This window comes from Amblyomma americanum, chromosome 11 (assembly GCF_052857255.1).
Source record: "Amblyomma americanum isolate KBUSLIRL-KWMA chromosome 11, ASM5285725v1, whole genome shotgun sequence".
NCBI lineage: Eukaryota > Metazoa > Arthropoda > Arachnida > Ixodida > Ixodidae > Amblyomma > Amblyomma americanum.
Window position 1 is genome coordinate 50,988,553 of NC_135507.1, and position 71,725 is coordinate 51,060,277.

General features: G+C 46.4%; 3 protein-coding genes across 3 annotated transcripts in view; all 3 read left to right on the top strand.

Moving 5' to 3' along the window:
- LOC144110408 (uncharacterized) overlaps positions 1-25,369 on the top strand; it is a 26,979-nt gene extending 1,610 nt beyond the window's left edge. Inside the window, exons 2-6 of the mRNA XM_077643265.1 lie at positions 2,530-2,778; positions 6,703-6,869; positions 15,469-15,793; positions 22,741-23,079; positions 25,158-25,369. Of these exons, the coding sequence (XP_077499391.1) occupies positions 2,662-2,778; positions 6,703-6,869; positions 15,469-15,793; positions 22,741-23,079; positions 25,158-25,343 (1,134 nt within the window). The 5' untranslated portion in view covers positions 2,530-2,661 and the 3' untranslated portion in view covers positions 25,344-25,369. The remainder of the gene's footprint in view (positions 1-2,529; positions 2,779-6,702; positions 6,870-15,468; positions 15,794-22,740; positions 23,080-25,157) is intronic.
- A 3,275-nt stretch (positions 25,370-28,644) lies between these two features.
- Positions 28,645-55,413, top strand: LOC144109615 (neprilysin-2-like). Its single transcript, XM_077642434.1, has 10 exons — positions 28,645-28,914; positions 29,360-29,573; positions 33,253-33,547; positions 34,425-34,583; positions 36,915-37,230; positions 38,561-38,985; positions 41,321-41,566; positions 46,499-46,578; positions 51,713-52,138; positions 55,161-55,413. Exons 1-10 carry the CDS (start codon positions 28,671-28,673, stop codon positions 55,411-55,413), a joined length of 2,658 nt encoding a protein of 885 aa, XP_077498560.1. The 5' UTR covers positions 28,645-28,670.
- Positions 55,414-62,821: 7,408 nt separating this feature from the next.
- The window catches only part of LOC144110409 (thioredoxin-like), a 20,315-nt gene continuing 11,411 nt past the window's right edge, over positions 62,822-71,725 (top strand). Inside the window, exons 1-2 of the mRNA XM_077643267.1 lie at positions 62,822-62,979; positions 68,297-68,401. Of these exons, the coding sequence (XP_077499393.1) occupies positions 62,953-62,979; positions 68,297-68,401 (132 nt within the window). The 5' untranslated portion in view covers positions 62,822-62,952. The remainder of the gene's footprint in view (positions 62,980-68,296; positions 68,402-71,725) is intronic.

The window sequence follows — 71,725 nt, forward strand, 5'->3', positions numbered from 1 at the left end:
TCTCTTGACTGTTACCATGATGTTTTTCATGTGGCAACCACGAAAACTTATCTTCAGCATCAGTCAACAAAACTGCACCTTCCAGGATTTTCATTCATCATCACATCAAAAAAAAAAATTTCATTTGAGAACAAAAAGTTTTCTGTCACTTTGAGGGTAAAGTAGTGGTTCCAAATACCCAGCAACAACCATTTGCCTTCAGGATCATATGTGGTGTGTCTGTTGAACCGTTTTCAGAAATCTCCCTTGTTACCCAAAATCCAGGATCTTCGGGTGTAACTTCGTTTCTTTGCACATAAAGCTGGAGTGTGTATTAGGTCGAGGGTTCCATCTTTGCTTACTAATATCTCCTTGAGAGGTATCGATAGGAAGGTTGCACGATGCCGTGGAGGACTATTTATTGCTGAGGGCTTTCAGGAACGTGCACAATTATCTGATCTTGGCGGAATGTTCTAACCCTTCGAATAATATCGCGGCGGTCCTCAAGGTTTTAAGTAGTGCGCTCATGGTCTAAAATTCCGAACAGAGATTCATATTGACAATGAACTGCGTTTCCTTGCCATTTCTCGGGGGGCAATGTCGCACTATCTTTGCTGGCTGTTTCACCATCGCACTGTTAAGCTGCTTCAAGGCTCCGAGTCAAGCCATCCCAAATTGATTAAAAACGGCATGGTGGTTTCGTGAATTAAGACTGTGACTTCTAGTGCCTGCCACCGCCTCACTGCAGAATATTAAGCGTATAGGAGGTTGCCAATGTAAAAAAAAACAAAAAACTGGTTTCTCTGAAGACATCGCTTTCAGCGCAGGCGGCTAAGTCCTCTGGTAGGCTGTCAGAGGCCAACAGACGGGGTCAGGAAGGTAGTCAGTACCGTAATCAGGCTTTCATGCACTGTGTCCACAGGCTTTCCCGTGGTTTGAGAGCTTGGCTGAGAAATTCGACGTTAGGGTTATTTTTTGGGCTCCATTAAAGCTCGCTGCATTTTGCTCCGAGCTCGGCAGAACTTTAGCGGCCGGTGGCCACATAAACGAAAGGGCAGCACAACAAAACACGTCTCGCCTCTCATCGTAAATAGAAAGTGCGTTGTTTACAGAGTGCCGTTATCATGCGGTAATTTATACAACGGGCAACTTGGCTGTTTTGTGAACGTGCGGCATTTTGAGCGTGCAAATTTACACGACGGTGCTTCTCTTTACAGCATTTTAGAGCACTGCCGAAAATGTGCATGACACATTTTCTGAGCACTACTATTCTGTTTCTTCATCAGGAACAGGTAACCCCTGAGAAAGTGGAAGCCTTTTTATTAAAAAAAATATGCTAACTGATACGTCAGCCTTCAGCGACCCTGTCAGATAAAGAATTCCGTAACCTTCGTAATTCCGTGATTTTTATGCCAGGCGTTTAAATTTGTCGCCACGCGATCGCTATATCCATTGTCAACGTTGGTTTCTCTGCATGTATTCCTCCGAATTTTTTATACCTTGAGCTCGGCGCATGATAGCCTTTGTTGCTTATGCGCCATTAAACCCAACACAACACTCCTCCACGTTTTCATCAAATAATGAGCTGTTTGTCAGCGCGCGTGGTCGCTTCCTTTGAGTGACCCGCGTAGTTTGCTCTCTTTATTCATCAAAAGCATATGAAATCGCAATACGAAAAGATAATAAATGTGTGCAAGGCTTCTGCAAGAATTACACCAGCTCAATAATGTGAAACGTTTAGAAAGCGAGCGTTAAGTGAAAAAGAGGAGCAGGAATGAAGCCAGAGCTTGCACCAGACGGGGTTCGTGCGAGTCTACTCATATAAGCAGAACGATCAGATTGTCAAGCGGCAATAACGAATGTCAATCAAAGAACGCAAGCGCTTGCGCTACATGCTGCTCAGTGCGATCAATAGAATGTGAAAAGTGCGATTCAAGAAATCTTCTAGGCCTGTTTGCGTAGAATCAATTCTTGTGCGGCTTATCGACGTCTCACCCTACAACTCTCAATTCAAACCGGCAATAATATAAGTTATATATTCTCCTACCTAGGTGTTTTCTATATTTGTATCCCGCCATTTTATTACTTTGCGCTTCTCGTAAATTTTCCGCTAGGTATCATAATTCAAGAAGCAGCAAAGATTATGTACTATAAGCCAATATCAATCTAACGGTTTGCGATAACAACAGACATCCTATCTTTTGTGCCAAATTTTTTCGAGCGTTGCATGGCTGGTCTCACCAAAGAGAGTTGGTCCACCGCAAGGAGGGACTCACTTTCGGCAAACGCAGTACTGGGGCTTCGAGACGATACCACGTAATTAAGCCTAAAGTTAACCTGTTCTCATCCCAAAAGCCCTGCAAGAAATCCTTTATCGCTGGTAAAAAACCTAAATTATTTTTTAACCGGGTTAATTATGCCGCGAAATATAGTTTTATGCGCCAATAAGCAGTAGGAGCGCTAAATGCTTAGTCCAAAATAATCTTTTTTTTCTCCCAGACAAACACCCTAATGACATCTCTTGTCATATTAACACTGCTTGTGTTGCAGCTTGTGCAGGAAGACGGCGGCTCTGACGTGGAAGAGGCCGAGGGCTGGTGGTGGTGGTGCACCTGCTCCAACGTGTGGCTGGGCGGCATCGTGTTCTCCATCGTGGTGGTGCTGCCCCTCGTCTTCATTCTGATGGGCTACAAGGGACGCATCTCCCCACACGCGGGGCCCGACAGCAACGCGTCGGAGGAGAGCAACCCGTGGGACGCTGTGACGCCTCGCAAGCCACGAGAGCCGACGATCGCTCCGGTACGAAGCGACGAGTGCTTTCCTTTGCAAGCGTTTGCTTCAGGCGGGAATGAATCCATGCTGGGGCTGTATTTCGAACAGTTTAATTCCGCTTTGATTTCGTCTCTTGCCGACGTGAGTCATGAAGTAAATAGCAGGATGCGGCGTAAAGAACGTCCGATTATAGGCACTGCCGGACTGCAGTGCTTTGTCCGTGAGAGCATTCCGCTGGCATCTATGGAGGCTAGTGCCGTGCGCCAAGCATCGAGCAAAAACCCGGTCTCTCGGACATGTCGCGGCTTGCAGCTTTACTCATCCGATTCGCCCCGGCGGATTCGACGTACCCCCCCCCCCCCCCCCTCCCTTCGCAAGCACCGGCTCGAGACTGAACCGACCGACGCTTCGCCGGCATCCCCTTTCCGGCAGCAAACTGAACGGCTGAGCCCTCTCGTCCATTCGTCCAATTCAAACGGCGACCACCGGCGTTTCCTGATTGGTCGATTTGTAGTGCTGGCTGCTGCAACGGTTCCCGAGGCTATAAAAACCTAGTCGTGCTGAGCCGGAACCGCAGACGATGAGAACAAGTGAGAGCGTAGCACCATAGCAGCATTTAATTTCATAGCAGCATTTAATAACGTTCACCCTTCAATTTCATTTACGGAGTCATACTCGATGTCAACCATAAATTTTTATTGGACGTAGCAGTGGATTTGTATAGCACCATACTCACAACTAAGCTTTATAGAAACCGACCGACAGCCATCAATACCTTCATTTCCAATGTAGCCGTGCGAGGCACTGCAAGACTAGTATCCCATACAGCCAAACACTTCGCTTTAAAAATATTTTCTCAGACGATTCCGACTTTGCTGACAACTGCGGAAATCCGCGAAATGCTGTTACAAGACAAATGTACCCACCACAAATTTTTGACGACGAAATAAAACGCGCAGATGCAATGGAACGCAAGGAAATCCTTCGTTCTGATAAACACGCGGAACGACCATCAAACACCACTTTAGTGCTAACCCATTGTGCGTCAATGCCCAGTGTTAACGGCATCCTCAGGAAACATCGTAATATTCTTATGCAGAGCAGCCGCCCGACGCGAATCTTTCCACAGCCACCCAGCGTAGCATACCGTAGGTCACGGAACCTGCGCGACATGCTAACCTCATCAAACACAACTAACCCCTCTCCAACTGTCTGCCGCCCTTGCAAAAAACCGCGTTGTAAGGTATGCACTCATGTGACCACTACCGCATTGGCAAGAAGTACTGGGTCAGACTTTTACTGTAAAATAAAATGAAATTTCACTTGCAACAGCAGCTATGTTTTCTATCTGCTCGAATGCGGTGTGTGTAAGCTGCAGTACATCGGACAGACTGAACTACCCTTCAGGTTGGCATTCAATAACCACCGATCACATGCCAATACCCTTCCTAATCTTCCGCTCTCAAGACATGTCGCGACTTCCGGAAACTCGTTTGATAACATCACAACCACAATACCTGAATCTGGCTTCAAATCTCAATAACAGAGAGGTTCGAGAATCCTTCCTAATTTGCAAATTCAAAGCGCTAACCTCAGGTTTGAATGAAAACCCAGGGGAAATATCTTTTCTCTCAAAGTAGCGACAATTCTGTTCACGGAACTTTACGTGGTCGTCCTTATGGCTTCTGATGCTCAGGAATTTAACGCAGAGCATTTTTACGACGACCGGTGTGATCCAACATCACACGATTATATTGTATAGTGACGCAGCGAACGCAGCACGTGTTGATGATTGCCGTTTTTTTGTGCCCGATTTCTTGCGCTATCCATGCAGTACTGTTTAGCATGTTTGAACAAGCTCGTCTTTCTCCTTTGCTCCTTTATTCCCATCTCGAAGGTGCATGGCTCGAGCACAACACGTGTCAATTCGTAGAATACCTGTGTCCTGTATCACCTATGCCCGTGTACCTTTTTATGTTTAATGTCATTTTTTATCAGATGACGAAATGACTGGCCACGTGTTTATGTGCCATGCCTTTAACGCCGCATTGCGTCTTGATTATTCCTTTCTGCGTGCCCCAGCGCTAATTTTGTATGGTATTTTAACTTGCGGCGAGCACGCGTAAACTCCGAAAGTCTGTAAGCCTCGTTACTTACTACGTCACGCGCTTTTATTACGTTGTCATTAGATATTATTAGCTGAACACATGTCTTAGTACAGGTATTTAAGGAGCATGCACGGATGCTTTGAGATATATATATTATATATATATATATATATATATATATATATATATATATATATATATATATATATATATATATATATATATATATATATATATATATATATATATATTTAATGCACCGGCGGCATAGTTGTATTTTCTTCTGCTTTATAATTATTCCTATTTCACTGACATGAATCAAATTATTATTGTCCCATTGCTCAGCGCCACAAATTTTAAAAAATGAAAAATTCCTCTATGCATCTTGGTTTCGGTGGCTGTTGGCTACCTTCGTATGTTTTCAAACGAGCCTCTCACTTCTCTTCCCATGTCTCCTTTATATATATATATATATATATATATATATATATATATATATATATATATATATATATATATATATATATATATATATATATATATACCTGAAGGAAGCCAACAGTCACCGAAACCAAGGTGCATTGTGGAATGTTTTTTTTATAATTAATAGTGCGGATTAGTGGGAGAAAAATACTTTAATTAAGCTTTGATTTTTAAAGAAAACTACTTATAAAGCAGCAGAAAAAACAACCATGCCGCCGGTGGGATCCGAACCCACGACCTCCGAATATCGCGTCCGGTGCTCTTACCAACTGAGCTACGGCGACGGCTGTCCAATCTGCTGCTCTCGTGGGTATTCATGTTTATTGCGTGTAAGCGAACCTTGAGAGTGTTCACCAGCGCCACCCTCGCCCATAGCGGCGGACGTAGCACGTCCTGTATTACCGCGAGTGTGACAGGGAACGTCATCTAACGGCGAGGGCGGACACCGTGCTAGAGCCCTCTTATGCTACCTATGGCATCAAGACTGCCAGAACCGAGACCTCCGTTAAGCTATTAGCAGACACGTTAAGGGAAATGAGGGGCTCGTTTGACAAATACATGAAGGAAGCCAACTGTCACCGAAACCAAGGTGCATTGCGAAAGTTTTTTTTTTATAATTAATAGTGCGGATTAGTGGGAGAAAAATACTTCAATTAAGCTTTGATTTTTAAAGAAAACTACTTATAAAGCAGCAGAATAAACAACCATGCCGCCGGTGGGATCCGAACCCACGACCTCGGAATATCGCGTCCGGTGCTCATATATATATATATATAGAACTAAACCTCAAAAAGAGCCAGAATTTTAATAGAATTAAGTGGCAAATATTCCAGACTTGAGATGATGGCATCTCCAATTAAGCGTTTCATGCCCTTATGTACTACCTGCAGTTTTCCCCCGTGTGTGATGTATTAGTTTCAAGACGGCAGGAATAGAATTATTTGAGGTCACGTTGCACTACGACACCATTCCTATGCGTTACCAGAAACGTGCAAAAGTCCATCCCGCTTGCGAAGGGAGGAATATAACTGTTCAATGCAGCTCGGCTTAGTTTCTTAGCCCATGCAAAAACGTCAAAGTTTAAGGTCTTCATTGAATAAAATCTTCCGGGCAACCAAACTCGGGTCGGCATACAAGCGATCGCCAGTGACATGATTCGTTTATCTCGAATGCGGTACGCAAAGACCACGGTTTTATTAGCCAGCGTTGCTTACCGAGCCACCACAACGCGGTCTTTGTTTTCGCATTCTTTGTCACATGTACGGTAATCCATAGCACCCTAAACTACTGGACTAAAAGAGTTGGCGCATCTGGGACGTTGCGTCTGTATATTGATAGCTCGTCAATGTTCGCGCTACAGGAAGCGGCTTACGACCCGTCGGAGCTGGATCCTCCTCCACAGGATTGCGACACTTACCCTGTTACCTTGAACGAAGCAACCTTGCCGAAGCCGCCCGTGCGCCAATGGAAAGCGTCCACAACGCTTAAACCGGTCAACAGGAGAGTCTTCTGCGTTGTAAATGTCAAGTGAGTGGACAAGCGTGGCTAATTGGCCTCTCATCACGTTGCTTGTGCGCAATCCTTGTGGCCGATGATTAAGTCTGGTGTGCACAATTGCGACCAACTAAGAACGAAAGTCGCGTTGAACTTAAGTGCCGCGGCGCACTTTCGACGATAGCAAAGGAGGCTGAAACTTCGAAGGAGAAAACGGATTATGGCAAAGGACACAGAACACACCAGCGACTGTAGGCTGAAAAGGTGGCAGTGTGTGCATGCGTAGTGTGGTAGCTATGCGCGTGACGAGAGCTTGTTTCACGTCCACTGACGCTGCACAGCACACGTGCTATTTTGCCCAAGCAGCACAGGTGATTTAATTTCTTTTATTTATTACAACCTCCAAGACCACATTAAAGGGGTATGACGTAAGGTAGTGGAGTTCAGGACACATTGTTGATTCGATGGATGATTTGAATTACGACGGTCCGGAGTGAAGCACGACGGCGTTGGGCAAGTCATTCCAGTCCTTTGCAGTGCGGACAAAAAATGAGAGATGAGCACCTGTCCGGGCGGGGGATGGCACTCAGTGACCGTAAGCTGAGAACACATGGATGGATGGATGGATGGATGGATGGATGGATGGATGGATGGATGGATGGATGGATGGATGGACGGACGGACGGACGGACGGACGGACGGACGGACGGACGGACGGACGGACGGACGGACGGACGGATGGATGGATGGATGGATGGATGGATGGATGGATGGATGGATGGATGGATGGATGGATGGATGGATGGATGGATGGATGGATGGATGGATGGATGGATGGATGGATGGATGGATGGATGGATGGATGGATGGATGGATGGATGGATGGATGGATGGATGGATGGATGGATGGATGGATACGGCTGAACCCTTTAAATCGGGCGGTGGCTCAAGCCACCTAGCCATGCCATGAAATTTTACTCTTCTCTTGATTTTAGCCACCAATCAGATAGCCTTCTCTTGGTTATTTCTACCCGCTTAAAATCTACTTTCCCCTCACTGTCCTTAAACCCCAATGCCTTGAATAAATCATCCCCGCTGCTTTCCACTGTAGGGTGAAGCCCTTTACAGAAAAGTATCAAGTGTTCAGCCGTTTCCTCCTCCTCTCCGCACGCAATGCCCAACGTGTCTATCTCCTGGTACCTGACTCTATACGTCTTAGTCCGCAAAACTCCTGTCCTGGCCTCAAACAACAAAGAGCTTCCCCTTCAATTATCATAGATATTTTCTTTGACAATTTCTTGCTTAAAGATCCTGTATGTTCCCAGTGCTGATTTCGTCAGCATCCCTGTTTTCCGCAGAGTTCTCTCTGTTTCTTTAACCTCAAAGGCAAATCAAAAGCGCCGTACGGTGTGAGTGGAAGCTTAGCGAGGCAGCTGTCAGAGTACAGTATCTTTATCACACCTGTGCAGAAGAAACAGCACTCACGTTCCTGTTATTTTCATTTTTATGTTGATTCCACCTGGAGAATTTCCCTGAGGCATACTGCTTGAAGCTGCGTGTAATACCGTCTTGAGTATGCCTCCTGTTTATGGGACCCATTCACTGCAAAAAAAAAAACGTCACAAAGCTTTAAAGAGTTCAAAAATCCGCAGATTGATTTATTCGCAATTGGTATAAAAGAACAGACAGCGTAACGTCAGTCATTAACTTTCTTGGCTTAGAATCGCTGCAGACGAGACGAGCAAGGCCCCGGCCGAGATGTTTGCATTTAATATATAATATTCTTGTCAAAATAAATTATTATGAGCCCATTACTCCTGTTCCCGCGCAGGTACACGTTACAATAATGAAAAAGTGATTAAAGAATATCGAGCACACGGTAACGCATTTAAATTCTCATTTTTTAGCCAAAAAGATTAGCGATTGTAATAAATTGCCAGGTTGTGTTGTGAACAGCCCGAATATGGAAATGTTCATTGACAGCCTGAGTACCTGGCGTGTGTGATCTTTCTACTGTTCATGCATGATGTGTTTTCTCATTCTGCTATTTTCCCGTCATTTTGTCCTCACCCCTGCTTGGAGTCAGGTGACTGCGCAGTATCTACTGAAAAATATATATAGGTTTGTATGGGTCAGCAAATATGATTATGGCACATTTGGTTTGGCTTTATAGGATGGACGTCCCAAAGCGGCTCAGTTTATGAGGGACGCTGTAGTGGAGGGCTCCGGATAATTTGGACCACCTGGGGTTCTTAACGAGCACTAAAAACGAACAGTACAAGGACCATTCACATTTTTCCTCCATCGAAGTGCTACCATAGCGGGCGGGTTCGAACCCACGACTTGCGTGCACTGTGGGATGTAAGTGCACAGTAATTAACCACGGGTAATCGAAGTTATACGGAGGAGTTATACGGATAAAAACTGCCGATCCAAAAGACGCGGGTTCGATCCCGGCCGCGGCGGTCGAGTTTCGGTGAAGTTGAATTTATAGAGGCCCGTGTAGTGTGCGATCTCTGTGCACGTTAAAGAACCCCAGGTGGTCGAAATTTCCGGAGCCCTTCACTACGGCGTCTCTCATTGCCTGAGTCGCTTTGGGACGTTAAACCCCCATAAACCACAAACCACTTCCTAGGGCCTTTGCGGGAAAAGCCGTGTATTGTTCCGTGTAGTTGTGTGTCGTGAGCTTTCGAGCAACAGGACGTGATTGATTACGCGATAGCGTATACAGCTCGTCCGATCGAAAGCCCGTTGGCGTATAGTGATAGCCGGCACCGCGTGTCGGAAATAATCGGGGGCTGCGTAAACAAGAATCGTATCATGGTAATTTGTTGTCCCATTGATTGATTGCCGTATTGTAGGCCACGATGAGTTAATGAAATCATTTTAATAATAAAATGATTAAAAATAAAAAAAATTGAAAAAAGGGGTTCAAAAGTGTCAAAATGCTCAGAATGAAAAGCCAGAGTGCTTGGTGATGCTAAGAAAAGTTATAGAGTGTGTAATTGATCAATTGATTTATTGAAACAATTGAAAAATGAAAATGCATTCAAAGATGCCAAATTGCTCAGAATGGAGAACAGATGACGAGTCAAAGAACCTAAAGAGTGGCTTCAGCATCAGATGACGCACCAGAGGGCGCACGCTATCGCGTCGACTCATAAGCGCAGCGTGTATAGGAGTCCTCCAAAGTTTTAAATGCATATGCGGTGCCCGTCTGACAGGCGCTTATCGCTTACGACCAATGTGACTGATCTGTCAACTTACCCGGCAATCAGAGCAGGTAACTTGGAAACCCTGAATAAACTGCCAAACATAACACGGCTATTTGAATAAGAATTTGGTCCTCCTGTAATCTGATTCAAACACGCAACGTTTACCACAGGAACATCGAACTCCTTCTTGAGGTACTGGTTCTGCTTGGACATAGGTATTGTTATTAGTTTTATTCATTATTTTTTGTTTCGCAAAAGCTTCCCGCGAGGTAGTGGTTCTGCATGGACATAGATATTGTTATTAGTTTTATTCATTATTTTTTGTTTGGCAAAAGCTTCCCGCGAGGTAGTGGTTTTTCTTGGACATAAGTAGTGTTATTAGTTTGATTCAATATTTTTTATGTGTCAAAAGCTTCCCGGGAGATAGTGGTTCTGCTTGGACTTAGGTAGTATTATTAGTTTTGTTCATTATTTTTTATTTGGCACAAGCTTCCCGCGAGGTAGTGGTTCTGCTTGGACATATGTATTGTTATTAGTTTTATTCATTATTTTTTGTTTGCCAAAAGCTTCCCGCGAGGTTGTGGTTCTGCTTGGACATAGGTATTGTTGTTGGTTTTGTTCATTATTATTTATGTTGCAAAAGCTTCCAGAGAGGTAGTGGTTCTGCTTGACATAGGTATTGTTATTAGTTTTATTCATTATTTTTTGTTTGGCAAAAGCTTCCCGTGAGGTTGTGGTTCTGCTTGGACATAGGTAGTGTTATTAGTTTTATTCATTATTTTTTGTTTGGCCAAAGCTTCCCGCTAGGTAGTGGTTCTGCTTGGACATAGGCATTGGTATTAGATTTATTCATTATTTTTTGTTTGGTAAAAGCTTCCCGTGAGGTAGTGGTTCTGCTTGGACATAGGTAGTGTTATTACGTTTCTTCATTACTTTTTTTTGGCAAAAGCTTCCCGCGAGGTAGTGGTTCTGCTTGGACATAGGTAGTGTTATTAGCATTATTCATTATTTTTTGTTTAGCAAAAGCTTCCCGCGAGGTAGTGGTTCTGCTTGGACATAGGTAGTGTTATTACGTTTCTTCATTATTTTTTGTTTGGCAAAAGCTTCCCGCGTGGTAGTGGTTCTGCTTGGACATAGGTAGTGTTATTAGCATTAATCATTATTTTTTGATTAGCAAAAGCTTCCCGCGAGGTAGTGGTTCTGCTTGGACATAGGTAGTGTTATTAGTTTTATTCATTATTTTTTGTTTGGCAAAAGCTTCCCGCGTGGTAGTGGTTCTGCTTGGACATAGGTAGTGTTATTAGCATTATTCATTATTTTTTGTTCAGCAAAAGCTTCCCGCGTGGTAGTGGTTCTGCTTGGACATAGGTAGTGTTATTAGCATTAATCATTATTTTTTGTTTAGCAAAAGCTTCCCGCGAGGTAGTGGTTCTGCTTGGACATAGGTAGTGTTATTAGTTTTATTCATTATTTTTTGTTTGGCAAAAGCTTCCCGCGTGGTAGTGGTTCTGCTTGGACATAGGTAGTGTTATGAGCATTAATCATTATTTTTTGTTTAGCAAAAGCTTCCCGCGAGGTAGTGGTTCTGCTTGGACATAGGTAGTGTTATTAGCATTATTCATTATTTTTTGTTTAGCAAAAGCTTCCCGCGTGGTAGTGGTTCTGCTTGGACATAGGTAGTGTTATTAGCATTAATCATTATTTTTTGTTTAGCAAAAGCTTCCCGCGAGGTAGTGGTTCTGCTTGGACATAGGTAGTGTTATTACGTTTCTTCATTATTTTTTTTTGCAAAAGCTTCCCGCGTGGTAGTGGTTCTGCTTGGACATAGGTAGTGTTATTAGCATTAATCATTATTTTTTGTTTAGCAAAAGCTTCCCGCGAGGTAGTGGTTCTGCTTGGACATAGGTAGTGTTATTAGTTTTATTCATTATTTTTTGTTTGGCAAAAGCTTCCCGCGTGGTAGTGGTTCTGCTTGGACATAGGTAGTGTTATTAGCATTATTCATTTTTTTTTGTTTAGCAAAAGCTTCCAGCGTGGTAGTGGTTCTGCTTGGACATAGGTAGTGTTATTAGCATTATTCATTATTTTTTGTTTAGCAAAAGCTTCCCGCGTGGTAGTGGTTCTGCTTGGACATAGGTAGTGTTATTAGCATTAATCATTATTTTTTGTTTAGCAAAAGCTTCCCGCGAGGTAGTGGTTCTGCTTGGACATAGGTAGTGTTATTAGTTTTATTCATTATTTTTTGTTTGGCAAAAGCTTCCCGCGTGGTAGTGGTTCTGCTTGGACATAGGTAGTGTTATTAGCATTATTCATTATTTTTTGTTTAGCAAAAGCTTCCCGCGTGGTAGTGGTTCTGCTTGGACATAGGTAGTGTTATTAGCATTAATCATTATTTTTTGTTTAGCAAAAGCTTCCCGCGAGGTAGTGGTTCTGCTTGGACATAGGTAGTGTTATTACGTTTCTTCATTATTTTTTTTTTGCAAAAGCTTCCCGCGTGGTAGTGGTTCTGCTTGGACATAGGTAGTGTTATTAGCATTAATCATTATTTTTTGTTTAGCAAAAGCTTTCCGCGAGGTAGTGGTTCTGCTTGGACATAGGTAGTGTTATTAGTTTTATTCATTATTTTTTGTTTGGCAAAAGCTTCCCGCGTGGTAGTGGTTCTGCTTGGACATAGGTAGTGTTATTAGCATTATTCATTATTTTTTGTTTAGCAAAAGCTTCCCGCGTGGTAGTGGTTCTGCTTGGACATAGGTAGTGTTATTAGCATTAATCATTATTTTTTGTTTAGCAAAAGCTTCCCGCGAGGTAGTGGTTCTGCTTGGACATAGGTAGTGTTATTAGTTTTATTCATTATTTTTTGTTTGGCAAAAGCTTCCCGCGTGGTAGTGGTTCTGCTTGGACATAGGTAGTGTTATTAGCATTAATCATTATTTTTTGTTTAGCAAAAGCTTCCCGCGTGGTAGTGGTTCTGCTTGGACATAGGTAGTGTTATTAGCATTAATCATTATTTTTTGTTTAGCAAAAGCTTCCCGCGTGGTAGTGGTTCTGCTTCGACATAGGTAGTGTTATTAGCATTAATCATTATTTTTTGTTTGGCAAAAGCTACCCGCGAGGTAGTGGTTCTGCTTGGACATAGGTAGTGTTATTACGTTTCTTCATTATTTTTTGTTTGGCAAAAGCTTCCCGCGTGGTAGTGGTTCTGCTTGGACATAGGTAGTGTTATTAGCATTAATCATTATTTTTCGTTTAGCAAAAGCTTCTCGCGAGGTAGTGGTTCTGCTTGGACATAGGTAGTGTTATTAGTTTTATTCATTATTTTTTGTTTGGCAAAAGCTTCCCGCGTGGTAGTGGTTCTTCTTGGACATAGGTAGTGTTATTAGCATTATTCATTATTTTTTGTTTAGCAAAAGCTTCCCGCGAGGTAGTGGTTCTGGTTGTACATAAGTAATGTTATTAGTTTTATTCATTATTTTTTGTTTGGCAATAGCTTCCCGCGAGGTAGTGGTTCTGCTTGGACATAGGTATTGTTATTAGTTTTATTCATTATTTTTTGTTTGGCAAAAGCTTCCCGCGTGGTAGCGGTTCTGCTTGGACATAGGTAGTCTTATTAGCATTATTCATTATTTTTTGTTTAGCAAAAGCTTCCCGCGAGGTAGTGGTTCTGGTTGGACATAAGTAATGTTATTAGTTTTATTCATTATTTTTTGTTTGGCAATAGCTTCCCGCGAGGTAGTGGTTCTGCTTGGACATAGGTATTGTTATTAGTTTTATTCATTATTTTTTGTTTGGCAAAAGCTTCCCGCGTGGTAGTGGTTCTGCTTGGACATAGGTAGTGTTATTAGCATTATTCATTATTTTTTGTTTAGCAAAAGCTTCCCGCGAGGTAGTGGTTCTGCTTGGACATAGGTAGTGTTATTAGCATTAATCATTATTTTTTGTTTAGCAAAAGCTTCCCGCGAGGTAGTGGTTCTGCTTGGACATAGGTAGTGTTATTAGTTTTATTCATTATTTTTTGTTTGGCAAAAGCTTCCCGCGTGGTAGTGGTTCTGCTTGGACATAGGTAGTGTTATTAGCATTATTCATTATTTTTTGTTTGGCAAAAGCTTCCCGCGAGGTAGTGGTTCTGCTTGGACATAGGTATTGTTATTGGTTTTGTTCATTATTTTTTATGTTGCAAAAGCTTCCCGAGAGGTAGTGGTTCTGCTTGACATAGGTATTTTTATTAGTTTTATTCATTATTTTTGTTTGCCAATAGCTTCCTGATGTTTCATTTCTATGTGCGTGAATGGAATTTGCTCTTCTGGCGGTTTATGCAAAATAAAAGGGAAGGAAGACATATTTTCCAGCCACGGGAACTGCTGTCGCTATCTTAGACACCCGAGCTGCGACTGGGCGAAGGTGAAACGACACGGGTGAAGATTTGAATGCGAAAACGGGGTAGAAGAAGTAGGAAGTATATGGGTGAGTGAAATACATCAACCTACTACGCAGAATCGCACACACATGCACACTAAACATAAAGTAAAAGTTCTCGCGCACTGGTGTCCAGGCCCAGTTCCCTACACGACGCGACCAGTCAATGTGAATATAGCCGCACGTGCGCTATATTTACAAGCCGTGCGCGTGTTGCCTTGTTTCACCTTGTATCATGCGCACGGCACACTATACTACACTATAGCTACAAGGGTGTGGTGCCCGGCTGCCTTTCGTCCACGGGCAGCTCACGTGGAGCATCCTGTCACTGGTCGGACAATTAGAGCTTATACTTCATACGACTGCTGCATTGCAAGGGTGCCTATGTGCCCTTAATACCAGACTCGAAGCGTGATCTCGAGAACAATTTTGCTCTTTGCCAGGCACGCAGGGAAATTAGATGCAATTAATGTCATGGTGCCGGGAATGACGACAGTGATGACTGCCACCACGAAGTAGAAGAGAAGACTACGGAGAACAACCCTTACAAATGTTTTTTAGACAGTTTATAGACTGTCCATGGACAAGACTTCTGTCTATTAAGTGTATTAACTGTAATAAGGGAGTAATTACTCATTTGCATCCTCCCAAGCGCAGCCATACGGCTTTTACAAATCTACTCCACCTTGGGGGATTCCCCTAAACCTTTGACCAAGTGTATAGACTGTCTAGACAAACCGTAGAGAACAGTATATGGGCAGTACAAATCGTGTAGACCGTCTATAGACAATCTATAGATTTATTGCCGTACACTTTTAGTGGACTTTTGTCTATAGCCAGTTTATAGACTATGAATTGACGAAAATAAATATATATAGGAAGGCAATAGACGCTATAAAAGCTATAGGCTGTCTATAGACCATTTTTTAAATAAATAAACTGTTTGTGCTTCGAAATTTATGTGTATGCTCTGGTTTAGTGGTCTCCTACGTGTTCTATCGCAGGTACACCTTTCAGCGGCAGTACAGCAAGGGTTTCGAATACAGCATCTCCTCTATCCCGAGTCGCTACTGCGCGGCGTTGGTGTACTACTCTAAGACCGTTGATTTGTCTGGCAATATCCGCTACAAGGAAGAGGGAAGACATATCGACGAAGCTCTGACCGCGCTCTTCCAAGCTGCTAGTGACCCGTTCCGAAAGCGCACCATTCCCATCTACCTGACTATCGGCGGGTCGCGGAAAGATAGCCGCCCAATATTGAATACTTTGAAGGACGCCTCACCGTTCGGGGAGTTCATCAGATCCCTCAGGGGTTCCTCCAATTTTCAGGTAACGTGCGCCAACAACAAGCTATAGTTACGTTTGCTTTCGACCAGCCTTACGGGCATACTTTGCAAGTTCCAACAGTTGAATTGAATGACACCAATCGCTGCTGAGTGTCGCGTAAAGGTTGCGTGTATAAATCTTTGCCAGTATAATGCGGTTTTCTTTCGAAGCGAAAAGCTTCACTACGCTAGGTAAAGCAGTCGTCGCGTAGGCCGGAGGATGACCTTGAACGACCTTCAGGCCAACCACGTTAGCCATGTCTGACCATATGTGATACAATTACGGTGTCGAACCCTTGACGCATGGCCTTTAGTTTACCTTTGATCTCTGAGCTTTAACACTGGGTGACCTTTAGGTTGACCTTTGACCTTAAGAACATCCGGTGGGGTGATGTGAAGCCACGTGATGACATCCGATGGGGTGTCGTAAGACCATGTGATACACGTCATAGCCACGTGGTAGTGTGGGTACATGTAGAACGGTTGTGGCGAGCGTGTAGCGGAGCTGCCATGGACGAGCCTCAGACACTTAGCAAGCGTGCTTGCTTTTCGATGAATTCCAGGGTTAGCCAAGTTAAGCCACTGCCAATTTTTTCGATGCAAGAAGGCTAGAACAGGAACTTCAAGAATCGAACGTGTCGTTCACTCTCCAAACGTGCGCGACATAGACAGTTTGGAGACGTTGAAATTGAAATGTAAAAATTTTAATAGCCGCACTCTTTCGGTGTACCCTAGAAAACTGCCTTTACTGCAGCGATGCTGTAACTAGCGCGGAAAATCCCCAGTTCCATCCAGATTAAAAACACTCTCTCCGCTCATAAAGGCATAAAATACTGCGGAAATGTTTATTGATTAGCGCTGAATAACACAATGTTTGGATACTTCGTTAAGTATAAGTAAAAATTGTTTACCTTGACTAGAGATTGTATTATAAAGCATTCGCGTTTGCCGTTCAATCTCGTTTCGGGATTTACCATGCAACAAAAATTCTCGTTTACATTTCTCAAACTATCAGGAGCACTTCCTTTCCTTGCCAAAATGAGCAATGTTATTGGAATAAATAAGTGGAGTGACTCAGTACTACTGCCTTTTAGTGCACATGCAAAGAGTTGGACGTGCTATCTATAGGAGGATTGTATTCTATTATTCATATAATTGCAGCCTTATACTGGCATCTAAAAAATATGTATAATCAATTTTATACATTATGACTAAATGACTTACTAAATTGTTTTTTGGTAAGCCCGTGTTGATCACTGCCACAATATCTATGCAACTAGAAGCTGCTAGCATGTTGTCGCACTTTGATTAAAGTGTGATCTCAGTTGATCGGTACCTTGTGAAGCCGTGTCGGAAGTCAATAAATGAAGCACATTGCGCAGTGCTTCTAAAATTTTAATCTGTAGCATATCGTCTAGGTCGAGAATCGATAAATTGACGCTTGCGTAATAATTCTTGAGCGCATTTGTACGTACACGTTTATTGCGTAGGTACGACTCCTTATAGCTTCGTTATTGCTGGAGCCGCCGTGGTGGTTCAGTGGTTATGGTGCTCGGTTGCTTGCTCCAAGGACGCGGGTTCGATCCTGGCCACGGCGTCGCATTTGTTAGATGTAAAATGCTGGTTCCCCGTGTAGTGTGATATCAGAGCACGTTAAAGAGCCCCAGGTGGTCGAAATTTCTGGAGCCCTTCACTACGGCGTCTCTCGTAGCCTGAGTCACTTTGGTACGTTAAACCCATGTAAACCAAACCAGCTTTGCGGGACAATCGCGTACTCCTGGTTTAATCCTTGCGAACACTTGTAAACACTCTTCACATTACCACACTTCTGGTTACTTTTCTTGCGTTCTTGAAAATGCAGCTTAGGCCGGCCCATAGTGTACTTTATTAAGCAGGTTTAACGATGCTTTGAATTCTTACTGAAGGACGACTTAGGCACAGTGCCAGGGCCCAACGCTGTGCATATGACATAAGTGCCAGAGTTCACATTGCGGATGTTGAGTGTCCACTTACAGCTAGCTAAACAGAAAGGGCTGCCACTATGACGTCAGACCTGACGGGCTGCTGGCCCAGTAGAGCAGGGCTGCGACATGCGGCAAGAAATATTTACTACCGGCATGCCATTTCGTACTTCGGTGATGCGAAACCTACCCGCCGCTGTGGCTCAGTGGTTAGGCCGCTCGGCTACTGATCCGGAGTTCCCGGGTTCGAACCCGACCGCGGCGGCTGCGTTTTTATGGAGGCAAAACGCTAAGGCGCCCGTGTGCTGTGAGATGTCAGTGCACGTTAAAGATCCCCAGATGGTCTAAATTATTCCGGAGCCCTCCACTACGGCGCCTCTTTCTTCTTTCATTCCCTCCTTTATCCCTTCCCTTACGGCGCGGTTCAGGTGTCCGGCGATATATGAGACAGATACTGCGCCATTTCCTTTCCCCAAAAACCAATTATTATTATTGTGCGCTACTGGTGGCGTTTAAATTATGACCTCGGACTCTATGCTTCCGCCTGGTGTTCTCCTAAAAACTGGCTCTTAACTGACATTGTATCTGCCGCCCGTAGTCGAATGCAAGACGAGAAAAGAGCGGCTTTTCTCCGTTAAGAAACCCCCTTCCAGCCATTGGCGGTGGCCGATTATCATCCAGCATAACTATGCAGGGAGTGGTGTGGCAGTGCAGAGACCGTGCTATTCCCGACAATGCAGGGAGAGGACTATCCCACTTCATCCGACACTCCCCGCAATGTGACGCTAGCAGGTTCTTCAGGATCGGCCGACGCTGTGGGTTGGAACGGGGTTCTTTGACGGGGAAAAGCTGCTTTTGTCTTCACTTTATTAAAGCGAAAGCTTTACCAGACTATTACCCCTGCCACACTAGCAAATTTAATGTCATTCCAATCGAATGTCATTCGATGCCTCGAATGTCATTTCGGTGTCTTTCGGTGCTACACGGTAAAAAATAATGTCATTCGATGGCAGTAACGATCAGTGAAAAAAAAATAGTACAATTCAAGCACATCAACGCGCATAAAGTGTTACAAATTGTTGTGTAGTGTTTTAAAAGCGGGCGAGAACATTTCTGGGCAATGTTATAACCTTAAAATATTATTTCTCGCCATTCTGCGGCACCTCAGCCATCAAAAGCCAAGCCAAGTACAAAGTCAACCGCAAATCCGAAAACTGTAAACAAACAGAATGGCTGACACGGTGGCGCGTGGCGACGCGTGGAGCGTGGAAATGACTTCTGAAAGGTGAAGTGCTCAGTGACATCTTTAAGTACTTCCGAGCTAAACGAACATGTAACGCCAACCAGAAAGAAACACGCAACGCAATATGATCATGGTCGGCTGCTGCCGTTGGCTGCTGCTGGGACCGAGAGCTACAAGTGTGAAGAAGTTCGCACCAAAATTAACATTTTTTAGCAGAACTAAATAAATACAATTTCTAACTTTGACAGTGCGCAGACGACTTTTTTCGCGTCGTTGTTTCTACTGCGGGTATGGTGTCCAGAGTACACACATTCGGTTCGACGTCGAATGCGAATGAGTTTCGAGAATTCATTCGATAGCGAATGTCATTCGAACCTAATGACATTAAATGTTCCCGTGCAGCAGCAGATTAATCGCATTAGGTGCGAATGCCATTCGAAACGAATGACATTAAATTTGCTAGTGTGACAGGGGTATATGCCGGCGGGGATCGTGTCCGCAAAATGTGTCGGCAGCAGATGTGGGCAACTCAGAAGAGGTAGCGTCAAACGAGTGGGTGTAATCGAAAGATGATGATGTGAGGATGCTGCCAAAAAGAAAATCGAAATCGGATGAATAGTTAATTAGAGCCAAAGATGTCGAATAAGTGGAGGGGTTCAGAGCAAAAGTGCCGCGAGATTTGAAAACGCCGGATGTAGGCAGAGCTACAGCGTAGTGTCAGATTTGAAAAACCGGAAGTGTGGACGGAACCAAAGCGTGGCGCCAAGTTTGAAAACTCGAAATGGGCAATCACGTGACCAGTGATAAATGATCGATACGTAACCAAGAGATAGAAAAAAAATGATAAATTAGACGCAATTAGGCAATTAATGAGAATGAAAAGATAATGGACGGGTATATAGTGAGTGGCCGGGAACGAGGCATGGTAGAAAATTTGAAAAATCGAAATGGTTGCCGGAATGAAACGAGGGTATAATCAGAGTTAATCGATAACCAATCAATCAAGTGAACGAGAATGCAACCATGGCGCCATATTTTAAAGGCGACCAGTGTCGAGGATGCATCAACGCTTTCGCACTCTTCCAAAGCGTGTAGCCGCAGTGATCTCTAATTTTTCGGCTATAGGGAACTATCACAAAAGTTCACTCCTTACTGTAGAAAAATATGGGATATAGTTTCAATCAATCAATTTATTTAGCATTGCTTTCAATACAGAAATAAACCTCCGAAAATAAACTTTTTAAATGATATAAAAAAAGCCGTTGTAGATTTTTTTCATGCCATATCTGACCACATAGCAGTGAAAGTAAATTAATAAATTCCTGAATGCTCACACTTTGAAGTAAGTTTACCCCTGTAGAACTTCAGATAAGGTTAGCCATGAAAATTTCTCTGCTTATGAATTCTACAAACAAAGCATAGTTATGCCTGATCACGTTCGGTAACTCCTGTTATGGACTCATTTTCTAGCCAGCGCAAAGGTAACTGAGGAAAATATACGTTTCTGTAAATGGCACTGAATTAGAAAATGCTGCTTCGATAGTGTCTGTCGCATAAGTGTTGTCCCATCTTATCCGCAAATTATGGCTTAAAGGTTCAAGATAAGCAAAGCGATAGTTCTAATTATTTTATTTCCTTTATAACGGGCGATATCGATCAGCATAGGCATTCCTATGAAGCCAGATTCCTGTGTCTTGTGCTTTAGCGGTCATTCAACCAGTCTTAGTTTTCAGTGAATATACTCAGTACGAAAGGGCTTTCCTTGTCGACTCGCGCGCGTTTCGCTGTATTGTTGGCGAAACCCTTCGACTCGAGCGAAATTGATGTTTATTCGGAAAATACCTAGTCTAGTTATTAAAATTATTCTCTTCAAGAATATAAAGATGCAGGCTGTTATTATTCAATTGCTTAAACTCTAGTTAAGAATAGCCACGACCCTGTTAATATTGGCAAAGTGCGGTCTGTACGAAACCGAAAACGTTTTAGAGCGAGAGCCGTACTCCTCGGGTTTCAACTTCCGATTTCGATGTGGATGAGACAATGACCTTCAATACCTCACAAGGTCAAACCGAACTTGACTGCTTGGTGGTATGTCTCAATTTATGGTGTATGACCACGTGATCATGTGAGTATGACCATTGGGCACCTCATCTTGACATTTGATTTGAGAAAGTGGACACCACATCGACAATTACCTTCAATGCCCCGCAAGGTCAAACCGAACTTGACTGCCTGGTGGTATGGCCCAAGTTATGGTAGTGTGACCACGTGATCATGTGCGTATGACCGTTGGGCACCTGATCTTGACATCTCATTTGAGAAAGTGGGCACCACATCGACAATGTCCTTCAATGCCTCACAAGGCCAAACCGAACTTAACTGCCTGGTGGTATGGCCCAAGTTATGGTAGTGTGACCACGTGATCATGTGAGTATGACCATTGGGCACCTGACCTTGACATTTGATTTGAGAAAGTGGACACCACATCGACAATGACCTTCAATGCATCACAAGGTCAAACCGAACTTAATGCCTGGTCGTATGGCCCATGTTATGGTAGTGTGACCACGTGATCATATGAGCATGACCATTGGGCACCTGATCTTGGCATTTGATTTGAGAAAGGGGGCACCACATCGACAATGACCTTCAATGCCTCACAAGGTCAAACCGAACTTAACTGGGTATGGTGGTATGGCCACTTGAACATATGGCTTTGACCATTGGGTTCCTGCCTGGCCCAAAAGCCTCAGGACTCATTTTGTGCATAAGAAAGTGTAAGCTGCTAATATATATGTACTATTGTAACTTGCACTTTTGTATTTTGCCTTATGTGTATGTACTATAGTGTAATATTGATACTGTATATCTTCTGTAAAAGTGTCCTTTCTTACTATTTTTCCTTACTGTAATGTGATTGTAATGTGCATGTCTTATGTTGGTTGGTGTACCTTTCATGCTGCGTTAAATTAGCAACTTGTTCGCTACTGTCATGTAATGGTCCCCTGGACCTTTGTCACGCTTTGTGCACAGCTTTTAGCCCAGGGTGACCAGCCAGATTTCTCTGGTAAATACGTTGCATTGATTGGTTGATTGACCTTGACACTTGATTTGAGACAGTGGGCACCTGACCTTGACCTTTGACCTTGACATTTGATTTGAGACCATTCAGACCATGCTTAACTGAGCTTTCGCTCGTATAACGAGGTTCAAGCCACGTTGAACCCCAGCTGTTTTTTTTTCGCTGCTCAAAGTGAACACCGTATATTCAAAAACACTATCTAGTACTCGCCTGCTGTTTCAACTTCCTTGCCGCTACTAATCGGGAGGCAAACTGCATGTCACTGCTAAGAGGAACGGAATAAAACGATACCCCTGTGGGCTAAGCACAAGTGGTGCCATAGCACACAACATGTGGTGTGGCATTTTTTGAAAGATTGATCTGCGAAACGTCTGGAACAAAAGTGGCAACCTAACGCTTGCGTTTGCCTTTTGAAGTGTCTGATATCGGTGCTTTAAAATTTCCATGTAAGGTCCTTAGCAGCAGAGGTAAAAGGCACAATATTGGAAGTGTATTGGTGAAGGCCGGTCCTAGAAAGGACCAGTGTGAAACCATTAGTTTCCAATATTGGTCCAATTACCTGTGCTGCTTGAGACGTATGTTGGCGTTATTACGTCAGGACCGCTTTTTTTAGCCCTATGATTACGACAAAAACTACGACTCGCTCGACTCGTCTTTATTTGCAGGGCATAAACCTGGACTGGAACTGGCCTGGAGACATCTGCACCGGTTATTCCGGCAGGACACCTGATTATATCAAGGCTTTTACTGATGCTGTTAAAAATGAGAAATTCGGCGTTATGCTTACGGTGCCCCCGTTGCTGAGTTACCTCGACAAGTACGGACTTCCGAAAGTGCTCCCAGACCTGGACTACGTCATTGTGACTACGCACAAGCTGCGTCGCCCGGGCGTGGTCGCGTGCGCTGGCGAGCGGAGCCTGGCAGCCAAAGCATACCGCAAGATTCGGGACAGCTTCGCTTCTGCGGACAGAGAAATTCGCCGCAAGTTCGCGTACAGCATTTCGGTACGCCGCAGCACACAGATGTCGCTATAACCGCAGCGTCCGCGTGGCGGTCATCATTTCCTTCAGCAAAGAGAGCATGACCACAGTGTGAATGGAGGGGTGGCTGAATGCTAATGGCGTCCCTGTTGAAATGGTGTATTTACTACGCTAGGTAAAGCAGCCGTCGCGTAGGCCGGAGAATGACCTTGAACTACCTTCAGCCCAACCAGGTTAGCCATGTATGACCATATGCGGTACAGTTATGGTGCCGAACCCTTGACCCCTGACCTTGACCCATGACATTTAGTTGAACTTTGACCTTTGACATTAAGTGACCTTTGGGTTGACCTTTGACCTTAAGAACATCCCGTGGGGTGATGTAAAGCCACGGGATGACATCCGATGGGGGTGTCGTAAGACCATGTGATACCACGTCATATATAGCCACGTGGTCGTGCGGGTATATATAGAACGGCTGCCGCGAGCGTGTAGCAGAGCTGCTATGGACGAGCCTCAGACGCTTAGCAAGCGTCCTTGCTTTTCGCTGAGTTCCAGGGTTTGCCAAGCAGGGCGAATGCCAATTTTTTCTGCTCAGTAGGGAAAAAACTGTTAGGGCGGTTTCAAGCGAGCGATACCATACTCCTTTGTGAGCCTCGTCGCACGATAGCCACTGTTTTTTTGTTTTGTTTTTATTTTCAGATAGGCGCTGACATCTTCAAGCTGGAACACACGGCGGAAGTGAAACATCTGGCGCCCGTCAAGCGACTCTCGGCTGTGTTCAATGGCCGAGAAATTATGCTGGGCAAGACAAGCTACCCGGACGTGTGTGATCTCCTGGTGGTAGATCGGAACTCCGACGAAGAGTGTCGCGTGGTCGCTGGCAGTCGGACACAGAGCAAGCAACACGGGCTTGAGCAGGAGGTGGGCCTTGCAGAGTGAAATTCCTCTTAGCTGCTAAGAAAGAGCACCTGGTGTCATCGCCATCGCCACAAACATGCCTCTTTGTGAAGCTTATCATCCACAATGGCTTCCACACCGCCTATCCTCTAAAGTCACGGCGTCTAAGCAACAAACCCGTTCCTGCCCTAAGCTTGCATACGTGGCTTCCTATGTAGGCTCAAAGGGCAACGGCACCACTATTTCAGAATGCCGCTATATTCAAGGATTCAAATCTATATTGGCCGTAGATAAAGCATGCCAAGTGTTTTTGCACTAGCATTAGAAATAGCGACGTAATCGGTGATTGAATTTTAGGCTTCTCCTCAATGCACTAAAGAAGTGCGGAAAAGTTTGTGACGTCGTCTTTGCGCTGTGTGAATGAAAGCATGAAATGCCAACTTGCCCAACAACTGATTTTAATCGCACAGTACATGGTTCCTTCGCATTTCACCTCCATCGAAATGCGACCGCCGCGACCGTAATCGAACCCGCGTCTTTCTGGTCAGTAGCCGAGCACCGTAACAACTGAGCCACTGTAGCGGCCTTAAGAACTTTCGAATCGTATAGCAAACATAAAAAAAACAAAATGTGTATACTGAAATGCTTCATTTGGCTGCGGCCCCATTCGGGCACTGCGCAAAGAAAAAGTACTATTTAGGCAACACACAATTTTTACGTGATGTGCTCAAGCTGCTTTCCGCAATTGCGATGCACAGCTGATTAAAGCGTGTGTGTGGGAATTTTTTTCCAGTCATATTCCAGCACGTTTCTTCAGATCTTCGAGGTAGGCCGGTTCGGTGTCGAAAAACCTGATCTTCGACATGCTCCCAGAGAAAGAAATCAATGTGTGATCTCATGAGGGTGACCTAACTAGGAGGCCAGGCTGTAGCCACCACGCCCAGTCTATTAAGAACTCTTCCACGAGTTGTACAGCTGGAAAAGAAAAATTAAGATGTGATCCGTCATGCTGGCGCCACATGCCTACTGCGTATGCGCAAGCACATTGTCAGACTGGCTGACGTGAACCATACAGTTTTAACGTTTGGAGATACAATAAGGACGTAATTTTTCTGACAACTCACGCTCAAAATGTGCTCACAAAAGCCTGATTGCAGGTGTTTTTTTTTTCTCTGGCGAAATTTACCTTCGACCGAATGCAGGTGGCAGCACTGGCGGGGCCCCAAGAGCTTCAGCGTCGCATCAGCAGCTCGTACGAAGAGGGAATGGGCGACGCACCCGTCGCTGTGTTCGACGTCTTCCTGGACGACGACCCCCAGAGGCGCTGCACAGAGACCAACATGGAGGCGCCTCTGCTCCAGACGATCGCCGAGACTGGGCCCTCTTGATAGCTGCGACGACTATAGCCCTCCGCAAAGACATGGCACCGTAACTGCCAAGCGTGCTGCGGGCATATTTTTATAGTTTTTGGTTTATCCGTTTACTACTTTTCTTTTTCGTCAGGGTGAGATAAGTGTGAGACAGCTGTGCGCAAATATTGCTGCATACGTCAACGTGATCACATACCAAAGCAAAGGCAAGCCTCCACTATCGTACGCCTACATTGTCGGACGTTTACGTGATCGCACACCTAGCTGCAGGCACACGACGTGTACGATAAATACACGAGGGGTGCACGATTGCATAGTTCGGCGTCACAGAACTAAAAAAAAAATATATTGCACAGCTATATAATATGAGCTGCTGTAGACTTGCATTCTTTTAATCGACTGGTGTGGTGTTAAACCAAATTCGAATTAGGTCCGCCCATGCCTGCGTACGGAGAGAAGCTGCGCATATGCCTAATTGGTGTAATCCGATTATCGCCGCATTTTCTTGCCTTCACCTCTGCAGGCGGCAGTTAGTGAATTCGACATGCGCACGTCTTTCGCCGTGATACGGTCAACATCCTGGGCCAGGAGCAGACCACGCGATTCGTAAATGGGACCTCACATGACGCCTTGTCCATGGGTTAATGGTCTGACTTTTGAATCCACCTCAACCTTCTGTTATCGGCGTTAACAGCATTTCACAAACCTGCACCGTGACCCTGTTCCGGCTCTAGTCTACAAAAGGGTAGCTGCTGTAAAGCCTAGTTTGGGACATTGTAATGCTGGCCTCCGCCTGTGCACTCATCGCAGATTTGGCAGTGCAGCAAGGAACTACTGAGGCAGAGCACAGAGAAACGGCAAAGGCGGCCATACTATTGCAAACATTCCCCTTTCTTCAAAGCCGGTGGTGGCCCCATGTGAGCACCAGGTGTCGCACTATTTTAAGAAAGTGGCCGGCAGGTATCGTGTACAGTCGTTGACAGAAATATACAGCCCAAGGGATCTACTTCGCACATTCGACAGACCTAATTTTGGGAGAGTCTAAGTCTTCAGTTGCTCCCACCTTCGTAAAGATTGGGGTGCCTAAGTACGCAAGAGGAGCAGCGCTGCGGGGCACAGAAGCACACGCCTTGAGCTGATTACTTTTGACAATGACTGTATCTTCGGCGTTTTCAGGCCCCAACAAGCTTTGAAAGCTTTGTTGTCGCATTTCTGGTCGTAGAGACGGAGGTTGCAAAAAGAGAAACGGCATCGCCTATGTCAAATGCGCCACAGGAGTGGTTTACGATGTTCCCCTTTCAAGCGGGTGTTCTTATGTGGGCCAAACTGACCGCTGCATCAATGACTGGCTCCAGGAGCATGTAAAAAATATAGAAAATAACGACAAAACCTCGAAGCTTATGCTGCATTTTCTTATCGTGTAAGCACATCTAGGGTTCGATTTGAGTACATGACTCTGAGCAGGAGCTTCAATGTATAGGCTGTGCCTCTTGTTTGGGGTCTTGCATATCAAAAAGCTATCTAATCGCTGTGCGAGTGACATATCTTTGCAGATTTGTGGTTCTGAACGTGCTCTCCTCAATTCCTCCTTGCCATACCAAGCTGCGGTTGCGTGAAGTGCGTTCCGGTACTGCCCGCCGTCTTTGCGTATGCTGATATTTTCCTTATATTCACTGCTTTACACCTCAATAAAACAGCTTTTAATAGCGCTTGTTAATCGTCGTATGTGTCTCCTCCCTTGTCCTTTGTCTCAATATTTGCGCTAATTTCTTCCGACTAGCCCGAAATCATGCCTTTCTCCTCCTCCGTGCTAAAGGCCCAGGGAACGGGCCTTTAAAAGCTGCCGCTGTAACATGAACTAGCCTTCTGCTTCACAATCCTCCTACTGCACATTCCTGCGCTTTGTCTTTAACCCTCACCTCTATTTCCTCGATTTTCATTCCAATCTCCTCAAAATTTCTCAAAATTCTTTATTCCTTTTCCCAAATTCCTCAATTTTTGTTTACGAACCGCTTGAGATAAGACTGGAGGAACTTTTCTTCTGCTTGAACCTGTACCAAACCCCGGTCAAGCCCCCTTCTTGGGTATGTGCCATCGCTTCAGAGGCAACTACTACTAATTTCAAGAGACTGTACTCCGCCTTGCTACATTTAAAAGAGTACCGATCAAATACAATTAAAGTAAAGCACATTCTGAGACCATGTGACACTAGGTAAATATCTAGATCAAAACTGTACTAAGTGAAGTAGGTGCTTCAGGACTGTCCTCTCAATGAAAAGGGTAAACTGAGCGAGAGGGTTAAGACAAGAGAAAGGAACACATACGACACTTGCTGTTCCTTTTACACTTACTGTTATTGTTCGTATGTTCTTTTCCCTTGTCTTAACCCTTTCGCGCCGGTAACCTTTTCATTCAGTATGAACCAAGTGGCCCGACAAATCTTATTGTCCTGTCAAGTAGGTCATTGCAACGAAACTCCTGACTTCGTTGTCTGCAGTACCATGCCAGGTGTAGTTGACATTGCTACTGAACAATAGTGGTGTGCATTAAACTTTCGAATGACGTCTACATTGCAATATTTTAAGAAGACAAACGCGCACGATGTTCGCTCGAACACAGCCTAAATTGGAACGTTCGCTCAGCTGGCGTAAGACCCAATGAAATAGTCCTAATTACCACCCTCTGACTGCGCACTGCTCCGCACTCGCCAGGCAGTCTCATTCCGCGAGTGCATCCGTGCTAACAACGACGTGAAATGAAAGGAACGGGCCGTTCACCAGTGTCGCTCTCAACTGAAATAGACGTTACTATATCCTCTGATTGCGCACTTCTCCCATTCCGCGGTAGCCCTCGTTATTTTCCCGTGGTAACAATTAGATAAAACCAAAGGAGCGGGCCGTTAACAGCTGTTGCTGTAAAATGAAATAGACTTTAATACTACCCCCGGACTGCGCATTTCTACGATCTCGCCATACCTTCTTCATTCCACGGTAGCCCTCCTCCTCTTTTTTTCCACGACAACAGCCCCCCGTGTCTCCTGTGACAAGCACCCTCCGCTCATGCCCTATACTGACACTATAGCGAAGCGGAACCCAGGAAACGATGTATTGATAGCTGTCGCTTTAAAAGGCCTTTGAGCATCTTTCAGTCGCCGCATTGCCCTGGCCATTGCTCCACAGAGGGCATGCGCAATTATTCCTCTCAAGCCACAACAACGGCCATAAGAAGAGGAAGACCACCCCGGCCACACACGGTATGTGCTATCGCTTTAGAGGAAACAACAACATCATCTCTTCCCACGGCTCCCACTGCAGGCCACCAGCTGGGCTGCAGTCTTGCTCCGGAATGTCTTTCAGCCCGATGTCTCCCCACGACGAGATTTACCGGCGTCTGGCCGATCGGCGTCCCGCTACCACTCCCCGCAGCCTGTATCGTGGTCGCGACAACGACTACCTCATCCTGGTGGGCTTCCTGGCCACCCTGGGGGCTGTGTTCATCGTGTTTCTCCACTACGACTTTGCCGCCACGAGACTCGTGAGGCCGTCCACCTTCGCCGCTTCCATTCCGAAGCAGCATCAGGAGGCCGACGGTAAGAGGCGCACGAGGATGACCAATGGAACAGCAGCCTTTATGGCTTAGTGCTCAGCTCCTATGGGCAATAAGCAGAGGACGTAGATTCTAACCCTCATCAGAAGTCATGGCACTCGGCTGCTGACCCGAAAGATGCGGGTTCGATCCCTGCCACTGCATAAGCATTTCGTTGAAGGAGAAGTGCTAGAGGCCCGCGCACTGTGCGATGTCAGTGCACGTTAAAGAACTCCATGTGGCCGAAATGTTCCGGGGCCCTACACTACAGCGTCCCTCATAACCTGAAACCAAACCAATTAACCGAGTACATCACGCGGCTATAGGCTTGTCTTCCACTGATTCGGTCATAGCAGCACAATGTTCACTGCGACGTTTTTCTTCGGGTTGATTCTAAGCAATACCACTCGTGTGCCGAGCGATGTCCAAATTATTTATTATTGTCTAAGGTTACGTCATCACGTGGGCTGCCAGACGAGGAGTGGAGGCGACGCCTGCCGTGCACGACCAGCGCATTCGCGCCAAGGCTTCCCCAGAGGGCGCAGGCAGCGCAGAGGCTTCGCCAAAGGATCGCGTAAGACGCAACCATAGCGGGCTCCTTCAGGTCACGGCTTCATCGCCTGCTGGAGGCCATGTGTCCACAGCGTCTCCTGCCGGAGTCATGTGAGCGGGACGCTTCATCACTCCAATCCGGCGTGCGACGTTTATTTATACTAACCTTGTCTTCGGCACAGTTGAGGATAATAGTCAGCGGGAAAAAAAATGGCAGTGGCCAGGATATACGTAGCGAAAGCTAAGGCATAGCTGGGTTAGCCTTGGTTAATGTTGATTGAAAGTCCAGGTTGGTCTGGTTGTCTGGCTAATTGTCATGTGGTTGGTCACGTGGTGCGGTGCGACCACGGTGGGAATGCGAGCACGGCGAAACTGCGAGTTCGAGGCAAATGTGGCTTTCGCTACAGTACCCCAGTAATCTGTGATTTGCTGGGGACATTGCCGTTCTAAGTTACTCAGGGCATGAACTGCAAAGCATGATCAATGAGCTAGACAGGCAGAATCAAACGGTGCGTCTAAAACCAAGATGGAGGAAACCAAAGTAATGTTCAACAGCCTCGGAAGAGGACAGCACTTTACGACTGGTGGCCAGGCGCTAGAAGTGGTAAGTGGTACGCCCACTTAGGATATATAGTGACCGCGAATACGGATGACGAGGGTGACATGACTAGAAGAATAAGAATGGGGTGGAGCGCATATGGCAGGCTCTTTCAAATGATGAATTGCAGTTTAGCAATATCCCTCAAAAGAAAAGTATACCACAGCTGTATCTTACAGGTACTCACCTACTGGGCAGAAACGCGGAGACTAACGAAAAGGAATGAGCTTAATTTAAGGACAACGCAGCGAGCTATGGAAAGAAAAATGATAGATTTAACATTAAGATATAAGAAGCGGTAGAGTGGGTGATGGAACAGAGGAGAGTTAATGACATCCTAGTCGAAATCAAGAGGAATAAATTGGCTTGGGCAGGGAATGTACAGCGAAGGCAGGATAACCGCTGGTCCTTAGGGGTAAACCTTATGGATTACAAGAGAATTGGCAAGCGTAGCAGGGGGCGGCAGAAGGTTAGGTGGGGGGATGAGATTAGGAAGTCTGCGGAGATAAGGTGGCCGCAGCCCGCACAGGGCAGGGTTAATTGGAGAGATGTGGGGGAGGCCTTTGCTTTGCAGTGGGCGTAGTCAAGATGTTGATCACGATGGTGATGGTGTACGCGTCTTTTTGTTTTGAAAGTGAGTCTTTAATGGACAAAATAAAAAATAGATGCCGCGGGCGTCGTGACTATCTCACTGAACGGTGTTCATCTGAGTTGTCCAGCGGCTAATAAATTATTAAACACGACAGCTACATTTTAGAAGGATGCGATATATTGTACAAAGAGCGGATCATTTATGGAATCGATAAGGAAGTGTACCAGATAAGTGAGAACACAGAGATAGCTGCGACAGGGAGGACCACGGTGCCCTGCAAGGCACAGGCGTGAGCAGACTTGTCTACAGCCCTAAAGCGGTGTGCTGTGAGCTTCAAAACAATAGCGCAACTTATGTGTGAAGGGTAATGTACTCGAGCTTTTCTCGCTGGCGGGCGTATTTCTTTAAGCGCAGCGTAGAAAGCCAATACTCTGCGGTAAACTTTCACTTCATTTCCTGAACAGAGGATAGCTCGAGGCAAGTGTGCTCACGTCATTACAACTCTGTTGTATTGGTGCTAACGGTGCACCATAGTGCATCTTTCTTAATTCCGAGCAGAAGTTGCCCAGTGGAGCGCCTCATTGAGGATCACTTTTTGAAAGCACCCGTTCTTGGCACATCTACAACCTTCTCACTAGTCTGTGCCTGAACGACGTATTTTTAAGTTGTGCAACACAGCGACATAGTTCACCAGAGGAATGCCGAACATTCGACGATATGTGCAGAACATATGCCAAGGAAACTAAGCTTCATGTCACACGCTTCCTAAGTGTGCCTCATTAAATAGAAGCATGAATCTTTCATACGCAGAAAAAAGAACTTAGTTCTGGTAGCATAAAAACAAGATATATGGGAAAAGCACGTACTGCATACCCGGACGAAAACTACGGATCGATCTCGTGGAGGTACTCCCTGCTATTCAGATTCGCTTTGTGCAAACAGGGTGTACATGTCGTAACTCTCCCGCTCACAGTCGATTTCAGACACTGTCGCATTGCCCTCTACTTCTGAAAACGTCGTCTAGGAAGGTGTGTGTCGAGCAGAGAGAAGTCTGGCGACTGAAGGAAGGTACAGATAAAAAGAAGGTCCTCTTTAGCGGTTACTCGAGGCGTTATCCTTCTACCGAATTCCTAGAATGTCAGTGTGACCCTCATTAGTGAAGAAAGATGGACGACACGCATTAAGACTCTAGACAGCTGCGTGTGTAACCACTCTTCGTGCCAATGGTTCACTGAAAGTGTAGAGAACGCGTCTCAACGTAAACTGCACATGAATCGTACGTGAAGGATGGCAGTAGTAGTAGTCACCAATATATTGACGTCTAGAATCACAGAAAATTCTGAGTTTCGGCAGTCTCCCTAATCGGAGACGCGACACTCGCCATTATTGTAAAATTCCGAACTCTGCTCCGATGTGCTTCAACTCGCACGACCCCTAGAATCAAATCCACCGCCTGTACATTCTCGCAATTATCCAGTATCCGAACCAAGGTCATCTTGCATAGTCCAGGCACCTCCGGGCCACCAGGATAACTTTCTCGCTCGTCTATAGGTGATAGCCGGAGTATTCAGTTGAAACGGCTGCTGCGTAGAATGTAAAGCATGGCTGACCTTGCTAGGGAGCAGTGTTTAGCACCACTTAGCACCGTGATTAGCGCTGTGTCCGTGTACACTCTTTCTTCGTGCTGTGTACGGCTCATGCGGCTTATTTTTCAACCACCCTTGCACTGGGCATATTACGGCCGAAAAGACAAATCATTCTTTACAGTTACCCGCCGCGGTGGCTCATTAGTTACGGCGCTCGGCTGCTGACCCGAAGGACGCGGGCTCGATCCCGGCCACGGTGGCGGAATTTCTATGAAGGCGAAATTCTAGAGGCCCGTGTACTGTGCGATGTCAGTGCACGTTAAAGAACCCCAGGTGGTCAAAAATTTCCAGAGCCCTTTACTATGGTGTCCCTCATAGCCTGGGTCGCTTTGGGACGTTAAACCCCCATAAACCAAACCATTCTCTACAGTGAACAAAATACGCTCTCGGAACCGCTTAGAGGGGAACTTAAGTCTTTTTAGCTCTTCTTCTGCTGGCGCAACCTTCTCTCATTTCCGCATGCTCCGTCGAAGGCTGTGAAAACTTTCCTTGTGAGCATGCTGCCAAGGCAATCTTCAGTTTAACAGGTGTTAAGTCAGTTACGACTATACAGCTATCCCTGTCAAGCAAGGTGACTGCTAGTTTTGGGTAAAGAAAAAAATTTATTGTTATTCCTGCTCCCTAACCATCGTTGGCGACGACTAAGTGAGCAGTCATACTTGGCTAGTGCCTCCTTTGTGCTCCAGTCGTGGTACATTTCCTGTTAGCGTATTCATTTAGATCAGTTACCTGCCACTTCTTTTTACATAGTAGCGTGAGTTGCTTGAACTGAGAAACAATCCCTATATAAATAGCGTAGCCTTCATTTACAACTCTGGAGTAATCGCTCCCTGTATATTCGCGAGGCAGTCCCTCTGGCATCTCTTGAACCCCGCCATTTACAAATTCGGGTCCTTAAACTCCACGTACCAGCCTGTGTGCATCCTGTCGACCGGGCTGCTCTCGAATGTCCAGGCACTGCGACGGTGTGGACTGCGAAGCCCTGCAGGAGCAGCTGACCGCGTGGGTGGATCCCAGCGCGAATCCCTGCGACGATTTCTATGCGCACGTATGCGGCCGCTGGACGGCCAACCATTCGGCCACCGCAGCAGGACAGGCGGTGGTGTCGCCGCGGACACTGCGGCTTCGACAGATGGAGCTGCGACTCATGGCCGAGTTCAAGCGCGGCACGGATGACGGGTCGCTGCGGTGGCTGGCGAGGCTGTGGGACTCCTGCCGGAAACCCGAGGCAGAGCCGCGGTCTAAGGAGGTGTGTCTGTACCCGCCTGTGCATGTATAACCGTCTATCAAGCATTTGTTCATCCGCCTTTGTCCTTCTGTACTCATGTTTACCTGTCTGTCCCACAGTCCGTCTCTGTCCGACTGTGTATGCATCTCTGTCTGTCTCCCCATGCACGCCACTGTTTGTATCTGAGTGCTATGTGAGTGCTTGCCCTCTGTCCGTGTCTTTGGTTCTTTGTCATCTCTCTACTTGTCTTCATCGTTTAATGTCTATACATTTCTGTGCCTTCTTACCGTGCAGAGCCTCTTTGCGTGCATGGTTTGTTTAAGAAGCAGTGCATAGAAGGATCTTGCAGATTTTCCGCCATCCTTCGTGCCAAATAACTAACAACGATACCACATCCCATCTACCGCACCTCGCTCGCTCTTATGAAGGTACTTTCCCGAATACATTTTTGGGTAAGGTCAACGATGGTTACATGACCATGGAGAGCAAGTTCTCTTCAGTCCACCTGGAAGATATTTGCATGGACCAGATGGTCATTGCAGAAGTATTTAGTGAGTCCGTAATACGCCATTTCCGTTTAATCAGTAGCAAGCATCGTGCCCCAGATGTCCCACAGAAGGCATTTCCACTGAGAATAGGCACTAAGCGATAAGGATTGGCAATTACTGGAGGGATATAGCGCAGAGTATCCCTCGCCGTTTTGCGTCGGTGAGGCGTCAAGACAGCGCGTGCGAAATGTATTGCAAGATTGGGAACCTAACGCTTCTGCTAATGTTTCTGCAATGTTAACGCGAAGTTAGCGATAGACTTGACGGTCTGCAAAAGGACTCTCGCACTGGTAGCCACAAGGACAGCTTACCGCTGGGTGTCGTCACTACCTGGCCGGCTGTCCCCACAGGTATTCGACAACATCCTGTCCGAGCATGGCCTGCTGGGATTTCCCTTCAGCAGCCAGCCTACATCAGGACAGGGCGATGGAGACGACCTGTCATCGGCCGCGGCAAGGGTGCTGGCGCTCTCCGGCATTTCGGCCATTGTGGACGTGCGAGTCGTTAAGGTCAGAAGGGATCTGAACTAATTCAGTGTATTTGGAAAAAAATATTTGGACAAGTGTAGCTTCGAGATTATGACACTCTGAAGTAATATCCACCTTCCCTTACAAAAATTTCTTGAGGCGGTCTATAGGCTGTTCATATATTTATGTCTGTAAAGTCTATATGCAAACCCTAGAGAACGGTCTATAGGCAATACCAATTCTATAAACAGTCTATGAACAATCTATAGATTTATGGTCATACACTTTTGTTAGACTTTTTCTCTATAGACAGTCTATAGACTATGGCTAGACAGAAACAAATATCTATAGAAAGGCAATATAGTCTCTAAGAAGTCTATAGACTGTCTATGGACCATTTTTGTTAGGGTTGGACCAACGGCAGCACGCAGCAAGATTTTCAGGACCACCGACTCTAGCTTGCCATAGTGCATACGACGCACGCGATAATGTCATTAAAGCGTCACGCGCTTAGCTTTTACTTGTGTTTTTACCACTTCTCTAATCGGACAGCCACTCCTACTTCATTGACGATTTCTCCTATTCACCACCTTCATCACAGGCATAATTTCGTTGACGCGCCAATTGTCGACAGTCTGATGCTTGTACATGAAGGAAAATCAGATTGATTGAAGACTCCTTATTAAAGCGAGAAATGATTGAAGAAGTTGTTGGGGTAGATCCCCTAGTCCGGCAGTTCACGGGCAAATGGCAGCCTGCCCACCTGATTTTGTAGGCTTTACTGCCAACAACACCAACAAACGCAAAACCTCCTCAAAATCTTCCAAAAATAGCCCATCGGGACATTTGAAATCTCAGGAGGTACTCATTTTTCCCGAACACATCTAAGAAACGTCCCAAAACTAGCGGTGTCCAAAAAGTTGTGCGTCCCAGGGAAAACTACAAAAGGTTAATGGTCGATTTCTCGGCCCTGGCTAAATACACTTATTTCTCCTGTTTAATGCAGTCTTCAGGCATCTAAGCGCACATATGTGCCAAATTTTGGCGCATGCTTACCTTACAGGTGGTGTAACATATGCAAAACACTTTAGGGTAAAACACTCAATGACCGCGAGTGTGTATCGAACCCGCGGTGGTGCGAGCAGATCAGATTCGCTGGCCACTGTATTAGACGACTACGTCATCGCCGAAATGCTAGAAGCCCGTGTACTGTGCGACGTCAGTGCACGTTAAAGAACCCTAGGCGGTCGAAATTATTGATAGCCCTCCACTAAGGCGTCCCTCGTAGCCTGAATCACTTTGGGACGTTAAACTCTAGGAAACAAAACCAATTATCGCCGCAGCCGAACGTCCAGCGTGTTTAACTGCCGTTCTCTCGTACTGTGCTTTGGCTGTCATCGTCCTAATTAACCTCCATCCGTGAGCAATAGATCCAGACCACACCGCTCCCGCATTGCCCTCTTAAACCGAGCCTCGAACCGAAAACCGAACTTAAAACCTGAGTGCTGGGGCACCTAATTCGAATTTGGCCTAAGCATGGTAAATCATACGTTTTTTTTTTCTGTTAATTCGTGTTCTAATCCAGAACATGTGTTCAGCGTCGGCGTCCTTCGCTAGCACCTGTAATATATAGGAAACAAAGGTTGCGCATCCCGCCGCGGTGGCTCAGTGGTTAGGGCGGTCGACTACTGATCCGGAGTTCCCGGGTTCGAACCCGACCGCGGCGGCTGAGTTTTTATGGAGGCAAAACGCTAAGGCGCCCGAGTGCTGTGCGTTGTCAGTGCACGCTAAAGATCCCCAGGTGGTCGAAATTATTCCGGAACCCTCCACTACGGCACCTCCTCTTCCTTTCTTCTTTCACTCCCTCCTTTATCCCTTCCCTTACTGCGCGGTTCGGGTGTCCAACGATATATGAGACAGATGCTGCGCCATTTCCTTTCCCCAAAAACCAATTATTATTATTATCAGGCATGTGACCGGTGACAATAGGTGTTATCACCTTGCCATGGAATGTCGTCAATTAATTCAGACGAAGACGACAAGATCTCCTGGAGTAGACGCTGTAAAAATTTTTTGCGCTTGCATTGACCACGTGAACAGTCCCAATAAATAACGTGACCTTCCTGGTAATAGCATCATTTCATGTCAACATCGACCGCGCACTCTAAACACGGATACGCCCATGTGGGAGTATAAAAGGGAGTAAGTTGCCCTGTAACACACTCCTTTTTATGAAAGGGTGTGCGCTAGAGGAAATTTTATTCCCTTTTATACTCCTTTGAAGAGTGCGGTACTTCTTGAGAGTCTTGGTTGTCACAGCTGCTGCTCTAAAACAATTATCAATGCCTGCTTTCGCTTCCCGTCGTTGAACAGTGGCATCCCAAGAAGAAGAACTCTTCCCGCGACTGGGCGTCGGCGAGGCCGCGGTGGCTGGCACGAATCGGAGCCCCCGAGCCGCTGTTCCGGGACTTCTCCCGCATGGGCGACGTCCATGACGAGTGGTACCTGACGGCGGCGCAGGGCATCGCCGGCCACCGGGACATGCGCGGCCTGTTCCGCGTCGAGCAGGCGCTCGTCGAACTGGCGGCGCACCGGCGCGGCGCCGGCGACTACGCCCGCACTACCGTCGCCCGCCTCGCCCATGCACCCCACTGGAACTGGACGCGCTTCCTCGGCATCGTCTTCCGAGGTGATCTGCTCGGCTGTGTCACTAACTGCCATAGCTGCACACGGGGCCAGTATCCTGGAAGTAAATTATTACTTAATAATTGGTTTTTGGGGAAAGAAATGGCGCAGTCTTTGTCTTACATATCGTTGGACACCTGAACCGCGCCGGAAGGGAAGGGATAAAGGAGGGATTGAAAGAAGAAAGGTAGAAAGATGTGCCGTAGTGGAGGGCTCCGGAATAATTTCGACCACCTGGGGATCTTTTTTAATTGGTTTTTGGGGAAACGAAATGGCGCAGTATCTTCCTCATATATCGTTAGACACCTGAACCGCGCCTTAAGGGAAGGGATAAAGGAGGGAGTGAAAGAAGAAAGCAAGAAAGATGTGCCGTAGTGGAGGGCTCCTGAATAATTTCGAACGTCTGGGGATCTTTTTTCTAATTGATTTTTGGGGAAACGAAATCGTGCAGTATCTGTCTCATATATCGTTGGACACCTGAACCGCGCCGTAAGGAAAGGAATACAGGAGGCAGCGAAAGAAGAAAGGGGTGCGGCAGTGGAAGGCTCTGCAATAATTTCGACCACCAGGGGACCTTTAAAGTGCACTGACGTCGCACAGCACACGGGCGCCTTAGCGTTTTGCCTTGGTTTTGGGGAAAAGGAAATGGCGCAACATAAAGGAAACAGTGCAAGAAGAAAGGAAGAAAGTGGTGCTGCATTGGAGGGCTCCAAAATAATTTCGACCATCTGAGGATCTTTAAAGTGCACTGACATCGCACAGCACACGGGCGGATTGGCGTTTCGCCTCCATTGAAACGCGGCCGCCGTATTCGTGTTCGAACCCGGGTACTCCGGATCAGCAGCAGAGCGCCCTAACCACTGAGCCACCGCGGCGGCTAAAGGTCCCACTAACTGCGGGACATGTCTATATGGAAGTGGCTCGAACTGGGCACGTCCACTTGCACCGAAAATAGCAAATGCTGCCGCCATCTTCTTGCAACAAATGAAATCAAAATTGATTTTACCCGCAGCGGTATAGGTTGCGCGCGTGATCAGTTCATGATGAAGCAATAAAAACACTCGCACAACACTATGTTCACTACAGCTGGAGTGAGGTGTCAAACACATAAGGTCCCCAGGTGGTCGAAGTTATTCCGGAGCCCTCCACTGGGCACCTCTTTCTTCTTTCACTCCTACCTTCCCCTCTTTCCTTACTGCGCGGTTCGGGTGTCCACCGAGATATGTGAGACAATTACTGCGCCATTTCCTTCCCTCAAAAACCAAAAACTGATTTCTTGGTTCCTGCCCCCTTTCCAATCAGAGCGAAGTGTTGTCCACGCTTTTGCATCGCAGGCATCACCACTTTCGGCCGACGGACCCCAGTGCTCGTGAAAGGCGGCTCCTTCCAGAGGCAGTTAGCCGCGCTCATTTCCCAGTTCGGCCCCGTCCATATGCTCAACTACCTGGCCTTCCGCTTGCACATCCAATACGCTCCTTTCCTGGAACGAAGGCCACGCTTCCTTAGGCTGGCGCAGCTCTCGGCGGCACGGCAGCCCGGATGGCACGACGGCGACCCGCCGGATGACGTCAGCGACTTGCGCTGTCTGAGACTAATGACGAGCGCAGTTCCGGAGCTCATGGCTTTCGTCTACTGGAACGGTGCCCGGCCCAGAGGTCGGAAGCGGGACCGGAGCAAGCAGGAGGCGCAGCGATCGCGTGGCTTCCGGGACATGACCCGCCATCTGGTGGACTGGACTGTCAGGACGGCGCCCCACGAGGTAATCTGCGCACCGTCATGGTTGATGACACGATGTGGAGATGACCGACAGCGTTCTTCAGAGTATGGTCTAGCCATACAGTCAGAACCAAAACAAAACAGCGCTCGCTAGAACTGTAGGTGGTGGTGGTGGTGGTGAAAATTTTAATAGACACCGGGGAGTTTAGGACACGCAGGTCCTTGGGCCACGCACGACCCCACTGCACCCAAACGTTCATATGTCCCGGAGGCTCATGACGCTGGCAGCCCGGCCTGTGGCGATGGCTTGCTTGACCGGGTCCTCGGAGCGCAGTAGGGTCTCCCGAGCCTCCCAAGTGGTAAGGTCCTCCAGGCCCCACGAGGAAGGATCCGCCGGGCAGAGGAAAAGGATATGATCGAGAGTGGATTTGGGGTGGTGGCAGAGGGTACAGGAGGTGTTTGTGCGGACTTGGTAACAGCGCGAGCGTATATAAGGGGAGGGTAAGGTGCGTGTTTGGAGCCGCCTCCAAAGAGTCTGGTGATAATTGTCGAGAGAGGGATAGGGGGGGGGGGGGGTAAAGCCGACGCCCGGCTTTGCAGGCCTGCGTCAGTTCACTGAATGAATGCATGCGCTCCTGTGAGAACCCTAGATCGGAGACCGCCGGTGCCGGGTTGAGAGAACCTCGGGCTATTGCGTTGACAGCCTCGTTGCCGGGATTCCCGGAGTGGGCAGGCACCCATATGAGCTCCATGTTGCGGGGCGGGTGTGTGGCGAGAGAGTTCAGTATGCAAAATGCAGGGACGTGAACTCCCCCGCGAGCAAAATTTAGTATGGCAGTTTTAGAATATACCGGGCCTCCGTGCGCGTGATGGCTAGGGCAATGGAGGCCTCTTCAGCCTCCTCCGAAGTGGCAGTGGGGGATATGTGAAGGAGTTCCCGGGTTCGAACCCGACCGTGGCGGCGGCGTTTTTATGGAGGAAAAACGCTAAGGCGCCCGTGTGCTGTGCGATGTCAGTGCACGTTAAAGATCCCCAGGTGGTCGAAATTATTCCGGAGCCCTCCACTACGTCACCTATTTCTTCCTTTATTCTTTCACTCCCTCCCTTATCCCTTCCCTAACGGCGCGGTTCAGGTGTCCAACGAGATATGAGACAAATACTGCGCCATTTCCTTTCCTCAAAAACCAATGATTATTATTATTATTATTATTATTATTATTATTATTATTATTATTATTATTATTATTATTATTATTATTATTATTAATGTGAAGGGTGGCAGTCGGCTGAAGGGGGGGGGGGGGCGGGGGGGTTCGTGATGGCTACAACCGCGTCCTCGCCTGTGCATGCGGCATCCACCCACACGGCATCTGGTTCCGTGCCATAGTGTTTGTGGAGGGCCCGTGCGCGAGCTCTGCGGCGGAGTTCGTGGTAGGTGGGGTGCATGTTTTTGGGGAGTGGCTTAATAGAACTGTACAGACCATACAAGGACAGGACATAGCGCTGTCCTCTCCACTGCTATACCCAGTAACTCTCATAGTGCGAAGAAAATTGGTGGGGGTTAAGCGTACTGAAACTGAGTAGACTTGCGGAACCAGGTGTTCATTCTTCAGGAGGAGGGAACACTTAAGCCTCGCCTTAAGGGTGTGGCGCAATAGCCTCAGTAGGTTAATGCCACTGTCCGAAGACTTGGTCATTCTCTAGTTAACATTCAAAGATCGCAGTGAGTCCTCATCCATTACCAGCGCTGTGGCGCAGCGGTTCAGCGATGCGCCACTGCTCTGCGATGGCAGGTGCTCCAGCGGCAGGGCTTGTGCGGCCCATGTTCCTCTTCCCGAACAACCTAGCAACCATTTATTCAAATGCCACCTGCCAGGGCTATTTGTAATGATGCCACAATGTTACATTACTTCGGTGGCGTGACGCCCTCCTTACATTGGCTACGGTTGTCGCGACGCTCCTCCGAACTTACCCGAGCTTCCTCCCATTGGCTGCAGCTTTCGCGATGGTCTTCCGAACTAACCCGAGCTTACTCGTATAAGCTCGGGTTAGTTCGGAGCACGAGAGAAGATGAAAAGACTCCCGCACGGGGTTGGAGTAATGCTTTCGCTCTAATTTGTCAAAGTTCTGATCACAACTTGGGCACAGCGAGAGGCAAGTCATTTTAACATTTACAGGAAGAATTTGCTGCGCTAATTCCGTGCACAGAATTGAAGAACAACGGTAGGTCAAATAAAGTGTCGCGATATGGACCATGAGAAATTCTACCAAACACCTCGAGAGGATTGTGCTTTAAAAGTGTTCGATGCTGCCATCTTGCAACATATTTTCTTTTTCATACTCACATTACCAAGACAAATTCTACGTTCCTATTACAGCTTGAGGGCGCCCACGGCAGGGGGCGCAGTCGCATCTCGAGTCTCCTGAGGGCTGTCGAGCTACTGCGGCACCAGCTGTTCCTACCCGAGTGGCTGCACAAATCGCGTCTGCGCATGCGCTTCGCCGAGCTCGCCTTCGCCGATGCCGAGGAGTCGCCATTGGTCTCGTGGAGAGGTCTTCTGGCCTCCAGGAAGAGGAACGCCCTGCTCAAAATCGCCGACCGGGGCTTCGAGACCTTCTGGGAGGTACGCGGACATGCAGGCGAGGTGCTTTCGACTGACTTGAATCACTGAAAATCAGAATCACTCAGTGGTTAGGGCGCTCGACTACTGATCCGGAGTTCCCGGGTTTGAACCCGACCGCAGCGGCCGCGTTTTTATGGAGGAAAAACGCTAAGGCGCCCGTGTGCTGTGCGATGTCAGTGCACGTTAAAGATCCCCAGGTGGTCTAAATTATTCCGGAGCCCACCACTACGGCACCTCTTTCTTCCTTTCTTCTTTCACTCCCTCCTTTATCCCTTCCCTTACGGCGCGGTTCAGGTGTCCAACGATATATGAGACAGATACTGCGCCATTTCCTTTCCTTGAAAAGGAGAAGTCTATTGACTGCCAGACCAGCAATCTATGCGTACACAAAAGGGTACGTGGAAACACATAATATATCTGGTCGAAACAATTACAAAACCAATGAAGGCGAACGTGAAGAAGATCTTGGATGGATGAATGGAAACTTTTGTTAGAGAAAAAAGGAAAAAAATCTTCCAGAGTGGTCTTCTACTGGTCGAGGAGTCCACGTGCTTGTGCCTCACATAAGGCCCGATCGACCAGCCATTTCTGGCCCGCGGGCTGAGCGATCCGTAAAGCAGCCTCCCAGGAAGTATGAGTGGGATTGGGGATTGGGGTAATGCCTGTGGGGAAGGACATTCCCGAAGGTAGTAGAAAAGTGTGGATCTAGGCACGCCACAGGTGTTACAATGAGGAGAGACGGTAGGGTTATATAAAGCAGCCCGTCTGTAATTTTCGCCACGTGTCTCTGGATAAGGATGACAATGCACTGTGGGGTGGTGGTAATGTCAATGGTAATGGCGGTAAAGAGCTTTTAAGCTCGTGTTTATGCGAAAACAAATGATAGCTACGTTCCTAAGCCCACGAACCGCAAATGAAGCCGGTTCTCACTTGGCTAGAAACCGCTAGCTTATGCATTCAGCGCACAAAAAATTAGTGGTCCAGTAAGAGGCTTTTGCTCAAAAAAATTCAACTCTAAGTGTAACCCTTGCTTGCTTTCAACGCTGATTGTGTACTGGCGGAGTTGCATCGAAGTTTTAATCAATGTCAAATTAGAATTTGAGATTTAGGCGAAGCGGAGATATTATTGTTACTCTTCATTTTGCTTTACCCTGCTGACGACGAACAGCCAAAAAAATAATGTAGATTAACTCAGCTAATCCAGGATATACAAAGCGAAATACGTCGGCGTTCACCGTGTTCATTGGCGTTACGTTGACAATGTTCTAGAAGGCGATGGCTTTGAGCAAAGGAACGGCGCATAACTGGCTCCCTGGATATGCGGACGGGTCATTCGTGATTGGATACATGTGGCGGTGGTGAGAGAGAGATGTGGCCTGAATGCATTAGCGCTGACAGCGTTGTGGCTGACAAGTGGCACTGCAGCAATAGCTGGGCCGCAGCGTTAATTTGGTGATCAATCTCTGGCGATCAACCATTAACCTCCCAGGGTGGGAGGGAGGGCGCGCTGCCTATCCACTGTGCGGAACGCAATCAAAGCAGGCTTTTGCAGTTGAACACCAACGCCACGTACATAAAAACGAGATTGAGGTCTCCGCTGACCGACGGAGCCGGTTGTGCGCCTTTCCTTTCGTGAAAATGACCTGCACTGCCTTTGCAAAGTGGTCAACGCCAATGAACTCTATGAACGCCGTCGGCTCACTTGTTTTATTTGGTTTGAGAGGAAAGGAAATGGCAGAGTAACCGTCTCACATATCTCGGCGGACACCCGAACCGCGCCATAAGGCAAGGGATAAACGAGGGAGTGAAAGAAGAAAGAGGTGTCTTAGTGGAGGTCTGCGGTTGTAATTTCGACCACCCGGGGATCTTTAACGTACAGTGACATCGCACAGCACACGGGCGACTTTGCGTTACGTCTCCATCGAGACGCTGCCGCCGCGGTCGGGTTGGAACCCGGAACTCCGGATCAGTAGACGAGCGCCTTAACCACTGAAACACCGCGGTGGGGTAGAATCACTGCGCCTTCAAGAATAATAATAATAATTGGTTTTTTTGTGGGGAAGGAAATGGCGCAGTATCTGTCTCATATATCGTTGGACACCTGAACCGCGCCGTAAGGAAAGGGATAAAGGAGGGAGTGAAAGAAGAAAGGAAGTAAATATCGCTAGCTGCTTATTTGTGGAAGGAGAGCAGTAGTAGCGGGAGAATACCAAATGTTTAGAACATGAATTGAATACGAAAAGTTGTGCCCGAATATCACTCGAATATCTGGTTCGAACACGACCGCGGTGGCTGCGTTCTTATGGAGGAAAAACGCTAAGGCGCCCATGTACCGCGCGATGTCAGCGCACGTTAAAGATCCCCACGTGGGCGAAATTATTCCGGAGCCCTCCACTACGGCACCTCTTTCTTCCTTTCTTCTTTGACTCCCTCCTTTATCCCTTCCCTACGGCGCGGTTCAGGCGTCCAACGATATATGAGACTGGGCCATTTCCTTCCCAAAAAACTAATTATTATTATTATTATTATTATTATTATTATTATTATTATTATTATTAAATGAAATAATAAAGCACTGGCACATTGGTTCACGCAACCACTTTTATTTGCACATCAATTAGCATTCTAATTCGCGGAATAATAAAGCAGCACACTTATAACTGAATTCATACTTCGGATGAGGATTTAATAATTTGTGATAGTGCTTTAACATTGCTAATATGAACGGTCCTGTTAGTCTGTGATGCGCACAGGGATCGTGAAACTCGTAACTGCCGTTAGTATGCGACGCTCGCTCGTTGCTGGTAAGTGGAATAGTTGTGGTGCCGCCATCGGTGCCCTTCTTATCTCCGCAATAACCTCCTTTCCCATACCCTCACACATGCCGGCCACGAACACTGGTATGTATTAATGTTTGGCTCAATATCAGGAAACGGCCACAGTTTCTGCCATGGCAGGTTACGGCGACAGTTTCTACAATTAAGCTGCAGAATAGACAACCGTGCACAGTCCCATATCAAGCGCCAGCATATCAGCCTTTTTTTTTCTTTAGCTCTCACGTGCTCCGCTGCTGTTCAGAGTGCTTCGTAGGTGTCATACACCTTGTGGCACTACTCCGTTGATGTCAGCATCCCAGAAATAGTGTTCGACGCGAAGGCTATGTAAACGACCGACTTGGTAATGCACTTACGCCCTTCTCTTTCCTAATTCGCCAACAGCGGCTGGTAAATTCATTCATTCATTCATTCATTCATTCATTCATTCATTTTTCGAGCCATACTTCTCCGCTTCCCTGACGGCTAAGCGCAATTGTCGCTCGCCTTCATCATTGAAATATGGAGTTATACCGAAATGGACACTGTCTAGTTATCACAAAACGAATGACTTCTATCGCATTACAAGGCGATGCACAAAGTCTGCCATTTTGGGTCACTATAGCTCAACTAAGAGAAGCCTTGCAGCGACCAAGAAAAAAAGTTAATGATTCGGAATGTTCTCACGGGTATTCGATTTCCTGGCGATCGTCAGGTCTCATCGAATATTCGAAATCCAATTGAGATGAGTTCACCAGCTGAATATAAAGATAAATAAAAAAAGTTCAAATATCACATTCGTATTCGAAGCATTCGAATATACGCACGCCCCTAGAAAGCTGCAATCTTTCTTGCTGTATGTAATGTAAAGACATCACGTGAGACATCACTGGAGAAGCCAGAAATCAAACTCGTCCTGCCTGTTTTCGATGGTCGTCTTCTCCGAGAGCATGCCGACACAGCTTCGAGGCCGGGCGATATGCAGATTTTTTAGCATTGAGCCGGTCAAGTCAACCTGCTGCTGACGTAGGATCCAACAAAGAACGAAGGCGCAGCCCCTGCACTATTCCGAAATTATCATATCAGATGGATCCGGCCATGAGACAAAAAGAGCAACCGAAATCAGGCTAGAACAGGGCTAACGAATTCAAACAAAATGAAAGGAAGAAAACCCGCACCTCCAATTCTGTGTTTATCTGAGAACTTCGTGAACTTTTTTTTTTGATCAGCGGTTCTAAACATCCGTTCTAAACCTCCGGCAGGCACCTAGAATGTGCCCGCCACAGTACCGGAGTAGTTATCGCGTGTTACTGTCCCGCACGAAGCCCGAAAATCGAGCCCCGACCTCACCGGACGCAATTTAATGGAAATCGTACCGTGAAAATGCTACTGTGCTATATAATTTCATCCGTGACTCTCTCCTACAACAAGCATTACGCCCCCATTTCGTCTACCCCTTTTCACAGTTTCTTCCAATGTTTGGTTAATATGTTCACCGAGAGCAAGGCTAGGCCTTTATCTTCTTCATAGCCACATAAATCTATAAAGTTTAATAGCTCAAGTTTTCATTAGAATCCGCAGCAGGCCATGGAGCTCAGACACGGGGGACACTGGTGTACGCCAAAGTGGTGTTCCTTAATCAAGCATCAATGCTGTTTTCCGAGTGCCCCTTACAAAAATTTCTTTAGACAATCTACATGCTGTCCATAGACTTCTGTCTGTAAAGTCTATAGACTCTCTATAGACAAACCCTAGAGAACAGTCTATAGGCAATAAAATTCTATAGGCAGTCTATAAACAATCTATAGATTTATGGCCATACACATTTAGCAGACTTTTGACTATAGACTATCAACAGACAAAAAGAAGTATTGTAAGAAGGCAATAGAGTATAAGCAGTCTATAGACTGTCTATAGACCATTTTCATAAGCAAGTACTATTTCTATAACGTGCTAGCGGCCACCAGAATTCGTGAACAAGCACCTCTGTCCTCTAAAAGCCCGCACATCTCGCAAATTCCCTCGACTGCCGTGACTATAAGGAGTTAACGCGTAGAACCTGCATTCGCTGAAAAGGTTGAGACTATTACCACGTCTTCGTCCTGTTTGCCGATTTCAGGGTTCAGCACTGAGGAGTACGCCATGGCTGGACTCGGACGAAGAGTACCTAGCCGTACCACCTGGTGCCGTTGACACCAGGTACAGCACCAACCGCGTTTTTCTGGAACACAGCATGGCACTCCGTCGTGACGTGTCACCGGGTTGTTTGCACAGCGAGGTTCATTACGAAGAGCGGTTGGCACAGACGGAGGAAAAGCAAGGTACAGCGAGGTTCTGGGTGCTTACTCCGCTGTGCAGCTCATACTGTGTGGAGAAAAAAAATGCAGTGACCCACGATCGGGTTCACACATACTGTAAGCGGAAAGACAAGATAGCAAGATGACCTTGGAATTGGCACCGCCAAATTCAGAAAGGAAGAGAATAATAAGAATAGTTATAGTAAAATGACAGATCGAGTGATGCAAGAGCTCTCCGAGGTAAGAAGGAAGAAAATAAATTGAAATTTTCTTCACATTCATCAAGATATCCGTCAACTATTCGAAGCTAGGGTGGGGTGCTCCATGAATAACTACCACCAGCAAATATTCTAGGCCATAAAGAACATTTCTTGTTCTGGTATGCAGACAAGGAGAGAGTAGAGCAAATTACCACGCAGGGTCTGGGCTTCGATCCTAAAGTAAATTGAGAGCAAAACATATGAGACATTGTTTTGGATTGAAAAAAACAATTTAGGTGTATAGTCAACCTTCAGAAAGAAAAAGAAGCTGAAGGATATAAGGACGAAGAAGAAGAACGTGATAATACTTTGTTTAACCAGGGAAAGCAAAGTGCCGTAACAACTGATTGTAATGAACTCTCGAAAAGACGTTGTTATGAACAGGTGCGTGGGGATCTGAGATACTCTAGATGTCTTTTAGGTGTTTTTGCACTCAGTTCGCAAAGCGCTAACACCTGAAGAGAAGAAAAAACTTGGGGGGACGCTTAACGCACCTTCATAGTGAAAGGCGATAGCATTACAGGTCCCCAGTGTTGCTACATTGGACGGGATAGCGTATAGAGCTCATTCGGACGAAAAGCCGTCGGCGTAGTCAGCACCGCGCGTCGGAAATAATCGAGGGCTGCGTAAAAAAAAAAATCGTACCATAGTAATTTGTGGTTCTAGTGATTGATGATTGATTTGTATGGGATAGGCGATGACTAGTTAATGAAATCGTTTCAATTGATTAACTGAGTAATGAGAGCAATGAAAAAATGGAAAAGGGGGTTTCAAAGGCGTCAAAAAGCTCAAAATGAAAAGCCAATGCTTGGTGATGCTAATTAAGAAAAGGCACTCGACAGCACTTAATAGGTTCACTTCTGTCACGCCGCTAAATAAGCACACTAGGTCACAAGATCACGTGACCTTTTAATCTGGTGGGCCGGTTGCCACCTGCCAGGGTGGGCAGGTCGTGAGGACGTCACAAGATCAGGTGACCTCCCTCGACCAATCGGGGAAGTTAGCCTCGGTCAGCGGCAGGGCCTTATTGTGACAACTCTAACGCTGTCGCATTAATATCAAGCGGAACCTTCTCAATAATTGTTAGCCCTGATTATATAGGATTTAAGCTGCCTTTAGGAACTGCTGGTCAGTGGGAGCGAACGCCTTCTGCCTCGGCTGTGCAGACAGCATGGAAAAATTGAATGTATATATGCATGTACACCTTACCTGATTCGGTCGAAAATGAATGAATGAATGAATGAATGAAATTTCAACCTGCAGCTGGAACCCTGAGTGAGATAAGGGAGAATGACCTGGTCTTAAAACCTCCCCTTCGACCCGCCCCTAAAATTCAAGAGAACCTCGGTACTAAATAACATGTACACACTTTTTTATATGCAATGTTTTTGAGTTATAACCTCCCAATCAGAACAACTATAGCTGCAGCTTATTCATATTACGTGTGACTCAGTTAGATATGAGGCCATAAAGAAAGAGGCTAGAAATTTCCACGAACGTTGTTTCCTTCATAAATGGCAATAGCTAAGCCCGCACATGTCATGTTGCCACAGATGATTTAAGTGACAGCGAAATGGAAGACTGCAACCACGTAGTCGACTATCACGCCTTGCTTCGTCTTTTCTATCTTTTTCGCTATTTCCGAAAGTCCATTTCACAGTATCTCGTTAATGATGAGCCCAAAAAGTGCTCGTTCGAGAGATGAAACGAATGGTTCTTTTCTTTTCGAGTGATAAAACTTAATTGCAAACCTAAAGGCCTTTCTTTCTGTGCTAGATTTAGGAATGACTGAACGCCCTTGCATGACAACAAAAAGGACGAACCAACCGCAGTAGAAAGCCTAACATTCAAGATCCCCTGATCGGCTTCTCCCCCTATCCTCTCTTCCTGTCCCCTCACCTCTTTCATTTCATTTCTTCATTCTGCCTGCTGTCCTTTATTTCGGCTGCCCTAGCTCAGGTGCTTCAGTATCGATGGCAGATGCCGGGGCTAGCAAAAATCTTTTCCTTCCTTTTTACTATTATTTTTAATAAAACCACTACCACCACCACCACCACCTTCACGCACTGTATGACTGTTTAAGAGCAGCACCGAAAAAGTGCGGAGATATTACTGGCATGAATTTGGCATGTTTCAGATCTCGGTGTCTCTCATAAATCTATAAGTCCACCAGGAAAGATATCTTCGCAGCTGTAGGGGACACGTAAGCTGTTTGTCGCTTTGATCATAATTCATCGGCAGAAAGGACACGTAGATTAATGCGACAATAGTACTTAAAAGTGGAACAATAATTTGCCGTTCTCGGTGCGTCAAGAGTCAAGACCGAAAAGGACTCCGTTATCGTTGCTTGGATGTCAATTGCGGTGAAGCATGGCCTCGGAGATCAGCATCATAAAACGGTCTTGACGTAGTCGCAGTTTCTTTCTGAAAGCAGGCGCCAGCGTCCACCTCTGTTTTTAAACTTTCGGACATTTCTGGCTCATAGCAGCGGTTTTTATCGTCAATAGAACACAGTAGTTTTGGTACACGCGAAATTTTTACCTCAGTGTCCATAAATGATCTGGAAAGTGGTCAGAAAGGTGACGCCACGCACGAAGGCGTATAGGAGGAGGAGGTAAACTTTATTAAAGAAGAGGTGTTAGGCGCGGGTTGGGTGACGTTCCCCTCCCCGCGGTGGGCTCCTCTTCAAGGCCGGACGCTTGGTGGCCGACCGACATCCTCTTCGGCCCGTTCCGTTACTCGGAGTTTAACCTACGGGTCCGAGCTGAGCAGCGCGGCCTCCCACTGCGATTGGGTACAGAGCTGCAGACTGTTCGGTGGTTTGTCTCGATTACATGAGTATAGGATGTGTGTTGTGTCTGCCTTATGGTGTCTACAGAGAGAACAGATGGGGCTACACTGCTCTGGGAACCATATAGAGTACATGTACGGATTAATCAATCAATCAATCAATCATGTTTATTTAACCTCATGACGATGTTGGGTGCGCCGACAAAAAGCCATTGGGAAGGCTTGACGAGGCCGACGCACCCCACAAGGGCATTGCAGTGGTACACAACATGGTAGCACTTCCAGGGATAAAAAAAAAAGAAAATGAACAAAAGTAACATATTTGGCATTAGCTTTACATCAATTCGGACTCCTTATTTAGTTGATGTGGGAGAGTGTAGCTCAACATTTGATAACCATAATTTGTTCGCATCCTAGGCACATACCATTTGGGTGTCGCACGTGTAGTGTACTTTGGCTCATTGCATTGTTATCCTGACAGATTTAGCATATTGCAATTATTGTGATTAACACCGGTTTTATACCGTTGTAGAAGTAACACTTCGTACAGCTGTGGCAAACTGATGATTCGAAGTTCATTGAAAAACGGTTCGGTGTGTTCTAGTCGAGGAGCATTCATAATTTTTCGAACAGCTTTCTTTTGAAGAAGATACAAGCGGTTAATATTTGTAAAAGACGTGGTACCCCACACCAAAAAACAATAATTTACAACAGAGTAAAAAAGTGCACTATACAACATTTTCTTGATACTCTTCGGCATGAAATATCTCAGTCGACACAAAATACCGACAACCTTTGACAGCTTGTTCATCACCATGTCAACGGGATCATTCCAACTCAAATGCTCATTAAAAATAACACCTAAACTTTTGACCGCAGGGACCGTTTCGATGAGGGACTTACCGATCCTTAAACAGAGTGGTGGCATATTTGTCTACTTGTTACGAGGCCGGAAAAGCACGGTCTTCGTTTTTGCAGTGTTTATGTTTAACAAATTATTTTGAGACCATTCTTGGAGTGACTGTAAACATTTTGTGGCTTGTTTCTCAAGATCTGGCAGCTGTGCAGCTCTAAAGAATAAAGTGGTGTCATCAGCGTAAATCACAAAGGTTGGAAGATTACTAATACAGACGATGTCATTAACATAAAGAAGAAACAGCAATGGTCCCAAGATGCTACCTTGCGGGACACCAGAAACGATGTGTCTAATATCAGATAAATCATTGTTTATTTTTACTTGTTGCGATCGAGCACTTAAGTAAGACTGAATTATGTCAAGAAACTGTCCGCGGAAACCGTAATGCTCGAGCTTAGTTAACATTATTTTGTGGTTAATGCGGTCAAACGCATTTGAAAAATCGATGAATATGCCAAGAGTGAGAAGTTTCTGCTCGAAGGACTCTAAAATTAGCTTTTTTTTGTGTGTCAGCAGCGCGGTTTCCGTCGAAAGGTTCTTCCTAAACCCATGCTGACTGGGCGTTATTATGTTACTTTTGTCACAAAAACTAGATATCTGGTTGAACAAGATCTTTTCAAAGCACTTTCAAAAAACAGGTAGAATAGATATTGGACGATAATTTGACAGACTGTTTTTGTCTCCACCTTTGTGAATAACTGTGACCTTGGCAAACTGCATTTTCTTAGGGAACACTGCGTGTTCAATACTGCTATTGAAAATACATTCTAACACAGGACTAAAATACATTCTAACACAGACTAAAGAGTCTGTTTGGAGCTGCCGCCAACTGACTTGTGTTTTACTTAGAGATCTATGTGGTTCTGGGAAGATTTGTCTTTTTTTTTCTTGAAGTGGGTAGTAATTTCTTTGTAGGTCGTCACTCGCTCCTTGGCCGACCTGTGGCTAGGTTAGCGCACCTCCCGTTTAACTACGAATCCTCGGGAAAATCGGTTCGCCGCCTCGTTTCCACGATGGCCCGAATGGGCGGGGACTCAGACAAAGGCGTATATTTCTCGCTTCTTTTGCAGGTTCGACGGCCCCGCCTTCTTCATTCACCACGTGCCCTCCCTGGGCGTCGACTTGGCTCGGCTTCTCGCGTCTCGGCTCGGCCGAACAGCCGCCCATAACCGCACCGCCTCCTTGCGGCTGCGGCTTGACCTGCTGAGCGATTGTCTGCGTCGGCAGCATCATAGCGCGCGTCCTTCGAGCGATGCAGCCGCCCGCGAGGACATGCTCGACCTATTGGCCCTACGTGTCGCCCTGCACGTGTTCCGTCACCAGGTGGCGCATGGGAGCCGCCGGTGCGTATTATCAGAGTACTGCATATATCTTCCATTTGTCGCCGTTCATAGAACCGATGCTGTCAGAGCAGCGAACACCAACATTTCTAGTTCGCTAAATGGCTACCTTTTCAAGCCTCTTAGCTGCCATCTGGGACCTTCAAGACGCGAAAAGTGCTGTTTGAAGGAATCGAAAACATGTATTTTTCCACGGTTGCGGGAAAAAACTGTCCTGACAAGTTACTCTTCAACTTATTAACGGGGCTGCGTTAAAGGTCCCGTTGTCCAGAAAATCCGAGGTCGGCGTCGCGAGCGAAAAATCACGAGCTTGACTCTGGCAGGTGGTGCCCAGAGAGCAACCTATGAGGCAGGTGGGCCACCTGGGTCACGTGACCTTGCGGCGTCATCACAACCTGCTCATTATGACAGTTGGCAGCTAAATTAATTATTGTTCGCTCGGGAAGAGCAACCTAGGACGCACAAGGCCCACTGCTGGGAGTTCCTGCATGCCATCGCAGGGCAGTGGCGCATCGCTTAAGTGCTGCACCATTGCGCCAGGAGGGGTATCAGTACTCCCAGGGATCTATGAATGTAAAGCAGAGATTGACATTCTGCATATTTGGGAATTAACTCATAACGCTATCACGTACGTCATACTCTAAAGGCGGAGCTTATATGTCCCCGGCATTTTTTTCTTCACTTTTTGTCCGGCTGCTAGTTCGCGATAACCCCGAAATTGGCTACGCAATCAACAGAGAGGGGGAATTTGTCTCCTATAGCAAGGACGCAACAAAGGGAAATGCAAAGAGCGCCACAAAAGTGATTCTTGCCCTGGCCACATTAGGCAGCCGCAGACGAACACTTCCCTATGCGCTTTGTGTAGAGGATACTCTGGAAAAAATGTTTGGTGATTCGCATAGTACGCGAATGTTCTTTGTGCATCTTCACGCTTGTCGGTTGACGTCATCGGTGTAGAGAAGACAAAGAGAGAAGGATTGAGAACGATGCCTTTGGAGGTGCAGTTCTCCCCTTTCGCATGACGCATGAACCCGAAATACACGCTTTTAATGCCCTCGGTACTAAATAACATGTACACACTTTTTTATATGCAATGTTTTTGAGTTATAACCTCCCGGTCAGAACAACTATAGCTGCAGCTTATTCATATTACGTGTGACTCAGTTAGATTTGAGGCCATAAAGAAAGAGGCTAGAAATTTCCACGAACGTTGTTTCCTTCATAAATGGCAATAGCTAAGCCCGCACATGTCATGCAAAGAGCGCCACAAAAGTGATTCTTGCCCTGGCCACATTAGGCAGCCGCAAACGTACACTTCCCTATGCGCTTGTGTGTAGAGGATACTCTGGAAAAAAATGTTTGGTGATTCGCATAGTACGCGAATGTTCTTTGTGCATCTTCACGCTCGTCGGTTGACGTCATCGGTGTAGAGAAGACAAAGAGAGAAGGATTGAGAACGATGCCTTTGGAGGTGCAGTTCTCCCCTTTCGCATGACGCATGAACCCGAAATACACGCTTTTAATGCCCTCGGTACTAAATAACATGTACACACTTTTTTATATGCAATGTTTTTGAGTTATAACCTCCCGGTCAGAACAACTATAGCTGCAGCTTATTCATATTACGTGTGACTCAGTTAGATATGAGGCCATAAAGAAAGAGGCTAGAAATTTCCACGAACGTTGTTTCCTTCATAAATGGCAATAGCTAAGCCCGCACATGTCATGTTGCCACAGATGATTTAAGTGACAGCGAAATGGAAGACTGCAACCACGTAGTCGACTATCACGCCTTGCTTCGTCATCGGTGTAGAGAAGACAAAGAGAGAAGGATTGAGAACGATGCCTTTGTAGGTGCAGTTCTCCCCTTTCGCATGACGCATGAACCCGAAATACACGCTTTTAATGCCCTGGACGGCACCGCATGTACTTCTGGATGAATCCATGGCTCGTTACTCGTTCTGAGCAGATAGGAAAATGCAGCAGCCGCTCATTCTCACGCCATTGCGTTGTCTTGTCCGGTGTCCTTGGAAAAATCACAAATTTTAGCCAACTGCAGTCAAAGCCAGCCATATTGAGGGCCAAGGGCGTCGCAAAATTTTTCGATCTATCGTGTACTTCCGTGTATTAAAAATTGCAGTGGATAAACTTATCTGTAACACGCAAGCAAGAATACATTGCACCCACGCTAGTGACGTGCGTCTGGCGCAGCCTGCTGGCTGAGCCCACCTCCCCTCTTTAGTCATCGTTAGGCTTAGCACTCTTCGCATCGAAGCAGCGGCGGACGGTGCTTTGGAAACTGCCACTGTTGATTAATAAGGTGTCAAATCGTGTCACCAGTAGTCTCTAAACATTATAATGTTTTTAAAACATGGTATAGAGTGGTTTTCCGGAAGGCATTCGAAAGGAGTAAAGGCCGCCGCTAGGCTTTAGTAGTATAGTTAGACTCGCTTCATCGCATGACACTGGTGTGACATAGAAAATGAGTGCACGAGACAGCAGGCCCCCTCAAGCACAACCCGCTGTACATTGTCACGTGGTTTCACAGCGCTAGACCTGCCAGCGAATGCCCAACGCAGTGGACACGGCCACCTCCGCGCTTTGGAGAACCGCCACTTGGCGGGGCGATGCATGCCGTTCGATGTATCGAACAACCTGCGAAATTGGAACCCGATATTCTGAGCTACTTTCTTATACTTTTGCGCAGGATTTTCAAGAGGATAATCTGTTTGGTACCGCAAATAATTCAAAATACCTCGGTTCGGTGAAACAAAGCTTGACTGCATTAAATTAATTTTCAAATTTGCGGCGGCTGCGTTTTTATGGAAGAAAAACGCTAAGGCACCCGTGTGCTGTGCGATATCAGTGCACGTTAAAGATCCCCAGGTGGTCCAAATTATTCCGGAGCCCTCCACTACGGCACCTCTTTATTCCTTTCCTCTTTCACTACCACCTTTATCCCTTCCCTTAAGACGCGGTTCAGGTGTCTAACGATATATGAGACAGATACTGCGCCATTTCCTTTCCCCAAGAACCAATTATTATTATTATTAGTCACTCCAGCGTGCATGACTGCGCCCTTTTTACCGCTTGCGTCGAATTCTGCCGAGACGTTATTGACGAATAGACGCTAAATAAGTACATGGACCTACCCTTGGTCGCCATTCTTCATCCGCAGGTTTCATATGGGTGCAGTTAGTTCGGGTGCAAACGTGACGTACGGCACAGACCAGCTGTTCTTCTACGAGTTCGCCATGGACCGGTGCGAGGCCTACGACGAGGCTTATTTACAGCAGCGCACGGTCCACGGGCTGCGCTCGCCTGCTCCGACGCTCGTCAATGGACCACTCAGGAACCTCCGGACCTTCGCGAGGGCCTTCAACTGCTCACGGGGTTCGCCAATGAGTCCCGAGCGCATATGCAAGCTCTAGGTTGCGTCGGATCGTCGTCGTGCTTAGCGTAATCCACGCGTGATAAACACAAAAAAAAATCATTCACACATTGAATGACGCCGTTAGAAATTGTAAGTGATAAAACCCTGTGGCACTATTCGATAAGGATCGCTTGGTGAAAAAAATTAAGACATTTTACGGAAACAACTTCTCTTCTTCGTGCTGCTGGTTACGAGCTAACACATATGCGTCACAATGATGTCACTTGGAAATGAAGACGTTGCGCACAGCGCATATGAGTACTCGCTTCATCCATTGCTTGTGTTTTGTTTACTATGCTCCGATTGTTGTTGTTTACGCCGCTCCTGGTTTGGTTTTTACAAGACCGATAGTGAGAGCAATACAAGTACATTTTAAAGCACTTTTCTGTCTACGCGGAAACACTGGGCGGGCGTCTTTGGAATGATTCGTTGAAGAACTTACCCCGAAAAGTAAAAATTAGTAGGGCGTTTAACGTAGTTAAACCGAGTCGACGTGCGAGAGCATGTCTTCGTTCATCAATTGGAGGGGACACTTAAGCTCCGCCTTAAGGGACGCGATAGCTTTGTTGGGTTAGCGCCCATATGTGCAGAATTGGTCATTCTCTAGCATTCATAGATTGCGGCGAGTCCTCATACCACAACCAGCGCAGTGGCGCAGCGGTTAAGCGATGCGCCATGCGCTGGCAGTCGTGGCCGTTTCTATTACAGCCACCAGTAGGGACTGTGCGACTCCTGCTGCTCTTCCCGAGCAATCTCTCGTGACGAATCATTATATTAACTGCCTCCTGCCAAGCTGCTCAGTTTTCTCACTACACGGTGGGCAGGTTGTGATGGCGACCTCCTCCCAGTGGTTACACTTGGCGCGACGCTCCTCCGAACTTACCCGATCGCCCATTGGACCACTACGGGCATCTGGCTAATGTCCGAAGATGGATGTTCAAATCTCCGTATGATATTTGCCAAAATTCACGGGACCTACCACGAACATCCGTCGGATGGTCCCGCGCAAAAGAATTGGTGTCCGTGTGGACGTCCCACGAGCGTCTAAACAGGATGTTCTGACATCCATGGGACGTTCAAAATCGGGACAAGCCCAGTGCAGACATCCATGAGATGTCCTCGAGCATCCTCCCATTGGCTGCGGCTTGCCCGACGCTCCTCCCAACTAACCCGAGCTTACCCGAGTAGCCCGGGTTAGTTCAGAGCACAAGACAAGACAACATTTTTTTTTCAGCGTTGGCTAGTTCGGAACGCAAGACAGCGCACAAGAAAAGATTCTTGCTCGGGACTGGTACGTCTGGAGTCGTGCTTTCGCACCGAAGCGTCGTAGCGAGACAAGCCACAAGCGGTGGTTAAGGCCACCGGAAGGATTCTCCCACTGTACGTTATCCAAAATTTGAGCAAGAGACTACGCCACTCATCCCAATGTGAGCCGTTTGAATGTTTTGAGCATTGTGCACGCATATGCGAACCGTGCACCCTGGGAAGAAAAAGCGGTGTTTGTTGCAATACGGGATTCCCACGTGATTTGTCCCTCACATTTAGTTTATCTACTTAAAACAACTAGGTTGTGCAGCTCACAGAAGTCTAGCATTAACTTCCCGTTACAATATGTGTATCCATCCAGACCCTCGATGTGGCCATTCATGTCAATCAGCAGAATAATACCGGCACAGTCATCAAACTGCTTCATATCGCCATTCAGATAACTAGTTTCTTTGCCTGAATTTGTCCCCTTTCCTTAAATACACTACCCCTAGCCATGTCGTTTTACCGGCCATTGGTCCTAATACCCAGACATGTTCTTTGCAAGTTGATTTCATTCTTTGCCGACCTCGATGTATCAGCATACCTACCTCTCCCCACTTCATCTCCGTTGTTGTTCTGTTGCACCCTTCCCAGACGTATCATCAATAAACGGTGGATCATCTAGATCCCTTATGTGTCTTGCACCGAGCGTACACACACTATTTCATCGTCTTTAAACTGGGGTTCTATTTCTAACCATTGCGTTTCTTTCTACCCCTTTGCATGTTTATGTAACTGATCCTGGTATTAAACTTTTTTTGCTAGTTTTCTTCCTCGACCTCCTAGCGGCCATTTCGTTGGGCTCAGCCTCCATTGCTACACTTTCTACTTTGCTTTTACCTGACCTTATGCCCACAGCCTTCGTGGACCCTCTAAAAAAAAGCTACTGCCCGGCCTGCCAGGCGATCGGTCTCTTACGGGCTGACCCAAACATACCTCCTATTCATCCGTAATAAATGTTTTCACCACCACCACCACCAGCCGACCTCTCCTTCTTCCCTTCCACTAAAATGTATGGCATCTCGTGTAAAGCCTCTGCCAAAGCCTGCTTTATGCACTTTTCTCTTTGTGTGCCACTTCAAAGCCTTTCTTCAGGCTTAACTTCTTTATCTCTCGATTAACAGCCACCACGTCCTTGTCAACATCTCAGTTCCGTCCTTGCACCCCGGTACTATGCACTTGCTGTGCTATTGCCCTTATATCATCAGCTCCTTAGCTAATCTTTCCACCACTTTCCACGGATAAAGTATACGGCAGGTCTGGCGAGGACTTTATTTTTGCTATAGTGACGTTGCTTTTTGCATCTACAATATTTCACAAGGGCGTTCGCTACTGCCGTATCTTGGGTATTTTACCTTACTAGGTACACAAATAACCAGAGAGTTAACAGCTTTGGCAGATGGGACGCCTGATTTCATGTGCTGTTATTAAAGTTGGAAGTTCAGCCCTGGTCCTGTCGTCTACGTCCTTTCTTGGCCTACGCCAATTAAGCACACACTCATTTCACTTCGCGCGACAGCTAACGAACATGACTGGTTAGGAGTGTCATCCGTCGTTAATGAGAATAAATTTCCCCTGTATCAATGGAATGAAATTGGTTTTTGAGGAAAGGAAATGGCGCAGTATCTGTCTCACATATCGGTCGACACCCGAACAGCGCCGTAAGGGAAGCGATAAAGGAGGGAGTGTAAGAAGAAAGGAAGAAAGGTGCCGTGGTGGAGGGCTCCGGAATAATTTCGACCACCTGAAGATCTTTAACGTGCGCTGACATCGCACAGCACACGAGCGCCTTTTGTGTTTCGCCTCCATCGGGACTCAGCCGCCGCGGTCGGATTCGAACCCAGGTATGCTCCTGATCAGTAGCCGAGCGCCCTAACCACTGAGCCAGCGCGGCGAGGTCCGTATCACGGGAGGAATACCGTTTCAGCCTTTAGCATGTAGATTATTAGGAGCCACATATGTGACAGGACAGATCCGATTACCTCGTAGAAAGGTCGCCATGTCTTACGTACGCGACACAGCTGTATCCTTCCTGCTTTACTTTCCGTTCCTTTTTTCTTTCGTTGTTTCTTTTTCATTTTTATTTGTTGGGCGGGGGACTTGAGAAGACGATGTGATACGTTTGATTTATTTTTTATCGCCGCTCTGGGCCTGGACTACATTCGGTGAGAGGGCAGCTACTGAAAGCGAACTCCGGGTCGTTATTGCCTTGGTTGCACGATGGATACACGCACTTTCCACTACACCCCCCCCCCCCGCACGCACACACGCACAAATGCAGGCACGCTGCACATCCATAAGAAGGAACCTATCGATCCCATCTGCCGTGCCTCATTAAGCGCGGCTGCGGCGACAAACATTGCACGCAACGTTGAACCCGTTGTGGACCCCTCCAGCGCGTGCCGACTCCGTCGATGCTTCTAACTTCAAAGAAAACATAGTCAGCACTCGGACACAGCTCGACCAGAAGATGGCGGAACAGGCGCGCACAACAAGCCACCTCTCTATATAAGAATCAGCTGATTCTGCCGCCCGCGCGCTCGCGCACCGGGCATCGCCTCATCGACAGCCAGCGCAGGACGAGGAAGTCAAACCTGCTATTACTACTTTCCGGGAGATTTCCCTCCTATACCAAAATTTGCACACCACTGCCCCTCCCCCCCCCCCCCCCCCCCGCCCCCCTTCTCGTAAATGCCTCAAAAAGGCCGGAGGAGCGCTGGCTTCTCCGTCGATACACCAACACGGTACTGTTCCAGCAGTACTAGGCTAAAGCATATCAATGCGGCATTGTCAGGTGAGTGCCCGCATTGTGGGGAGGCGTTTGCGGACATCTACCACTATAGGTGTGGGCTTGCCCCTCAAATCCTTCCTTCCCACCCCATCCCCACCCTACCCAAGAGGACTGGGAGGGTGCCCTGCTCGCTTGCTCTGACCTCCAGGCCCAACAAGCCCTCGTGGCTCGAGCCCGGGCTGCCGTGGTAGTCACGGGTGTCCCGGACTGGGGACCCCCCCCTCCCCTCCCCGCTCCTTTGAATTTGTAAGTGTCAAACCCTTAAGGTCTGACTCGAAATCCTCTGTGTACATAGTCCAATAAAAGTTTACTACCACCACCACCAATCCCCTGTAAGGGCTCGCTGGGCTTCGCCATATTAAGCAACGCATCGCTTTTATCCTTGGCGTTTTCTAGATTTCATGTTTTATCGATGTCTTGTTATTTACCGTTTTTTTATGTTTCATCTCTAACCGTGTTTTTGTTGGTATTTTAAAGTTCATGTTCATTAGTTGTTGCCGCTTTAGCCTCCATGGTCATTTTCTTTTTTGCTTAATTACAGTTTCAGTATTCCTGCGCGGTTCACGTTGCTCCTTTTGACGAAATGCTCTGTGTGTCCGCTTGTGTTTGTTATCTGCCTCGTCATGTTGGTTATAATCGATGCCCATTTCTTTTACATTGTGTAGTTGTTTGTTTACTGTGAGGGGTTCGCCCTGTGATGCGGTTCGTTTGTGAATGGTTCAGATGTTTTTAATGCTGACGAAAAATTCAAACTTGAAAATTGGTATAGGGAAATGGCGCAGTATCTGTGTCACATATCGGCGGACACCTGAACCACGCCTTAAGGGAAGGGATAAAGGAGGGAGTGAAAGAAGAAAGAGGTGCCGTAGTGGAGGGCTCCGGAATAATTTCGACCACCTGGGCATCTTTAACGTGCTCTGGCATCGCACGGCACACGGACGCTTTAGCGTTTCGCCTGCACCGAAACGCGGCCATCGCGGTTGGGTTCGAACCAGGGAACTCTGGCTCAGTAGCCGAGCGCCCTAACCACTGAGCCATCGCAGCGGGTAAATGCTGATGCGCATTGCCCGATTTTGCGTGTCGCATCTGGCACCCACGAGCAGAGTTTGCTTTTGCAGGCGTGTGCCATCAGAGGTGGGCAACCTCATGAGGTTTCGACCTCAACCTCACGTCGTGAGGTGAGGTCGGCGCCGGCTCGAAATTTTGTGAGTGAGGTCAGCAAATGAGACCTCAACTCACGCGTGAGTTTGAGGTTGAGTGAGGTCGTCATTCAGTGAGGTCGAAATTATGAGGTCGAGACTTTTTGCAGTTGCCACGTCTTACTCCGACGAGTGCCGCTTCCTAAGCGGAGTTGCAGCGCAAGACTGCTTCGTGTTCATGCTCGTTGTCGGCGCTGACGTCATGGCTCTTGCCTTGCAGTCGAGTAAAGGGAGCCTGCTGTACTTTACACGGTGACTTGACAGAAATTGGAGCAATCGGCGCAGGCGAGAGAATGTGATTCAGGCGGTTCCTAACAAGGACACATTCTGATTCGATAAAAAGAGAATTAAGCCAGAAAAAAACCTTTATAACACCGTCGAAGCTTTTGATCGGTGTCTTCCCCTTTCGAATCTCTCTCTACTTCTGTATATTCCCGTTCCGTAATGCAAGCAGATGCGAACATAATTTCACTTTTATATCCTTCCGAATAACCTCTCGTTTGTCTCCGGTTCCTTGTTCCTTCTCGGAAATTCGCTTATTATTCCGAAACACCGCAACACGAGGCGAACGCACCAGCATAGCGGTGTTGCAGCGGCGAAAAATTTCAAAACTACGATGAATGCATGGTGATGTGGTAACTGATTCCTTTTTCTTTCTTTTAATGAAGATGTGGGAATGGAACTGATTACATGCTCGCGCTGTGCTGCTGAGTCGCTTTTTCAAACCTTCTAATATGACGTTTAATGGGACACACTGTTGTTCGCTTGTTTTTAGTGTTCGATTTTTAGTATGCGAGTCTGGCACTTTGTTTCCTCTCTAAGCACTCTAATGGTCTAAGCTAGAAAAATCTAGACTATGCACATTCGGGAGCGTAAAAAAATATAGGTGCCGTCAAGATGAATAAAGAAGAAAGCGTGCGAGCTGTTTTCGGCACTAACGTTCGAGTCAGAATTCTTAGGTAGCCGACTGGTTAGTTCTTTTATTATTAATAATGCTGTTATCACTTTCGTCTCAGTAAGGTCCGCACTTAGCAGCGGGATCTTCCCAACTTTATCATCGTCACCTGCAGATTTCCCACTTACCTTTATTAAAAGTTGTTTCAAACGCAGTCGATTTTCTTTCAAACTAATTCCACATTTTTTTATTTTAAATTTTGCCCAAAACTCTAATCTGCATCTGCTTTTTTTTCTTTTAATCTCTATTATAATTTTATTAAGGCTAACACCAACAACTAAGTCGTGAGAGATGGTTTGAACCTCGCGCGATCTACGATACTTCGCGGTGGCGTTGCAATCGCAATACCGGCGATCCTGGCTCCTGTGTCGACGTTCTCCGTTTTTCAAAGCTGGCTGAAGGCATACGGCTATATTACTAAACCGACAGCATAATTAGGTTGTGATGAAACTTTGAGATCTTACTCATTCAATACTGGCTGACCGGAACGTGACATAGAATTATTTCGGTTTCTCCGAACTGAGACAGTTACTGCGCATTTCCTTTCCTCAAAAACCACTAATTTAGAGAAAAAAACGGCATAGCCACTAAACGGTGTGACCTATTTGAAACGTTTTCGTAAGTAGATTAATTGTCTGCGGCGAAGTTGTGCGGCTTATACACGTGTCTCTTTAAACACGAGGCCATCCATTCTCTGGACAAAAGCCCGAGATCTGTGGCCCCTTTACTGCTTCTTTTTCGTTGATATTAAAAAGAGGTAAGACGAATAAAAAAAGATACTGACCATACCCGCTCACCAAAGCGACATCAGCCACGGCGTCAGCACGTACCGCAGGCTGACCTCTTCAAAGATTAATGTTGCTGCAGAACAAGGCGAATTTCGCGTGCCCAAGGAGCAAGAGAAATAAGTGGGCAACCCGGATTGATTTACGGTTGTCCGTAGTTTGTGCGTCTTTGCTCGTCGAACGGAAAGCAAGGGTAGAGGGGCGAGTGGAAGTATAACTTCGCTTCCGACGGAATCGATTTTGTGCTTGACCCGGATGATCGGCCGCGTCTGTTGCCGTGGCAACCGGGCCAAGAGAAGCCGGAACCATGTGACCTACGTTCGACCAATCGCTCTGTACGTCCTTTCCCGCGCTTGCGAAGGAAAGAAAAAAATCCCGCGCCTTCCCGTAGCTGCCGAAGTTGCTTGCTGGAGTCCCGTAGGTGCGTAGCTTTCGCTAACTCAACGTGTTGCGTTTGGAACAAGCTCGTCAGCTCACCTGACTCTAACGTCCTGCCAAAATGGTCATCGAAATCGTCGAGAACACGGTAAGAGTCCCTACGGGCCGGTGAGACTTGATCAGGCGGGGGACGTTCGCAGCGGTCGCCGGTTTTCGTCGGTGGCGATGTCGGCGTGTAGGCCTAACCAGAGTTAGCCGTGGCTAGCTGTCGTCCTCTTTCCAAGGTGTTTAGCGCCTTCACGAGAAAAGCCTTCCAAGCAAGGTACTCCCTTGATGCGAGGTCTTTTTTGCGAGACCCACAGTTGTTTTAACGCCGGTGCGGAAATGCTTTCAACGAGCGAGTTAGATAGCAGCCCCGCATGCTCGTGGGTGGGCGGGCGCCGGACTCGCGGGCAGCCGCCCCCCTCCCCGGCACCGTTTCATTCATTCATGCATCCGTTCTACAAAGCGCGAGCTGGCGCGGTGCGATCCTGATGTCACCTAGCGCGCGACGAAAGTCTATTAGCGGTGTTTGATCCCTTTCATGTTTGCGTTAAGTGCATTGCGTGTAGTGTATTTATTTAACCGCATTTCTGCTTTGTAAACACAGCGAGGCGATAGCGAGCTTTTTTTTTTTTCTGCTTAGTTGCTTGTCTCGGCTTCCCAGACACGTGATGGAACGAATGAAGTAGGAAAACCGGAAGAAAAACAGCCCGAACGGAATAAGTGCGCATAAAAAAAAAAAATTCGGACGCTTGCCAGCTGCATGCGCAGGTGGTTTTCCTTGGTTCTTTTACTAGTTACCCATCTCGCTTTTGTAGTTTCAATCGGATGTGACGTGTTTCGTGGCAGACGTACCTTTCAAAACTTCCTGGCGGCTATTGTATTTTATTTTTTTCTTCCTTCCCCGACTTTCCTCTTCCGTTTCTCGTTCGCATGCAGTGCCTTCCAGTTTCTTACTCGTGTGCAATGCGGCGTTTTGTGTCGTGCGAAGTTTCAAGGACAAAAGCGGAGATTTGTGGATCCGGCTGTTGTAAGCATGTTCGCCAGACACTCGTCGCGTTTCGCACGCCCACAGTTGTCTGCTTCACATATACTGACGTGAGAAAAGGCTGGAAGAGTATCTCATTATCGACGCATTATCACGTCTAATTTTGCTGCGCCCGCTCAACTCTCAGCGTAGTCTACCCTTCACGGTTCTATTTCGTTATCGACACATTATCGCGTCTAATTTTTCTTCGCCCGCGCAACTCTCAGCGTTGTCTACCCTTCGCGGTTTTGTCGGCTCAGGCGACGAAGGTATATTTAGTGCTCGCTGTTCGCGATACGTCGCGACCCAGTTTACCGCCTGAAGTGGCTCCCGGAAACGGAACCTTTGGGGCTGCTTTAGTAGATAACCTTTGGGAGCGGCTAGGACGTGGGTGAAGCAGGTGATTGCGTGGAGAGGTTGGGTATTGAACTTCCGTTTGAGGCGGAAAACGTTAGTTGCCTGGTATTTGGCTAGAAGCAGGCAGATGTTACCCGGACAGCTGTAAAGACTCTGGGATAGCTCTGTGGACACATCCAGTGGTAGATGCAGCTTGCTGTTAGCATTAGGTGGCCTTTCTGTTCAGAAAGTGCACCTCTCTTTTACATATTCTACGAATGAGCCTGCACAACATTGTTATTTCAGACTCTGCTCTTTGGCTAATTCTGCTTATATGTCAGTGTTCCCATATTGAATCACTGAAGGATTTTCTTTCTCATCAGATGAATGTCGCAGTGTATTTTGGGGGTGAAAACGCAGAATTAAACTCACTTTCCAATCCCCAGTGCTGCCTGCTTCATAATCCTGTGCAGTGCCAATGGCACATGCTGCACTTTTTTTTGTTGTACTTAAATAAAGAGCTGGCTATTATACACAACTTTATGTGGATACTTTCATAAATTAGTAAATGCAACTACAAAGCAATTGGGCAAACCATACCCAGGGGCAATTTTTTTCTGGCACTAATTTAAAGAGAGCAATAAAGATGAAGTGATGGGTTTCACAAGTGCGCTCTTGTCACTTGCCCACAAGCCAGGCACAGATGACTAAATGCTGACAGCCTGTTCTCACAGCTATTTCTGCAGTGCCATAAAGTTGACCTCAAATTAGATGGGAATGAATACTCACCTGTGCGTACCTATAGGAGTCAGAAGGCAACAGCCCACTTATTTGTCACTTGTGAGAGCATAAAAAAACGAGGAAATAGGTAAGCACCAGCTTCTTGGTGTTAAGTAGACTAGTGCAGGACAATTTACATTTATTAAGGGTACTTTTGAGCTGGGCATATATACTGTCAAGGCAGTCTGTGAGACACCCTTGCTTGGCATTGCTCAGTGTTAATCGTTGTAAATTTGTAAGAATCAGCATGGATGCACATGTTTGACCAAGCCCACCAACTTGCCGTCGCGGTATGTCTAATGGCAGCACTCGCACTAAGACTTGGCGGCTGCTTGTTTGTTTGCACAGGATGTAAGCTCACGCTACTCTCCTTCTGTTGTCCTTTCTTTTGGGCTCTCCATTTTTTTTTTTTTAAGCCCTTGAGTGAATCTCTTTGTTCCATGTGCCTAGAAAAGGTACAGAGAAAAGCTGTAAGGTTTATTTACTTTTTAAGGTTTATTTTCCACGTATGACTCACCCTCTGAAATAATGCAGGTTAATGGTATTCAGTGTCATGAACAGTGAAGAAAAAAATTAACTTTTGGAATTTCCTTTCTTGCTTTGGAACCAAGATCTAGCTATTAACCGTTCTCCATATCTGTTGTTTTTCAACATCGAGATATACACGCCACCATCATCCTAATTCTCTGACGCCGTATTTCCCATGAACAGATTTATTCAAGTTTTCATTTTTTTCTCGCACTGTAACCGACTGGAATGATTCTTTATTGCCTTTTGCCACACTTTGATGTTTATTAACTTTGTTATTGTTTTGTTTGCCGTTTAACCCACCCTGCTTGGACCTGTACAAGGTTTGCAGTATTGAATAAAGTAAGAATGGAAGAACATTACCACAATAATGGGTCTGTTCTGAGCAAAAACATAAAATGTCCAAAGTTTTCATATAAATGTGTGCTCAAGCCAGCCGCTCTTAAGGAGACGCTAAGGAGAAATAAGAGTTGGCCTGAATCGATCAATATGTCAATGTGTTCTAGTAACAGAGGGACCACTTTCACTGAAAACTAAAATTTTATGAGCTAGAAGAGAATAAAAAACGAAATAGAGGTGTGTCGCCGTTACCGGCCGCTTTCGCATCTAAAATGATCCATTGATACCTATTTTTGGGTGCACATCTCAGGGTCCAGGCACACCGCTATTTACTTCAAAACAGTGGTTGCCCATCCTCTTCTTGGCAAGGATGTCTCGAATTTGAATAGACTGGCGGCAAGATTTTAGAGTGCAGCTCTAGGGCACCTGTTACTAGCTTGCGTGTCGTCGTCATCGTCATTGGCATGACCAGCAGAGCTGTAGCAAAGCGAAGAGCACGCGAAGGATGAAAGTAGGGCACTAACGAAAAGTGGCGAGAGTGAAAAGGCTGAGAGTTTAGCGGTGGAGTAGAGAAAGGTGGAAGCATAAGGTGAAAAGTGGAAGAGGAGGATAGGGTTGAGGCAGGTGAAGGGGTGCCACTAAATTTACGCAGGCTGTTGCTTAATTAAATGAAAATGAAAATTGGTTTTTTGGGGAAAGGAAATGGAGCAGTATCTGTCTCACACCCTGGGGTACACCCGAACGCTCCGTAAGGGGATAACTCCTAAATGTGTTTACAGAAAGTTGTCCTGTTTAGAACGGGGCGCCGGTGGATGTGGTAGCAGTTGGATATTCCCCTCAGTTTCGGGTGGCACACATTGGAGGGTTTGTGAAAAATGACACGCTGCCTTGCACAAGTTAGGCGATTCCTTGCACACGGATTTTGGACCTCTCGATTGTCGCGCAGGTGCATGGCTGATAATATTTGAATCGGCTCGAAATCTACCACAAAACTGGTAGTTGCAACTTGAGTCAGCCGTGAATCGACAGTCGAACCATCAACCAGCACATACATGGGCGTCTTTGGGGGCCCTTTGTGGAGTCTGCGCCCTTTACGAAGGCGTGTCCTTTGTGGCTTCAGTGTTCCTTCTCGAAGCGATGAGAAGCACGTGGTGTTATGCAGGGTGGTGCCATGCAGGGGCACAGAGCCCTAAGGGTCTGAACACCTTTGCTTTAATAAGGTTTTCACCACTGCCACGTTACGTGTTCTCACAGGGAGCAGCAAACACGGGAAAGGACGCTGCAACTGGGCATGGGTTGTACCATGCTGCTCTACACCATTGATGGGCGTATGCTCAGTGCAGTAGATTAGAGACCTTGTGCGAGAAAGCAGCAATGCTTCGCATTGTGCTCATAAAGGTAGCTTAAGCATTGTCCAAGTTTTCTACCTCAATATATTAAGCTGCGCTTAAATCTTGCGTTAGGGAATGCCATAATCGTCACTCAGGTTTTTTTTAGGTCCAATTTTCACACCAATAAATGTCTTCTGCTGCCGGTCAATTCTCAACATAGCTGTAGAGAGCCAAATAATCTTATTTTTATTGAGAACAGTAAATGGATGGAGTCTTCCTTAGTGGCCCTTTAAATATCTGAACGCCGACCGACTTAAGAGCGTATGCCATGTTCAAGGCCGGCCAGTTTAGGCAAATGTTGCAGGTAGTTAATGAAATGTAATTAAACATGTAACGACTGAAGCAGCATGTTTCGGGGTGCTAAGCACAGCGTGCCATTTTATGGCTGCCAGTTACGCTGGCCAAGCCTCTGTGCAGTAATGCTAGTCTAAGTCCATGTTTTCCCCACACATGCATGAGCTCCTGCAGTATAATGCTAAACTTGTACCTGCCACAGTGGCTCAACTGATATGATTTTGGAGAGCATAGTTTGATAGCTTTTTTCGTGCAGAATAATCGAAAGGGCACTGAAGTAGCCTGGTTAGTCAAGCAAGTCGGAGCCATCCATTACTGAAGCATTCACTTTATTCTTACCTGCCGCGGTGGCTCAGCGGTTAGGGCGCTTATCTGCTGAGCTGAAGTTCCTGGGTTCGAACCTGACCGCGGCAGCCACGTTTCGATGGAGGCGAAACGCCGTGTGCTATGAGATGTTGGTGCATGTTAAAGATCCCCAGGTGGTCGAAATTATTCCGGACCTCTTTCTTCCTTCTCTCAGTCTCTCCTTTATCCCTACACCTACTGAGATGTGAGACAGATACTGCGCCATTTCCTTTCCCCAAAAACCAATTTTCATTTTCGTTTTCACTTCATTCGGTTTAGCGTCCATCATTTATTTAGTTTTTCATTGAAATTGTGCTTTATAGAGTTCTGTTGCAAAGCATATGCTGTTTCCTTGTTCACACCTTGTTATTTTAAACATGTAGGAGGACTTCGACACAAGGCTGGAGGATGCCGGTGAAAAGCTGGTGGTGGTGGACTTCTTTGCCACATGGTGTGGGCCTTGCAAGATGATCGAGCCCTTCCTAAAGGTCTGGCAGCTTGCTCCAAGTGCTTGTACGGCAGGCAGCATTTTTATAGCCACAGTTACAGCAGGCATGCTGTGCACAGTAACCGTTGACTACTCTTACTCGACTGTCGGACTGCCTTAGACGGACGATTGTGTTGACTCTGGGACCATTTGCTTAGCTGCTTTCATGCCATGGCGACATTAAAGTGCCTGTTTCTCATTTCACCAGCTGTGAGTTCTGACGCAGTGCATTGCCTTTTTAAAAGTGTGAGAAATTAGGTCTGCAGCAGCAACGAAAGATGCCGTGGTGCATGAAAGCAGTTGGCACCTAGTGACGGCTGTCTTTTTTTTTTTTTTTAATGACTGTTCGGTTAAGTGCATGGCTTGTAGGCTTGCTCAGCCTGCTTTCTGCATCCGTTTGCTTTCAAAGCCACTTGCCATTCATGACGCTGTTTGAACAAATCTGGCCAACAGCTGCTGACTTTCCATCAGGGTGGGACAGCAGTGGTTGCAGTCGGACGAAATAAAGAGCAGGGATTTGAAAAGGCTCAAGATTTAACACGGAGTGGTAAATGAACATAAGCAGACGGTGTTTCGGGGGGTCGATAAAGAAGTAAAAAGCTAATAGTTATACCATTATGCCAGTTGCACAGGCTATTTTAGCAAAGATTGAGCTGCTGCCTCTTGACATTAATCAGCATTTAACATGGATGTCTTTGCATAGCAGTCCCCTTTGTCATTTGTGATCCGTAATCTGCCATATGAGCTGATTCAAGGTTTTCCACTTTTTTTCTGTTTTTTGTTCTGTTAGTGCTCCAGTGATTGTAGGCAAGTGTGTGCAGGAACAGTTTCAGAAAATGCTACACATAAGTGCATTGACAACATCTAAAAATGGGGCCTCTGGGTGCTGTAAAGTTTTTCATGTGGCCATACTAACTTGGAGGTCTGTTCATTTGTGCAAGAACTTATAAAACTTGCCCAAGAATTTACAGCGGAGAAATGAATGCGTAAAAATGGAAGAGCACGGGAAGGTGTGCAAATGAAATGGGATTACATGTAGTGAATAAGGCAGTCGCTGAAACTGGATTTGGCAGAAAATGTGACATGATTGAACTCTCGTAGACTTCAATGGCAGTCATGAGTGCTTGGACAAAACTACGACAAACTATTCCCTGATGTTGTCATCTTCCTTAAAGGGAGACCGCGGTCTTTAAAGAAAAAATTATTAATGGCCATAATTATGCAGCGTTCAGGGAACATGTATTTTTGTGTGCTGATTCTAAGTATGTCATTTAATTTCATGTGAACCAAGTACTCGTGCACTTATGCAACATGTTATGCAAGTCTTTTGGAGAGCATTTAAGGATTTTTGCTGGAAGGAACTTGCTTAAGCGCTTGCACCAGCCAGTGAACAAACCTCAAAGCTTTGTTCGCTTAACTGCATGGCATTATTTTTTTTTTTGAGACCAAGAAGTGCCATAAGGTTAAAATTATCTTATCATAGAAATTGAGTTATGGGGTTTTGAAGTTGCCACTCCATAATTGGGGGAAACATTTGTATCCCTGTTCCTAGAGTGGCAACTTTAAAACTCGCATAGCTCAAGTTCTTTGAGCTGGATGATAATTTTACCTTGTATGAGCTAGAAGACTTTAAAAGAATATGAAAAGCACCTATTGCTGCCTCCGGCAGTTTTTGAGAGTGTGTCTCTACGAATAAGCAGGCTGCTGACCCAAAAGACGCGGGTTCGATGCTGGCCGCGGCAGTCAAATTTTGATGGAGGCGAAATACTAAAAGCCTGTGTGCCGTGCGATGTCGCTGCACATTAAGGAACCCCAAGTAGTCGAAATTACGAGGAACCCTCCACTACAGTGTCCCTCTTAACTGGAGTCTCTTTCGGGCATTAAACCTCACAAAACTAAATCTTTGAGGATAGGCCACACCACCTTTTCCTTCTGTATGGGGATGTGTCTTTTTCGGTCTTGGTGTCGCAAGTTTGCATTGAGGGATGTGGGATAAAGTGTTCGATATTTAAACACGATTTTATGTTCGGTAAATTTTTTTGCTGCCGAACAAATATCGGGATAGCTAGGAAAAAAAATAGTTAATCGATCTTTAGTAAGAATAAGAACTGGGAGTTTTTCTAGGTGTTTTTTTTTTAAGTGCTGCCTTAGTGTTTACATCTGCTTTTTTTGGCACAAATTTTTTCCTCTCCAATTGTGTGCAAGATTCATACAACAGGTTATGCTCAGTTGTGCAAGCACCAAAATGGTACATCTTCAGACCGAGAACCTTCTGATGTTTGCATTCCACCCTCAAGAAGCAGAAATGATGACATAGGGGTTTGCTAACTTCAGAACAGACAATGCAAAGAATACACCGTGAGACGCATTCAGAGAAAAAAGCGCCGACTTTCAACTGAGTTTATTTTCAACAGGGCGCGGTTTTACATGCACCTAATCATGGGAAACCGAAATGCAAGAAACAAAAGAAAAACCGGCAAGTTGTCCCTTAAGCCTCTCCAGGATGTACCTTTTTGTTCTGGGAAATAAAGGATTATTGGAAATTAGTTAACCATCTTATTTAGGTTATTCATCGTTTTTCTGATGTCCGCCAACCCTGGCAATACAATGCCCCTGGCAATAAAATGCCGCAAAACATATTTTTACCTCAAAAAAAAATTTTTTTTTTTTTTCAAAATTACAGTCTTCCCTGAAGCACTCGGTATATGGCACTATGTATGAAGTGAGTTTAACAGTGAGGGCATGAAACAGTCACATTATTTTACTTGAAGACAGGATTGGTGTAGTTTTCTTCTTTTCACCATCTCTTGTTTATTTTTTAGCGACTGCTATTTGTTTTTTGTGTTAATTTTTGAAGCTCCGGGTGCTCTGAAGGTGCCCAGCTTCGTCGCTGTGTATCTATTTCGCTCCTTCTGCGGTGTAGCTGTTATCAACTGTACAAGCAGGTACACCATGCACCATTCCGTCTGCAGCATACAGTGCCCTTGTGGCGCCAATATCGCACCATTTCCACGCGTATTGTGACGCTGTGTCAGTTAAAAAGAGCCAATATCTCAATCCATTTCCACGCGTATCGTGACGCTGTATCAGTTATAAATTCAGCTCTCAACTGTTTAAGCCTCAGTCGACAAGCAGGTCTACTCCACGCCTACTCTCCTTTTAGGCCAAAGGTGGCAACACGCAGCATGTGACATGCACATGGTGCCACGATCTGGCATCCCTGCACCTCACACAGGCAGGAGTGAAGGGGCCCAGCCTTTTTTTGCAATTGGCAAGGAAGCTTCCTTGCAAGTCAATTCCCCGCACAACAGCTTGAAGGTGCGCG

Coding starts and splice junctions, on each gene's coding strand:
- LOC144109615 (XM_077642434.1), top strand. CDS start 28,671: ATGTCTTTCAGCCCGATGTCTCCCCACGACGAGATTTACCGGCGTCTG. Junction 37,231..38,560: donor CCTCGGCATCGTCTTCCGAG/GTGATCTGCTCG, acceptor TTTGCATCGCAG/GCATCACCACTTTCGGCCGA. Junction 41,567..46,498: donor GCTTCGAGACCTTCTGGGAG/GTACGCGGACAT, acceptor TGCCGATTTCAG/GGTTCAGCACTGAGGAGTAC.